Below are 58671 nucleotides of genomic sequence, written 5' to 3'. Positions count from 1 at the left end.
ATGATCCAACTGTATGTTGTTTTGAAAATGGTGTGTTCTATTTCATTGTTTGGAATAGATTGTGATAATAAATTGTGTCTATCTTCTAAATTGTGTTTATCTTCTTGTTGTTGTAATTTAATATCATTCTGTTACATTGGAAAATAAATGATCTTGTAAAAGTTAAGTGTTTACAGGCTTTCTTTGGTCACAAGTGGTCTACCATTCCATAGACATCCTTTAGACAACTCAATCAACACATTTGTTATGGCAAGAACATGATGACCCCAGATTTGTCCAAATAAACAAGACCATGCAAGGTATCTGTCTAGATATAAACTAACTGATTACACAATATGCTAAACACTGGACATAAAGGGAGACCCCCATGTCATTGCATGTTCTTTATTATGGCAGGAAATTGTACTATCGGTCAGGTACATTGGCTTTTTTATCATCAACTAAATTAGCATCACACAGGTTTTTGTAAATAATAAATAGTGCATTCAAATGCCAACAATTAGAATATCAAATGATCTAATTTGGATCAGTAAATAGCTATCAGTACATACAGCAAAAATAACAAACATATATTCAATATTCTTTTTTTATCGCATTCGCTAGATAATAGTTATGAAAATCAACTGCTAGATATACTATATTTGTCGTATCCACATGAAAATTATTGAATGATAAAGTACATGTTTTATTCTCATCTCGTGTTAGTATATCAGGTCAGAAGTACCGTACATAATTGGAGATAAGCCTTAGCCTGTTTCTTTATTTTTAATGATCAATTCTCTTTTAGTTTATTGCCAATAACAATCACCAGTACAGGACAATGTACTACTTGATACTCTAATCAAAACAACACAAACAATCGAAAGGCAACTTCAAAACAATGCACAATATTTTTACAATACAAAACATACAGTATCAACCAGAAGATTTGGAAATGACTGTTTTCTTTATTCCTTACAAAGTGCTCAATGTTAAACTGGAACTGGGCAGCACCTGTCCTGTTCAGCTTCCACATTGATGTGTTCAGTCAGTGACTCACGGAACAATAAGTCATTTATTCCTGTTTCATCAAGACACCTTCCTAACCATCCATCTCTTATGAAAATTAAACCTAATACCAAACCGGAGTAAAAACAAACATGATGGAGTCACAAGGCCTGGGCATGTTATCAGTGGGAAGGAATCTGGTGAGATCCAGTTTGGACCAGTAAGATGTTCCTGGTTCAGTCCTGTTCCTCTCACTGTTCAGTGATCACTAATCTGCGCTCTCTCTACCCCCCCATCCCTCTCTTTCTCTCCTCCTCTCCAACAAGGTTTTCTTCCACTACAACCCAGACGATGTGATTAATAACAGTTTCGGGGACAGGACTGTGGTATCAGTGGGGGTAAATGTTCCTTGGTGTCTGTGTCCCTCCATTCTCCCTCAGCAGCAGCAGGCGATCAACCAACTGTCCACCTGCTCTGCTGTTCCAGACAGCATCCAGGTGAGCCTCAGACGGAAAGATGGGAAAAGCACTCAATGATCTGGTAAGACAACAACACATCACTCATATAATTGATGATGAGGCTCATACTGAAATTATTCAATAAATAGTTTTAAAAAAGAGACTCTGCACTCTGCCATTTCTACTCCTATGTTGTTTATACTGAGAGACATCCTACAATTACAAAAAAAAATGTAAACACAATTGTTGAGTTAAAAACGTTGCACACTTTATTTGACTGTTGACTGTAATCTATCAAACTTGTATCATGTCTGTAATATTGCTCTTTGTTTCATTGAGACGTAACTCAGTTTAGAATTCTTAATTACTGTAAGCCATCCTTGTTTATACTCTAGATGCAGTACTGGAGGCTTTACCTGTTGACATTGGTATTGGGAATTGGGGGATCATTTCAATATGGGATGCAAGTTTCCATCATGTCTTCCCCAGCAGAGGTAAGAAAGCTGTCTGATGGTCAGCTCTAAGGAGTTGAATATAAACTTGATAATGAGGAATAGCATTGAGGGATAAAAGTGAAGACGTAATCTGATTTAAGATTGATACCTCCTTGCCTGTTGGCATGTGACTGAGCCTGTAAAGATATCGCAAAGAAAAACCTATATGACCTGAGCCACATAGGAGCACAAATTAGCTTTAAAGTAAGAAAATGCTTATTATTGTTATTGCGTTGATATGTCACAATTACACTACAGTATTACAGTATTGCAATTTTTCAATTGAGTGTCTATCAAAAGGTGCAAACAGTAGGGTGCATACAAAGTGTGAGAGAGTAAACAGTGTCCAGTTTCCCAGGAGAACAGGGAGATATCGTATCACTTCCCAGCCAGAGGAGGGAGTTACCTAATCCTAATGGATAGCACTGTGATCAACAGTGCATCAGCAGCAGCTTTTTCTCCAATCCAAATTATACAGACCCGACTGTGTATTGTCATATCATGTGAGCAGACAGAAGGAAATATGGTGGGGTTGAGGTTACAGGACTGTTGTTGGAGTATTTTAAGTATACAATGTTGCTTTAGACATCAAAAGCAGGGTCAAATCAAACCAAAGTTTATTGGTTGCGTACACAGATTTGCAGATGTTATCGCAGGTGCAGCTAAATGCTTGTGTTCCTAGCTCCGGCAGTGTAGTAATAATACCTAGAAAAACAAAACAATACGCAATTAATTTTAAAAAGTCCAAAATTAAAGAAGTCAAATTAAGAAATATCAAAACGAGCAATGTTAGAGTCCATAGTATGGTGTGTCTATATAGAACCTAAAAGGGTTCTTCCGCTTCTTTCTAAGAGTTTACAGTATATACATATAGTGGATTAAACAGTATGTAAACATTAAAGTGACCAGTGTTCAATGACTATGTACAGTTGTGGCCAAAAGTTCTGAGATTGACACAAATATTAATTTTCACAAAGTCTGCTGCCTCAGTTTGTATGATGGCAATTTGCATATACTCCAGAATGTTATGAAGAGTGATCAGATGAATTTCAATTAATTGCAAAGTCCCTCTTTGCCATGCAGATGATCTGAATCGCCAAAAAACATTTCCACTGCATTTCAGCCCTGCCACAAAAGGACCAGCTGACATCATGTCAGTGATTCTCTCGTTAACACAGGTGTGAGTGTTGACAAGGACAAGGCTGGAGATCACTCTGTCATGCTGATTGAGTTCGAATAACAGACTGGAAGCTTCAAAAGGAGGGTGGTGCTTGGAATCATTGTTCTTCCTCTGTCAACCATTGTTACCTGCAAGGAAACACGTGCCGTCATCGTTGCTTTGCACAAAACGGGTTTCACAGGCAAGGATATTGCTGCCAGTAAGATTGCACCTAAATCAACCATTTATCGGATCATCAAGGGCATTAACGAGAGCGGTTCAATTGTTGTGAAGAAGGCTTTAGGGCGCCCAAGAAAGTCCAGCAAGCGCCAGGACCACCTCCTAAAGTTGATTCAGCTGCGGGATCGGGGCACCAACATTACAGAGCTTGCTCAGGAATGGCAGCAGGCAGGTGTGAGTGCATCTGCACGCACAGTGAGGCGAATACTTTTGGAGGATCTTCTGGTGTCAAGAAGGGAAGCAAAGAAGCCACTTCTCTCCAGGAATAACATCAGGGACAAACTGATATTCTGCAAAAGGTACAGGGATTGGACTGCTGAGGACTGGGGTAAAGTCATTTTCTCTGATGAATCCCCTTTCCGATTGATTGGGGCATCTGGAAAAAAGCTTGTCCGGAGAAGACAAGGTGAGCACTACCATCAGTCCTGTGTCATGCCAACAGTAAAGTATCCTGAGACCATTAATGTGTGGGGTTGCTTCTCAGCCAAGGGAGTGGGCTCACTCACAATTTTGCCTAAGAACACAGCCATGAATAAAGAATGGTACCAACACATCCTCAGAGAGCAACTTCTCCCAACCATCCAGGAACAGTTTGGTGACGAACAATGCCTTTTCCAGCATGATGGAGCACCTTGCCATAAGGCAAAAGTGATAACTAAGTGGCTCGGGGAACAAAACATTGATATTCTGGCCAGGAAACTCCCCAGGCCTTAATCCCATTGAGAACTTGTGGTCAATCCTCAAGAGGCGGATGGACAAACAAAAGCTCACAAATTCTGACAAACTCCAAGCATTGATTATGCAAGAATGGGCTGCCATCAGTCAGGATGTGGCTCAGAAGTTAATTGACAGCATGCCAGGGCGGATTGCAGAGGTCTTGAAAAAGAAGGGTCAACACTGCAAATATTGACTCTTTGCATCAACTTCATGTAATTGTCAATAAAAGTCTTTGACACTTATGAAATGCTTGTAATTATACTTCAGTATTCCATAGTAACATCTGACAAAAATATCTAAAGAGACTGAAGCAGCAAACTTTGTGAAAATGTATATTTAAGTCATTCACAGTGAAATGCTAAGTTATGGGCCATTCCCAACAATGAGAGGAAGAAAATTAAATAGAGAAGTAATAACATGTAATGATAAAATTAATAATAAATACACAATGAGTAGCGATATCTTGGCTAAGAGAGAGTACACAGGGTACCAGTACCGAGTCGATGTGCAGAGGTACGAGGTAAATTATACTTTTTCCACATTTCGATGTGTCACAAAGTGGGATTAAAATGGATTTAATTGTATTTTTTTTGTTAATGATCTACACAAAATACTCTGTAATGTCAAAGTAAAAGAGTATGAAAAAGAAAGCTCTAATCTTGATTAGATAAGTATTCAACCCCCGGAGTCAATGCATGTTAGAATCACCTTTGGCAGTAATTACAGCTGTGAGTCTTTCTGGGTAAGTCTGTAAGAGCTTTGCACATCTAGATTGTGCAATATTTGCTAATTTTATTTGTTTTAATTCTTCAAGCTCAGTAAAGTTGGTTGTTGATCATTGCTAGACAGACATTTTACTCATTGATGTGTTGTCGGATTTGCCCCAAACATCAATCAAATCAATCAATGAAATGTATTTCTAAAGCCCTTTTACATCAGCAGATGTCACCCAGTGCTTACAGAGAATCCCAGCCTAAAACCTCAAACAGCAAGCAATGCAGATGTAGAAGCACAGTGGCTAGGAAAAACTCCCTAGAAAGGCAGGAACATAGGAAGAAACCTGGAGAGGAAATAGGCTCTGATGGGTGGCCAGTCCTCTTCTGGCTGTTCCGGGTGAAGATTATAAGAGTACATTGCCATTAAGGCCAGATTGTTCTTCAAAATGTTCAAACGGTCATAGATGACCAGCAGGGTCAAATAATAATCAGGAGTAAATGTCATTTGGCTTTTCATAGCTGAGCATTCAGATGTCACATCAGCAGGTGCTGTAGAGAGAGAAAGAGAGTGAAAGGGATCAAGACAGAGAAAGAGAGGGAGTCTAAAACAGCAGGTCTGGGACAAGGTTGCACATCCACTGAACAGGTCAGGTTTTCATAGCCTCAGGCAGAACAGTTGAAACTGGAGCAGAAGCACGACCAGGTGGACTGGGGACAGCCAGGAGTCATCAGGCCAGGTAGTCCTGAGGCATGGTCCTAGGGCTCACGTCCTCCGGGAGGGGAGGGGAGGGAGAAAGATAATTAGAGGGAGCATACTTAGATTCACACAGGACACCAGATAAGACAGGAGAATTACACCAGATATAACAGACTGACCCTAGCCCCCCGGCACATAGACTATTGCAGCATAGATACTGGAGGCGGGGGGATCGGAGGACACTGTGGCCCCGTCCGACGACACCCCCGGACAGGACCAACCAGGCATGATATAACCCCACCCACTTTGCCAAAGTACAGCCCCCACACCACTAGAGGGATAGCAACAGACCACTAACTTACTACCCTGAGACGAGGCTGACTATAGCCCACGACAATCTCCTCCACTGCACGAGCTCGAGGGGGCGCAAGACCATACAGGCAGATCACATCAGTGACTCAACTCACTCAAGTCGAGTATAGTGCAAAAAAGCCTGGCATGACATGACGCACCCCTCCCAGGGACGGCATGTAAAGGGCACTAGTAAGCCAGTGACTCAGCCTCCTTAATAGAGTCAGAGGCAGAGAATCCCAGTGGAGAGAGGGGAGCTGGCCAGGCAGAAACAGTAATGGCAGTTCATCATTCCAGTGCCTTGCTGTTCACCTTAGCACCCTTGGACCAGGCTACACTCAATCATAGGACCTAATGAAGAGATGAGTCTTCAGTAAAGACTTAAATGTCGACACCGAGTCTGTGTCTTTCACATGGATAGGCAGACCATTCCATAAAAATGTATCTCTGTATGAGAAAGCTTAAGCCTCCTGCTGTTTGCTAATACATTCTAGGGATAATAAGGAGGCCTGCGTCTTGTGAATGTAGCGTACGTGTAAGTATGTACGGCAGGACCAAATCGGAGAGATAGTTAGGAGCAAGTCCATGTAATGCTTTGTAGGTTAGCAGTAAAACCTTGAAATCACCCCAAGCCATAACAGTAAGCCAGTGTAGAGAGGATAACACTGGAGTAATACGATCAAATGTTGGGGTTCTAGTCAAGATTCTAGCAGACATATTTAGCATTAACTGAAGTTTATTTCATGTTTTATCCGAGCATTGCAATAGTCTAGTCTAGAAGGGACAAAAGCATGGATTAGCTTTTCTGCATCATTTTGGACTAAAAGTGTCCAGTTTTTGCAATGTTACGAAGATGGAAAAAAGCTGTCCTTGAAATATTCTTGATATGTTCGTCAAAAGAGAGATCAGGATCCAGAGTAATGCTGAGGTTCTTCCCAGTTTTATTTGAGACGACTGTACAACCGTCAAGACTAATTGTCAGATCAGATCTCTTGATCTCTTTGTTTCTTGGGACCTAGAACAGGCATCTCTGTTTTAAAGTAAAACAGTTGCCACCATCCACTTACTTATGTCTGAAACACAGGCTTCCAGGGTAGGCAATTTTGGGGCTTCACCATGTTTCATCGAAATGTACAGCTGTGTGAGTTGACATTGTGTTTTCAAATGACATCACCAAGATATATTTACTGAAAACAATAGTGGTCCTAAAACAGAACCTTGAGGAACACCAAAATGTACAATTTATTTGTTAGAGGACAAACTATCCACAGAGACAAAATGATATATTTCCGACAGATGAGATCTAAACTGGCAAGAACTTGTCTGTGTAGACCAACTAAGGTTTCCAATCTCTCCACAATAATGTGGTAATTGATGGTGTCAAAAGCGGCACTAAGGTCTATGAGCACATGCTTTTGTTTTTTGTAAAACAGCTATTAATTGGTCAATTCTGAGGCCTGTGACCAGAGTTCAATTTAAATTAAATAAAAGCACAAGTCAGGAGTATTCAGAATGCTTTGAATGTTGGTTTGAAGTACTAAAAGGACAAACATATCAAAATACTTGAGGCAAAGGGCGTTTCAATATAGCCTTTTCAAAAGTTTTATGACTTAAAATAAACACTGTCCAGGAAAATGCCTCAATGCATTATTTTGCAAAGACAACTAGGCATATCAGATTTAAATAAGTAGTTGCACCAGCAAAACTTGGAAGAAGTGGACGTCAAGAATGCTGACAGGTCCCTGCATTTGGGCATACTTTAATTACTGCTCATTGAGATACGTTAAATATAGCATCATCATTTTATTTCATTTGGGGGCCCAAAGTGTCACGACTCCGACCGAAGGTGGCTCCCCTTCCCGTTCGGGTGGCGCTCGGCGGTCGTCGTCGCCGGCCTACTAGCTGCCACTGATTATTTCCTCCCCCTCCCTTATGTGTTCATTGAGTGCACCTGTTTTGAATTCTGTATAATTAGTGAGGCTTTATTTAGTCAGCCGGCCCGCCTGGTTCCTTGTGCGGGATTAATTATTGTGACCTTCTGTGTTGTGTAAACTTGTGTGCACGTCTGTGAGTTACGTGCTTTCCCATTTCGTGGGTCTTTTCTGGACCGTTTAAGTCCCCCTGTTTGGGGCGTTTGTTTTGTTTACGCCCTGTGTTTTCGTGGGGTTGGCTTATGTTCACCATTGTGGTGCATTAAAATAGCACTCCCCTGAACTCTCTGCTTCCTGCGCCTGACTTCTCACCCACTACACTCAGAACGTTACAGAATCCCGCACCCTGAGGAATGGAGTCAGCAGGAGCAACAGCCAATCCCCTCCCATCGATGGAGGAAAGGGTTCTACATCATACCACCGTTCTCCATCGGATCGGAACGGCTATGGATCAAGTGATGGAGAGAATGGACCGATGGGAGAGAAGTGGTCTCCTCTCTCCACCTTCGGCTCCCCCCCCTCAGGACTCCCCATCTCCCGACTCCAGCACCCTCCGTCTTACGCTCCCGAGGGTCTATGATGGAGCGGCGGCGGGGTGCCAGGGGTTCTTACTCCAGCTGGAACTGTACCTAGCCACCGTCAGACCCACTCCCTCGGGAGCGGAGAGGGTGAGTGTCCTCATCTCCTGTCTCACGGGTCGTGCTCTGGAGTGGGCGAACGCAGTCTGGAATGGCCCAGACTCAGCGAAGGAGCACTACCCAGAGTTTTCCCGCCGCTTCCGCGCAGTGTTTGACCACCCTCCAGATGGCCGAGCAGCGGGAGAGCGACTATTCCATCTCCGGCAGGAGAAGAGGAGCGCCCAGGATTACGCGTTGGAGTTCCGGACCTTGGCAGCAGGATCTGGGTGGAACGACAGGGCTCTTATCGACCATTACCGGTGTAGTCTCCGGGAGGACGTCCGCAGGGAGCTAGCGTGTCGGGACACCGCTCTTTCCCTGGATGAGCTAATTGACATGTCCATCCGACTGGACAATCTGCTGGCTGCCCGCGGGCGTTCGGAGAGGGTCCTGTGTGTTCCACCACCCAGCACCGTCACTCCCGTTCCGATGGAGTTGGGAGGGACTGTGCCGAGGGGTACCGGAGGAGGAGGCTCCCTCTGCACCAGCTGTGGTCGGAGAGGACACACGGCCGATCGGTGCTGGGGGGGTCCGTCTGGGAGTCGAGATGGCAGGCGGAACATTTCTCGATCACCCCAGGTGAGTCAGCACCAAACTCACCCAGAACCCCCTGTTGGTCACATGTTTGTCTTGATTTTTTTCCTTAAATTTTTCCCCTCTTCCCAGCATAGGGCGCTAGTCGATTCAGGCGCAGCTGGGAACTTTATGGATCGCGGACTCGCTACTAAATTAGGTGTTCCGCTTGTGCCGATAGATTCTCCCTTTCCCGTGCACTCCCTAGATAGCCGGCCATTAGGGTCAGGGGTGGTCAGGGAGACCACGGTTCCACTGGACATGGTAACGCAGGGGAATCATAGGGAGCGTATCAGTCTCTACATTATTGATGCGCCTGCGTTTCCAGTGGTGCTAGGGATTCCCTGGCTGGCCCGGCACAATCCTAAAATTTCGTGGAGACAGGGGGTTCTCCAGGGGTGGTCAGAGGAGTGTTCTGGAAGGTGTCTGGGAGTTTCCATCGGTGCCACGTCGGTGGAGAGTCCAGACCAGGGTCCCACGGTGTGCATTCCCCCCGAGTATGCTGATTTGGCAATCGCTTTCAGTAAAAAGAAGGCGACTAAATTACCACCACATCGACCGGGAAGGGATTGTGCGATAGATCTCCAGGTAGACGCTGCGCTTCCCAAGAGTCACGTGTACCCATTATCCCAGGAGGAGACGTTGGCTATGGAGACATATATCACGGAGTCTCTGGGACAGGGGTACATTCGGTCCTCCATCTCACCCGTCTCCTCGAGTTTCTTTTTTGTGAGGAAAAAGGAGGGAGGTTTGCGTCCGTGTATTGATTATAGAGGTCTAAATGCCATCACGGTGGGATTCAGCTACCCACTACCTCTCATTGCTACGGCAGTGGAATCATTTCAGGGAGCGCAGTTCTTCACAAAATTGGATCTCAGGAGCGCGTATAGCCTGGTGCGTATTCGGAAGGGAGACGAGTGGAAAACCGCATTTAGTACCACATCGGGCCACTATGAGTACTGCGTCATGCCGTATGGGTTAAAGAATGCTCCAGCCGTTTTTCAATCCTTTGTAGACGATATTCTCAGGGACCTGCACAGGCAGGGAGTAGTTGTTTATATCGATGATATTCTGATCTACTCAGCCACTCACGCCGCGCATGTGTCTCTGGTACGCAGGGTGCTTGGTAGACTGCTGGAGCATGACCTATACGTCAAGGCTGAGAAGTGTGTGTTCTCCAAACGAGCCGTCTCCTTTCTGGGTTATCGCATTTCCACCTCGGGGTTGGAGATGGAGGGTGACCGCAGTAAGGCCGTGCGTAATTGGCCGACTCCGACCACGGTAAAAGAGGTGCAGCGGTTTTTGGGTTTTGCCAACTACTACCAGAGGTTTATCCGGGGTTTTGGTCAGGTAGCGGCTCCAATTACCTCACTGCTGAAGGGGGGTCCGGTGCGGTTGCGGTGGTCAGCAGAGGCGGACGGAGCTTTCAACAAGTTGAAGGCGCTGTTCACGGATGCACCCGTGTTGGCCCATCCGGACCCCTCTCTAGCATTCATAGTGGAGGTGGATGCGTCCGAGGCTGGGGTGGGTGCCGTGCTATCACAGCGCTCGGGTACGCCACCAAAACTCCGCCCCTGCGCTTTCTTCTCGAGGAAGCTCAGCCCAGCGGAGCGTAACTATGATGTGGGTGACCGGGAGTTGTTAGCGGTGGTCAGGGCTCTGAAGGTGTGGAGACACTGGCTTGAGGGGGCTAAGCACCCCTTTCTCATCTGGACCGACCACCAAAATCTGGAGTATATTCGGGCAGCTAGGAGACTGAACCCGCGTCAGGCAAGGTGGGCCATATTTTTTACCCGATTCCGGTTCACTTTATCGTATAGACCGGGCTCCCAGAACGTGAAAGCGGATGCACTGTCCCGCCTTTACGACACAGAGGATAGGTCCACCGAACCTACTCCCATCCTTCCCGCCTCAAAGCTGATAGCACCGGTGGTATGGGAGGTGGACTCGGACATCGAGCGGGCGTTACGGGCTGAACCCGCGCCTCCTCAGTGTCCGGCGGGGCAGAAGTACGTGCCGCTTGGTGTTCGGGACCAACTGATTCGGTGGGCTCACGTTCTACCCTCCTCGGGTCACCCTGGGGTGAGGAGGACAATAGGAAGCCTTTGGGGGAGGTATTGGTGGCCTACCTTGGCTAGGGACGTTAAGGTTTATGTCTCCTCCTGTTCAGTATGCGCCCAGAGTAAGGCTCCTAGGCACCTTCCTAGAGGGAAGTTACAACCCCTCCCCGTTCCACAACGGCCATGGTCACATCTATCCGTAGACTTCCTGACCGATCTTCCCCCGTCTCAGGGGAACACCACGGTTCTGGTGATTGTGGATCGGTTCTCTAAGTCCTGCCGTCTCCTCCCGTTGCCCGGTATCCCTACAGCCCTACAGACTGCGGAGGCATTATTCACCCACGTCTTCCGGCACTACGGGGTGCCGGAGGACATCGTTTCTGATCGGGGCCCCCAGTTCACGTCCCGAGTATGGAGGGCGTTCATGGAGCGTCTGGGGGTCTCGGTCAGCCTGACCTCCGGTTATCACCCCGAAAGTAATGGGCAGGTGGAGAGAGTAAACCAGGAGGTGGGTAGGTTTCTGCGGTCGTACTGCCAGGACCGGCCAGGGGAGTGGGCGAGGTACATCCCCTGGGCCGAAATGGCCCAGAACTCACTACGCCACTCCTCTACTAATGTGTCCCCTTTTCAGTGTGTGTTGGGGTACCAGCCGGTCCTGGCACCGTGGCATCCGAGCCAGACCGAGGCTCCTGCGGTGGAGGAATGGGTGCAGCGCTCCAAAGAGACCTGGAGGGCCGTCCGGGAATCCCTTCAACAAGCTAGTGGACGGCAGAAAAGGAGTGCTGACCGCCACCGCAGTGAGGCCCCCGTGTTTGTACCGGGGGACAGGGTCTGGCTCTCGACCCGAAACCTGCCCCTCCGCTTGCCCTGCCGGAAGCTTGGGCCGCAGTGTGTAGGGCCTTTCAAAGTCCTGAGGAGAATAAACGAGGTGTGTTATCGATTACAACTCCCTTCCTATTATCGTATTAACCCCTCGTTTCATGTGTCTCTCCTCAGGCCGGTGGTAGCTGGTCCCCTACAGGACGGTGAGGTGCCGGAGGTCCCTCCTCCCCCTCTGGACATCGAGGGGTCCCCGGCGTATACGATACGGGCCATTCTGGACTCGAGACGCCGGGTGAGGGGCCTGCAGTACCTCGTGGACTGGGAGGGGTACGGTCCGGAGGAGAGGTGCTGGGTACCGGTGGGGGACATTTTGGATCCGTCAATGTTGAGGGATTTCCATCGCCTCCATCCGGAGCGCCCTGCGCCTCGTCCTCCGGGTCGACCTCGAGGCCGGTGTCGGCGCGCTGCGGGAGCCGCGCGTCAAGGGGGGGGTACTGTCACGACTCCGACCGAAGGTGGCTCCCCTTCCCGTTCGGGTGGCGCTCGGCGGTCGTCGTCGCCGGCCTACTAGCTGCCACTGATTATTTCCTCCCCCTCCCTTATGTGTTCATTGAGTGCACCTGTTTTGAATTCTGTATAATTAGTGAGGCTTTATTTAGTCAGCCGGCCCGCCTGGTTCCTTGTGCGGGATTAATTATTGTGACCTTCTGTGTTGTGTAAACTTGTGTGCACGTCTGTGAGTTACGTGCTTTCCCATTTCGTGGGTCTTTTCTGGACCGTTTAAGTCCCCCTGTTTGGGGCGTTTGTTTTGTTTACGCCCTGTGTTTTCGTGGGGTTGGCTTATGTTCACCGTTGTGGTGCATTAAAATAGCACTCCCCTGAACTCTCTGCTTCCTGCGCCTGACTTCTCACCCACTACACTCAGAACGTTACACAAAGAAATGTTTGGGCAATTCTATATAGTGTAAGATGACTCATGACATCTTTGGGGTAGGCTATTTCATGATAATAAAGATAGAGAAAATAAAGTCTAGACTATTTTATGTTATGACATTGTATACTCATAGGGGGGTAAATTCAAAACGTTTGAGGTAAACACTGACTGAGTGAGATGAAATGCGGGGTCCTGAGCCGACACAACAGCCCGGCACGCCATCATGTCCAGAGTAACCTGCTGTGTACCGTACTGCCGGTTGGACTCCAAACGACACATCGTTCAATTTCACCGACTACGACTGACCCAAAACAACAAGAAATTTGGAGCACTTTAATTCAGAACGACAGACTTAAAAGTCATCCAACTCATGAAATAATCTGTTTTCTCTTGGATCTGTTACATCTGTCTATTGGAGTCTTTATCATACCATCCTTTTATGTTAAGGGTGTCTAAGATATTCAAACGTCCATTTACTCTTTTACTGACCAGAATTTATTTGACAGTGAAGCTGACCTTTTAGCAGTAATGCCATGTTATCAAGAAGAGGCAGCAGGCAGCTGAGCCAGCACTTACCCAAAGATGCTGGGGAGTTGGGTGGGCAGAGTTAGAGGAAATTGATCGGTCTGCAGCATAAACTGACGAGGCAGATGCTGGTTAATGAAGGAAGTAATCCCAAAAGTAATCCCAAAATTAGATAATGTTATTTATTTTGAGTAATCCAATGAATTACACTACGAATTACTATTATTGTCATGTAATCTATAAACAGTAACTGATTACATTTCACAAGTAATGCACCCAACCCTGATTTATAAGTGAGCTTACTTGCCAAAACTCAGGGTCCATCTCAATATTCTATAGTGGCTTCGTCCATCTGCACTGACATTAACTAAACTGGACAGGTGAAATCCATTCTCTCTCTCCCTGTCTGTATGTAGCACATACAGAGCTTTGTGAACCAGACCTGGCTGGGGAGGTATGAGGTTCCAGTAGACGATTCCACCAACATGCTCATCTGGTCTTTCATCGTATCTGTGTTTAGTCTAGGAGGATGGGTCGGGGCTATCCACAGTGGCAGTCTCCCTGTCACCTACGGCCGGTAAGACACTTAGGGCCACGCACGCACGCACGCATGCACGCACGCACGCACGCACGCACGCACACACACACACACACACACACACACACACACACACACACTCTCTCCCTCTCTCTCTTCTGTTTTGCAGGAAGAAAGCCCTGCTGTTCAACAACATAGTGGCACTTGTAGCCGCTCTACTGATGGTATTCAGTCCCATGGCCAAGTCCTTTGAGATGATCCTGCTGGGCAGATTTCTCTATGGATATAATGTTGGTATGTGTTTTGTGCTTAGTTTTTTTCCTCTGTGTGTGTATAGTCTACTCTCTGTTGGAACATGGGAGCATCCTGCAGTATTATTTTAATTTTTACTTCTCTTGTAACTCTCTTCCCTCCATCTCTCCCCCCTCTCTCTTTCTTTCTTTCTCTCTCTCTTTATTTCACTCTTTCTCTATATCTCCTGCCTTATACCTCTCCCTCCTCTCTCTCATCCTCCTCTCTCTCAGGCATGGGGCTGAGTGTGCACCTGATGTACCTGGGCGAGAGTTCACCTAAGAAGCTGAGAGGATTCCTGACCCTCACTAGCTCCATCTTTATTGGCTTGGGGAAGGTCATGGGTCAGATTGTTGGCATCAAGTCAGTACCCTTGTTACTTAAACCCCTAACCCTTGTTCTCAGGTTACTTTACCCTCTTAATTATCAGTTGTTCTAGCCTGGTCAAGCATTCTGACCTCTGTGTTGTGCTCACAGTGTAGCGGTCAGCATGGTTGACCAGGCTGCATTGGTTCATGTTCATAACACCTTAACACACATCCTCAGAACCCACAGTCACAGCACAGTTACATAGATTACATCCACCCTTCCACACTGTTCAGTGAAATCCCCTTCATGCTCATCCCCCTCCTGTACTCCCTATTCACCCATGACTGTGTGGCCACGCACGCCTCCAACTCAATCATCAAGTTTGCAGACGACACAACAGTAGTAGGCTTGATTACCAACAATGATGAGACAGCCTACAGGGAGGAGATGAGGGCTCTGGGACTGTGGTGCCAGGAAAATAACCTCTCACTCAACGTCAACAAAACAAAGGAGATCATCGTAGACTTCAGGAAACAGCAGGGGGAGCACCCACCTATCCACATTGACGGGACAGCAGTGGAGAAGGTGGACAGTTTCAAGTTCCTTGGCATACACATCACTGACAAACTGAACTGGACCACCCACACAGACAGTGTGGTGAAGAAGGCACATCCTGTTGGGCTATATCACCTCCTGGTGCGGCAACTGCACCGCCCGCAACCGCAGGGCTCTCCAGAGGGTGGTGCGGTCTGCCCAATGCATCGCCAGGGACAAACTACTTGCCCTCCAGGACACCTACAGCACCCGATGTCACAGTAAGGCCAAAAATATAATCAAGGACAACAACCACCCAAGCCACTTCCTGTTCACCCCACTATCATCCAGAAGGCTAGTACAGGTGCATCAAAGCTGGGACCGAGAGACTGAAAAACAGCTTCTATCTCAAGTTCTTCAGACTGTTAAATAGCCATCACTAGCACATTGTAGAGGCTGCTGCCTATATACATAGACTTGAAATCACTGGCCTCTTTAATAATGGATTACTAGTCACTAATAATGTTTACATATTTTACATTACTCATCTCATATGTATATACTGTATTCTATTCAATTCTGTTCTACTGTTTCTTATTCTATGCCGCTCTGACATTGCCCGTCCATATATTTATATATTCTTAATTCCATTAATTTACTTAGTAGATTTGTGTGTATTGTGAAATTGTTAGATGTTACTTGTTAGATATTACAGCGCTGTTGGAGCTAGAAACACAAGCATTTCGCTACACCTGCAATAACATCTGCTAAACACGTGTATGTGACCAATAAAATGTGATTTGATTTGAATGTTCCAGTTGACCCACGCTGAACCTCGGACCAGCCTCATTGTCATATGCACTGGATTCCCCTGTCCCGGTCCGGCTGGGCAGAAGTACATATTCTGAACAGCTCATCTGACAAATTACCAGAAATTGAATAATTTTGGAGCACAACATACAAGTGTATGGCAAAGCTCTCTATGACAAAAAAAACTAACATTTTGACAGAAGCTGGATAACAAAAATGATGTGAAATTCTAATAGGGAACAATATTTGAGCAATATTGATGTTCAAGTATCAAAGATGGAATGAGGATGGAAGAAAGACACAGTATGGTTGAAATTAATCATTTCTTACCAAGTCTCTCCCTCTGTCTTTCTGCCCCCCCCCCCTTCCCCCCATCTCCGTCTCTGTCTCTCTCGCTCTCTCCCTTTCCCTCCCTGTCTCTCTGTAGGGAGGTGATGGGTACAGATGACATGTGGCCCTGGCTGATGGCCCTTGGTGGCCTCCCTGCCATCATCCAGTTTGTGACCCTGCTCTTTTTCCCAGAAGCACCTCGCTACCTGTACATCGACAAAGGCGACACAGAGGGCTCAAAAAAAGGTATGCATAATGTGAGAAATTTTTATTTTATCTGTTATGCTGGCTTTGGGGGAGAATGTCCCTGCATCAAATCTAAACCATACAATAATCAAACACAGAATACACTTCATAGTGTACAACATAACAGTACACATAATATAACACATCCGTACACATCATATCATCAGAGATGGCGAGAAGAGGTGTGTATATGATGTTGCTGTTGAATAACGTGATTTGTGTGTATGTTGTTGTCATAGCCCTGCAGTGGCTGTGGCAGGAAGATGACCTGAAGATGGAGATGGATGACATGGAGAAGGAGAGGGAGAGCATGCAGGGCCAGAAGTCTAAGACAGTGTGGGACGTGCTGACTTCTCGCTGTGTCAGGTGGCAAGTGCTGGCTCTGGTCATCCCCTGTGCCTGTGTTCAGTTTTGTGGTATTAACGCAGTGAGTCTGTTTTTACTCTATCTACCTTTACTGCAACATTACTGAATCTACCTTTAGTCATGAGTTCAATGTCAGTAGGTTGTATTTCCCTGATGAGGTTATTCTGCATTCTATGTAGAAGTGAAGAGGTGATCCATACCCTTCCTTTTTTCAGAAGAAATGCTTGTAACTGTTGCAAGAGGGAGCCCTCTCATTCTCTATATTATCTTGTCATTCTCCTTTCATCTCATCTGCTCCACATTGACCCAGAATTTATTCTATAGATTTATTTCTACGCTTTTGACATCTTCCGTGAATCTGGAGTAGCAGAGGACAATATGCACTACCTGTCCATTGGTATCGGAGCAACAGAACTCATCTCCATCAGTCTCTGTGTGAGTACCATAACATACTGGAGGTCATAGTGGAGAATAACATCACTGTCTGTAACTGAACAATACAATAACATTTGTTTTAGTGGCCATATTGACCTCCTATCCTTGTTGTGTCCCAGTCTCTGTTGATAGACCGTGCGGGCAGGAAGATGCTGATGGGCTATGGCTACCTGTTGATGGGAGTCATCATGTCCATCCTTGTTGTTATGCTGTCCATCAAGGTAATCCAACATTTAGGGTTGCTGTGTCAGCTGACATGAGAACTAACACAGTCCTTTCTCTCTCAACAGGACCTGTTTTCATGGTTCCCTTATGTTAACATCGCCCTCATCTTCTCTGTCATCTGTGTTTATGGACTAGGACCTTGTGAGTACTCTATGCTTATAAATGTCTTATGTATTATGTCACATTTTGGTGTGTACGATTCCAGTTCAGAGTATTTGGAATTGAGTGAAATAATGCCAGCCTGAGCTGGTTGTCATAGTACTCGTCTCTTTCTAGCCGGGGTGTCCATGGCCCTCCCTGCAGATCTCTTCCTGCAGGCTTGGAGACCGTCCGCTTACGTCATCAGCGGCTCCGTCAACTGGCTAGGCCTGTTCCTCATCGGGATGTTCTTCCCCTACATAGTGGTAAGGTACTGCTCCAAGTTAACATACACACACTTAATATCAGTGATCTGAACGACTACCATTTCCTGACGGTTTTATATCTCTGAGATCCTACTGTCTGTCTGGTCAGTGAGTTATCTGTTGATCTTTAACATTATTCATGTGCCCATGTAGGATGCTCTAGGCCAGTTCTGCTTCCTGGTCTTTGTGGCATACTGCATGTTTAGCTCAGCGTTCATGCTCTACTTCATCCCAGAGACCAAAGGCAAGTGCATGGTGGAGATCATGGAGGACTTTCACAAACTCAACTACAAGAATAGGGAGACAGACACCGAAAAGGCTGACTTTGTTTTGGAAACAACATTTTGAGAACATTTGTATATACAGTATACACTACCATTCAAAAGTTTGGGGTCACTTAGAAATGTCCTTGTTTCTGAAAGAAACTTTTTTTTTTTGTCCATTAAAATAACATCAAATTGATCAGAAATACAATGTTAATGTTGTAAATGACTATTGTAGCTGGAAATGGCAGATTCTTAATGGAATATCTACATAGGCGTACAGAGGCCCATTATCAGCAACCATCACTCCTGTGTTCCATTGGCACGTTGTGTTAGCAAATCCAAGTTTATCATTTTAAAAGGCTAATTGATAATTCGAAAACCCTTTTGCAATTATGGTAGCACAGCTGAAAACTGTTGTGCTGATTAAAGTAGCAATTACAACTGGCCTTCTTTAGAGTAGTTGAGTATCTGGAGCATAGGCATTTGTGGGTTCAATTACAGGCTCAAAATGGTCAGAAACAAATAACTTTCTTCTGAAACTCATCAGTCTATTCATGTTCTGAGAAATGAAGGTTATTCCATGCGAGAAATTGCCAAGAAACTGACATTCTGGTACAACGCTGTGTACTATGAAGGCTATTCCATGCGAAAAATTGCCAAGAAACTGAAAATCTGGTACAACGCTGTGTACTCCCTTCTCAGAACAGCGCAAACTGGCCCTAACCATATTAGAAAGAGGAGTGGGAGGCTGGCCTTCTAGGCAGAGTTGCAAATAAAAAGCCATATCTCAGACTGGCCAATTAAAAGAAAAGTTGAAGATGGGCAAAATAACAGACACTGGACAGAGGAACTCTGCCTAGAAGGCCAGCATCCCGGAGTTGCCTCTTCACTGTTGACATTGAGACCTGTGTTTTGCGGATGCTATTTAATGAAGCTACCAGTTGAGAACTTGTGAGGCGTCTGTTTCTCAAACTAGACATGTAATGTACTTGTCCTCTTGCTCAGTTGTGTACCGGGGCCTCCCACTCTTTCTATTGTCGTTAGGGCCAGTTTGCGCTGTTCTGTGAAATTTCTAAGTGACCCCAAACTTTTGAACAGTAGTGTAGATTTTTTTGATGTACTATACAGTTATTTCTAAAAGCCCAAAGCTGTTAAACAATGGACCAGTTTCCTGGAAACAGATGAAGCCTAGTCCTGGACTTTAAAAAATACATGCTCTGCTTAATCTGTGTCTAGAAATGCAAGTGAAAAATATGTTTAGGTAAGGACTACTTGATATAACATGTCGATTCAATATGGTACAGTGCCTTGCGAAAGTATTCGGCCCCCTTGAACTTTGCGACCTTTTGACACATTTCAGGCTTCAAACATAAAGATATAAAACTGTATTTTTTTGTGAAGAATCAACAACAAGTGGGACACAATCATGAAGTGGAACGACATTTATTGGATATTTCAAACTTTTTTAACAAATCAAAAACTGAAAAATTGGGCGTGCAAAATTATTCAGCCCCCTTAAGTTAATACTTTGTAGCGCCACCTTTTGCTGTGATTACAGCTGTAAGTCGCTTGGGGTATGTCTCTCTCAGTTTTGCACATCGAGAGACTGACATTTTTTCCCATTCCTCCTTGCAAAACAGCTCGAGCTCAGTGAGGTTGGATGGAGAGCATTTGTGAACAGCAGTTTTCAGTTCTTTCCACAGATTCTCGATTGGATTCAGGTCTGGACTTTGACTTGGCCATTCTAACACCTGGATATGTTTATTTTTGAACCATTCCATTGTAGATTTTGCTTTATGTTTTGGATCATTGTCTTGTTGGAAGACAAATCTCCGTCCCAGTCTCAGGTCTTTTGCAGACTCCATCAGGTTTTCTTCCAGAATGGTCCTGTATTTGGCTCCATCCATCTTCCCATCAATGTTAACCATCTTCCCTGTCCCTGCTGAAGAAAAGCAGGCCCAAACCATGATGCTGCCACCACCATGTTTGACAGTGGGGATGGTGTGTTCAGCTGTGTTGCTTTTACGCCAAACATAACGTTTTGCATTGTTGCCAAAAAGTTCAATTTTGGTTTCATCTGACCAGAGCACCTTCTTCCACATGTTTGGTGTGTCTCCCAGGTGGCTTGTGGCAAACTTTAAACGACACTTTTTATGGATATCTTTAAGAAATGGCTTTCTTCTTGCCACTCTTCCATAAAGGCCAGATTTGTGCAATATACGACTGATTGTTGTCGTGGACAGAGTCTCCCACCTCAGCTGTAGATCTCCGCAGTTCATCCAGAGTGATCATGGGCCTCTTTGCTGCATCTCTGATCAGTCTTCTCCTTGTATGAGCTGAAAGTTTAGAGGGACGGCCAGGTCTTGGTAGATTTGCAGTGGTCTGATACTCCTCCCATTTCAATATTATCGCTTGCACAGTGCTCCTTGGGATGTTTAAAGCTTGGGAAATCTTTTTGTATCCAAATCCGGCTTTAAACTTCTTCACAACAGTATCTCGGACCTGCCTGGTGTGTTCCTTGTTCTTCATGATGCTCTCTGCGCTTTTAACGGACCTCTGAGACTATCACAGTGCAGGTGCATTTATACGGAGACTTGATTACACACAGGTGGATTGTATTTATCATCATTAGTCATTTAGGTCAACATTGGATCATTCAGAGATCCTCACTGAACTTCTGGAGAGAGTTTGCTGCACTGAAAGTAAAGGGGCTGAATAATTTTGCACGCCCAATTTTTCAGTTTTTGATTTGTTAAAAAAGTTTGAAATATCCAATAAATGTCGTTCCACTTCATGATTGTGTCCCACTTGTTGTTGATTCTTCACAAAAAAATACAGTTTTATATCTTTATGTTTGAAGCCTGAAATGTAGCAAAAGGTCGCAAAGTTCAAGGGGGCCGAATACTTTCGCAAGGCACTGTATATTATCATTGATTATACAACAAGACACTAGATTAGGGCCCTCTATTTCATTTGACTGTAAACCTATTAGATCAATACCATTTCTGATGTCAGTGTGGTATTTATTAACTTATTGAAACCTGCAATGACATCAACCCCAATGACATGCCACTGAAAACAAAACAATGTTCCTGGGAAAGAATGACATATCTGTCTGTCCTTTCCAACACCTGAATGTCACCACCAGTATGTAGCAGATGTCTGTGCAGTTTGACTGTCTGGAAGGGAGTAAAAATAAAGATGTATATTACACTAAATTGTGTTTCATCAATAATGTAGACTTTACGCTACAATGTTTTATTCTGCACTAATCTATTCTGCACAGTAACATCGTGTTAATTTTCTACTTGTGGCCACATGAAGAGCTTGAATCCAGTCAGTGACATGGCTAAATAAGTGAACCATGATGTGTCATGAAAAGTAAACCAAAGTCAACTCATCCAAAACTATGGCACAATAACACACTCAGGAACAGTTTCAAATACATATTTATTTCATCCCCAACTCTGTATCAGAGATGACAGACTCAAAAACAGTGTACAAAAACAGACGTCTATAGAAAAGTATGCTTATATTGAAATATGTCCAAAGGTTTAATAAAACATGTAACTTAAAAATGTTTAAAGTTGAAGAATCTTGACAAGTACAATGATAAAATACCAACATACATATACAAATGTACATCTTCTTTGTGTGCATGTTATGTGTACAAAAGTGTCATTGCAATTCACTCTGCGCATGATTGACCATTTAGAGAAATAGGTCCTTTTTCATCTCGCATTTCAAATCTACTGCTGTGCACAATCAGTATTGGGAAGGCACTTTGCAACAGACCAACATAACAATACAAGAAAACAACACAGGTAAGTATTTAAGCAATCAATCAATAAAAACATCCTATAAATTGAACTACCAAAACAGGTGAGATAAACAAACAACCAATACCACCAGATGAATTGAATAGCATGTATGGGCAATCACCAGTGTTGCATATCATATGAGCATATTTCTAAAAACAGCATTGTCTCTTACTTATCCAATAAATAACACAAAGAAACAGGCCTTTTTAAATTGATTTGTACTCCATCCCCTGTGTGAAAAGCATCACTATTCAGTGGGGATATTAAAACAAATTAAATGGAATAATATGGCCTAAACAGACTGATTGATCAAAGCCATGGGTGGCACCATGGGTGGCAGAACTAAACTGGTAGAGTATACACTACCAGAACAAGGTAACAGCACAGAGAGCCAGACCTGGACTCAAATAGTATTTGATTTAGCTTACCTGGCACAATAGAAGAGTCCCACAAGTGCAAAACCCACCCAAATGCTTTCAAGTACTTTTTGAACCCAGGTCTACAGTGAACAGGGATACTTCTGTCACCATCCAGTGAACAACCTCATCCCAACAAACATTTATGTCCAGAACAGTACACAGCAGATCATGGGCACTCACAGTGCGGAAAACCGAACAACCACCACCAAAACTTGGCAAGGAAGGGAAAAAAAGTATATATATATATATATATATATACGAGAGATATATATATATATATATATTTTTTATATTCCATGCATTCGTAAAGTATTCAGACCCTTGACTTTTGCCCAATTTTGTTACGTTACAGCCTTATTCTAAAATTAATTAAATACAAAACGTTCCACAATACCCCATAATGACAAAGCGAAAACAGGTTTAGAAATTTTTGCAAATGTATTAGACCTTTTGCTTATAAGACTCGTAACTGAACTCAGGTGCATCCTGTTTCCCTTTGATCATCCTTGAGATGTTTCTACAACTTGGAGTCCACCTATGGTAAATTCAATTGATTGGACATGATTTGGAAAGGCACACAACTGTCAATATAAGGTCCCACAGTTGACAGTGCATGTCAGAGCAAAAGCCAAGCCATGAGGTCAAAGGAATTGTCCATAGAGCTCCGAGACAGGATCGTGTTGAGGCACAAATCTGGGGAAGGGTACCAAAAAATGTCTGCAGCATTCAAGGTCCCCAAGAACACAGTGGCTTCCATCATTCTTAAATGGAAGAAGTTTGGAACCACCAAGACTCTTCCTAAAGCTGGCCGCCTGGCCAAACTGAGCAATCGAGGAAGAAGGGCCTTGGTCAGGGAGGTGACCAAGAACCCGATGGTCACTCTGACAGAGCTCCAGAGTTCCTCTCTGGAGATGGGAGAACCTTCCAGAAGGACAACCATTTCTGCAGCATTCCACCAATCAGGCCTTTATGGTAGAGTGGCCACACAGAAGCCACTCCTCAGTAAAAGGCACAACAGCCCACTTGGAGTTTGCCAAAAGGCACGTAAAGACTCTCAGACCATCAGAAACAAGATTCTCTGGTCTGATGAAACCAATATTGAACTCTTTGGCTTGAATGCCAAGCGTCATATCTGGAGGGAAACTGGCACCATCCCTACGGTGAAGCATGGTGGTGGCAGCATGATGCTGTGGGAATTGTTTTCAGCGGCAGTTACTGGGAGACTAGTCAGGATGGGGAGAAACATGAACAGAGCAAAGTAGAGAGATCTTTGATGAGAACCTGCTCCAGAGCACTCAGAACCTCAGACTGGGGCGAAGGTTCATCTTCCAACAGGACAACCACCCTAACACACAGCCAAGACAACGCATGAGTGGCTTTGGGACAAGTCTCTGAATGTCCTTGAGTGGCCCATCCAGAGCCCAGATTTGAACCCGATCGAACATCTCTGGAGAGATCTGAAAATACCTGTGCAGCAACGCTCCCCATCCAACCTGACAGAGCTTGAGAGGATCTACAGAGAGAATCTCCCCAAACACAGGTGTGGTAAGTTTGTAACGCCATACCCAAGAAGACTCATGGCTGTAATCGCTGCCAAAGGTGCGTCAACAAAGTAAAGGGTCTGAATACTTATGTAAATGTTACATTTTAATCATGGGGTATTGTGTGTAGATTGTTTTTTTTCCTTAATCAATTAAATCAATTTCAGAATAAGTCTGTAACGTAACAGAATGTGGAAAAATGCAGGCGGTCTGAATACTTTCTGAATTCACTGTATATGAATGAATGTTATATACACTCGTTACAATCGTAATATAATGATAAATAAAAGCAGGAATGTACTGAAAGTAATAAAGCAAAATGATCTGACAAACAATTAGACTAAAAGCCTTCTTGTTGATTAGATTGGGAGGACAAAAGCACATATCAGAGAGCACCAAACACATCCAGATATTTCAGCATACATACTCACTGTTGCTCCCTAGTTGGCCTCCTGTATCTAGCATAACTTATAGACTAAAAATCAGTACAACACATCGACATCTCAAACATCAACTCATAAAAAAAAAAAAACTTTGTCCACAAAGCATACAGGGCAATCAATAAATTAATAAAATATATTCTACATTTCTCATGATTTCTAATAGTCAAACCTGAACTTGGTCCCTGTTGAATATCTAGAATTGATTTCACGTGACTAACAAATACATCTGTTCTCTAAAAATCTGTAATAAGAGAATAGAACATTCTCAAATGGAACAGCCATAGGGTTTTATCCTTGCCCTGCAGAAACTGATAGAATTGACTATGATTCTATTCAGAATTGGACCAGAGTTCCATTTGCAGCCTCTCCCCTTCAGGAGCTCTGTCTGAAGTAAGGGGATGCTTGGGTTTGACCGTTTCACCGCAGCTGTGAACAGCATATTGATAATAACAAAGCAATTCAAAATGACCCAGTGAACGCATGTACTAACCCATTGGTTACAAACCACACTCTGTATTTCCATTACCTGACATGATAATAACAGCATTTACTAATATATTTTTCTTATGTGCATGTGTATGGTAACGGATCTTAAGGGCATGGTTATGTCATAAACAACAATACAAATACAATCAAAAAGGAAGATAACAGCTTCCTAAAATCTGCTGTCTAAGTTTCTTAATGTTAAAATAATTCATGTTAATGTACATTTTATATTCTGCTCTGAAATGGTCTTCATAAAGAAATGCTGTATATAGATAGTAATAGCGAGCTCCATGACACAGAATGTAATAAAACAACAGTGAGCGATGATGCCATGAACAGCAGAGCAGTATATAGACAATGCCAAGAGCAGTCTATAGACAACGCCAAGAGCAGTATATAGACAATGCCAAGAGCAGTCTATAGACAATGCCAAGAGCAGTCTATAGACAACGCCAAGAGCAGTCTATAGACAACGTCAAGAGCAGTCTATAGACAACGCCAAGAGCAGTCTATAGACAACGCCAAGAGCAGTCTATAGACAACGCCAAGAGCAGTCTATAGACAACGCCAAGAGCAGTCTATAGACAACGCCAAGAGCAGTCTATAGACAACGTCAAGAGCAGTCTATAGACAACGCCAAGAGCAGTCTATAGACAACGTCAAGAGCAGTGTATAGACAACGTCAAGAGCAGTGTATAGACAACGTCAAGAGCAGTCTATAGACAACGCCATTCCCTTACATCTGATAGGCTGAACAGACCTAACTAGGGCAAATTTCCCGCACAAATCTAGGTTCACTTTCCCCCACATTAACCTATTGGTCACTTCCCCCCACTGACCTACAGGTCACTTCCCCCCCAGCTCCATCCCACTATGTCCTGCCTCAGAGTCCACCAGCGACGAGGCAAAGGCAGACTGGACGATCTGGAAGCCAAATGACTCCAGCAGAGACATGTTCTGTTGAGGGGAGAAGGGTGAGCCCAGGGAAGGACCCAGCTCCCCCAGACCTGACCCCGACCCTACACTCACCACTAGACTCTTCTGGACCCCATGATGGTGCACTCTGTTGACGTGCTTATTGAGGTAAGACTTGGTGCGGAAGGTCTGGGTGCACTCGCTGCAAGGGAACTTCTTCACTGGAGAGTCCTGGCTGGTCTTGGCTTTAACGGCACCTGGTGGCGACCCTCCCACAGCATCGGTAGAGGCTCCGTTGCAGTCAAACGGCGTCCCAAGCTCCTCTTCCTCAGACTTGTGCGGAGACTTAATTTCGTCGCCGTTGGACAGATCCCCGAACAACGGCTCGTCTCCCTCAGATTCTCCTTGATGGGGGCATTTTCCAGCATTCTCCTGTCCGTCTGAGGTAAATACAGAGGGGGTGGGGGAGAATATGGAGGGGTGGAGGACAGGGGGAGGAGAGGGAGAGTTGATAGGGTGGGGGAGGATATGGAGGGGTGGAGGACAGGGGGGAGGAGAGGGAGAGTTGATATGGTGGGGGAGGATATGGAGGGGTGGAGGACAGGGGGGGAGGAGAGGGAGAGTTGATAGGGTGGGGGAGAATATGGAGGGGTGGAGGACAGGGGGAGGAGAGGGAGAGTTGATAGGGTGGGGGAAGATATGGAGGGGTGGAGGACAGGGGGGAGGAGAGGGAGAGTTGATATGGTGGGGGAGGATATGGAGGGGTGGAGGACAGGGGGGAGGAAAGGGAGAGTTGATAGGGTGGGGGAGGAGAGGGAGAGTTGATAGGGTGGGGGAGGAGAGGGAGGGGTGGAGGACAGGGGGGGGGAGAGGGAGAGTTGATATGGTGGGGGAGGATATGGAGGGGTGGAGGACAGGGGGAGGAGAGGGAGAGTTGATAGGGTGGGGGAGGATATGGAGGGGTGGAGGACAGGGGGGAGGAGAGGGTGGGGGTTGGGTAAAGGGAAAGGACACAGGGAGAGTCAGAAAGCAGAGGAAGTTTAAGGGGAGAGAACCTCAAATTAGGCCATGCACACGCAACACAAAATGTGTATTTAGACCAGCAGGTAGCACTGCTCTCCGGTTAGCTGCCGCCACCACCTGCAACATGAACAGGGGACAGTTTACTGCTGTGTGTACTAAGCACCTGCTCCCATGAAACCCATTGGTTAAGAACAAAAAAAAGAGTATAGTACTGTTAAGTAGAATTTTTCTGCAATTCTTAAAATACATGGTGTTCATTTTTATTATAGGAACAGAGGGCACATTTGTTCAAATTATATAATATGCATTCATTTACCTAATAGTTATACACTTTTCATTCAAAGCAAGGTCTTTCTTCCTCGTGAGTTTGGGGAAAAAAAAGACAATTCCACAGGACCACCCACTTTGTCATAATTTCTTTACACTTAAAAATTTTCAACCTGGACATAGGTGTTTATTGGTAGCACTATGCGGCAGATTATTTTAGCTCAGATTGAACAATGTACAATATCGGCCCATAATATCTGATATGAAAAAGGCTATTGTATCATCCAAATTTTTACAAAAAAATCATTAAAACATTTTAACAACCGGTGTCATGTTTTAATCATGATACCAAAACCACATCAGAACTACTTACGTGTCGACATAAACTAAGCAGATTATTTCCAGGAAACCTTTTGCTCATGCATCCCGTCAACCAAATTTCCTTGACTCTTTATGCACATGCATCCCCAAGAGGTTGTTATCTTCTCGTCTAACCAACTCTTTACAGTGGAACTCTTGTTACTCGTCTAATCAGCAGGCCTTGTTTAGCGCCCTAAGCCCCCCACCCTACTGCTGGCCCATACTGACCTGGCAGAGGCCCGTGGAGGGGGTGAAACCCAGGCGGCCCGGCAGAGTGGCACTCCCAGAAATATGGAGCCCCCCCAGGCCCTGGTTTCCCCAGGAGCAGCTCGGGCTGCAGACCCAGGGAGGGAGGGCCGGCCTGGGGGAGAAAGCAGTGACCATCTGCCTCTGGGAAGGTGACCAGCAGCCGGTGACTGGTGCACAGGTCTACACCAAAGACAGACAGAGAGTAGAGAGGGGGCAGCAGAGACAACAGACAAGGCCAGGGGAAACCATACATACATCAATGTAGTCAGGATATTACCCAGACCTTACTAAGTCTAATTTAGTAGCTTTACTTTGTCCAGTGATTATAATAGACAAAACTGTAAACAGTGAATGAAACTTTTTCCTGTATTACTTGCCAAGCCAGCCAACTTGATTTATTATAAATAAAAGCAGTTTGCCAATAGATTTAGAATTCTGGCATGCCACCAATAGATTTAGAATTCTGGCATGCCACCACATTGCAACGATTTTAGATCTGAGATAGGTAATCACTAGGAAGTCAATTTCTACAGTTAAAAAACTGAATTGAGTTCAAGGTTTTAGCCTAGAATCTAAACCTCTCTCCACTAGGTTTGGGCGATATTCAGATTTTCATACATTTATACCGTTTCTGTACCATACCAGGGTATAACATAAGGGTCGCACAAACCAATTTGGGGAACATGGATCTTGATCCAAGAGGGGATTGATTGTCTCTGCTGTAAACAAGAAGCTTGATATTGCCATCTAGCCACTTAGCTAGCAAGTTAACAAACCAAATGCATAACTGGAGCTCGAGGCGGAGGTGGCCGAGGTGGGGGCCCCTCCTCCAGCTAAAAAAATTAATCCAAGTACTGTTGGTATGTCTAAATACCCCAGTATATGGTATAACGCCCAAGCCTACTCTCCACGCTGCTTTGACTCCTTCTTGCTCTCTGCCAGCGTGAAGTACTGTGCAGCCAAATCCATAGGCTGCTGCTAGTTGCCATGGCAATAATAGTTGAAAAAAGCTCCATTGAATCCAGAGGAACACTGCACAGTACTGTATGATTCAATAGACATGCAACATTATAGTGCATCATTTGGCCAACGGCCCCAAGTTGATGGAAATGACAGCAAGCAACAAACAGCGTTTCAGAAAGAGTTCACATTGCCATGCTGAACACAGACAGAATAGCATGGCACTAAGGCTATTAAGGCTAAACACAGTCTCTGTGTATGTCTGAGCCCTGACTGAAGAGCAACAAGGCCATGGGAACATGGGGAGGCATACATGCACTTCTTTGTTGTAGCTTTTTATGAGCTGACTGAGTCCCTGACAACCTGCAGTATCACAAAACTGACCACTGGGGGGCAGTGCCCCATTAGAGAAGATGCCAAATGCTGCAATTGCAAATGTGTCTTTTACCTTGATGAAGTCATGTTTTTATTTCAAGAAATAGGCCTATACATATTCTAACCCATTGAGTAAAAGTTATCCTTATTGATAGCTTAATTCACATGATCTCTGCCTAGTAAAATGCAAAAAGTGAAGTTCCCTAATCAACTTCCTCTCAGTTTCCTTCTCTCTTCACGATATAAACCAAGCAGAAGAGCAGACAACTACACATGCATTTAGAAATAAGTCTGCTGCCATGGGCCTAACAATCTCTTTATATACACACACAATTTCAGCCAGGACAACCATATCAGCCTGCAATATGATGCTTCTGAAGACAGTGTCCCTACTGTTAGCTGATGGAGGCACAGAGGGGATGGATGCTTTGGCATCACTGAGCAGGCAGGAATGCCTATATGCTTTGTGTGCATATGTGTATGTTTGTGTATGCTTGTGTTTTTGCCAGGCTTTAAAAACAGATGCAGCAGGTTTTCCCCACAAGCAGCAGAGCAGATGATGATCAACACAAAGCAAGAAGAGACATAGCCTATGCTTGGAGGCAGGGTGGAGCGGAACAGGGTGGGCAGCTGCTTGCCTTCCACTGTGCACTGGCGTCCCGTGTGGTAGGGGGCGCCGCTGTGCATCTTTGGCTCCCCGTGCAGCGCAGGGAAGGCACCGTGTGCTTGGGCAGTACGGGGGAGCAATGGCGAGCCATGGTGCGATTTTACGTGCACCTTAAGGTAGGACGCAGTGGAGAAACCTGGAGACCCAGAGAAGAACACAACAAAGGACAGTGGCACTACACACCCAGCAGGGAGAGAATGGATGCGCTCTGTTGTTATGTCCCCAAAGATGACAGTGGCACTACACACCCAGCAGGGAGAGAATGGATGCGCTCTGTTGTTATGTCCCCAAAGATGACAGTGGCACTACACACCCAGCAGGGAGAGAATGGATGCACTCTGTTGTTATGTCCCCAAAGATGACAGTGGCACTACACACCCAGCAGGGAGAGAATGGATGCACTCTGTTGTTATGTCCCCAAAGATGACAGTGGCACTACACACCCAGCAGGGAGAGAATGGATGCACTCTGTTGTTATGTCCCCAAAGATGACAGTGGCACTACACACCCAGCAGGGAGAGAATGGATGCACTCTGTTGTTATGTCCCCAAAGATGACAGTGGGACAAAAAACACCTCTTTCCCAAATCTGCCTTTCGCTGTGTAATTCTGTTTTATATCTTCATGCAGACAATGATATATATGAGATGGTAACAAAGGATAATAATATGATTTTGTTGAACTAAGCTGAGCTGTTGGATGTTGTAACAACCCTCAAAAGCAAAACTGAAGCACATCTAACTTCAAAGGCAAAGAAGAATTTGAACCAACAAGAGGTAGGCTAACCACAAGCAAGAGTGAACAATACGCAACCACTGTTCTCCATTATCTAGGCCTACCACAAGAATGACACCATGTCCAGACAGGTAAATCAGGGCAAAATAAGCAAGTCAACCCAATACATTATCTTGACTTGGGGCAAAATTTCTGACCAAGAGACAAACTGCATATGGGGCTTGAAATAATCTACAGTAGTACACACATTAAGGTAAGACACAAGTATTAAACCTTAACATACAAAATCAAGCCTTTCTAAAAAAATAAAACATCAGCACTAACCATGTTTCCATCCAAAGTTTTTATGCAAGTCATACCGTATAAAAATAAAAAGTAATGACAGCTGTGATGGAAACAGGAAGTTTGGTTACATTTTATAAATGCCGACAGTTAATATGTTCGTTCGACATGGTGGGATCTTTTTGTGTCTGTAAAATTAATTATGCGTGAAATGGTGGTGGAAACGCCTTTATGCGCAAATATTGATATAATAACTATCATATCGAAGTAAACTCGGAGTCCCACGATAACATGGTGTAGTCCTCCCACTACGACTTAGGAAACCATGCAGTTTATTAGGCTACAGATTAAAGGAGTTTTGATGAACCTCACAGGGTGGTGAAAGTGAGCGGTGACCTTGATGCTCCGTTACAATAAATATTGAGGGTTTTATTCCGGTGACATGATGATTGATGGATGACTGCCGTTTAACTAATAAAATATTCTCGCTCTTATCCATCAGTGGCCTTGTGGTTAGTGTCCGCCCTGAGATTGGAAGGCTGTGAGTTCAATCTCCGGCCAAATCAAAGCAAAGGCCGTAAAAATGGGATCTGATGCATCACTGCTTGGCACTCAGCATTAAGGAGCTAGATTGGGGGTGAGGTCCTGCGATAGACAAGCATCCTGTTCAGGGGGTGTACTTGTACATCAAGCTGCCTCACTCTACAGAAGCAGGAGATAGGCTCCTGTCCTATGAGCCGTTCTGGCTTGCACAAGCTGCTACTTACTTATCCATAATAATCTCATCATGCAGCCTACCTGCGCTGTTGGCTAGAGTTAATGTGCCAAGACCAGAGCAACGTCAGGCACATTTGCTATTTAATCATATGGAAACACATTGAACTTTAGATTTTTATTCGGTACATGAAAACTTTAGCGTTAAAAGTACATTTTCTGTGCACTATGTCATCACCCACTGATTTTTAAACACAACAAGTGGAAACACACCACTGGTGGGAAAATGTGCATTTTATATTTATGCAGATTCTGGACTATTCGAATGAAATCTGTCACCAATTGGATGGAAGCCTAGTTACTGTCTGCTGGCAAGTATCTGATAGGTGCAGCTGACAGCTCTATTTTGGATAATTCATTAACCAGATAAAAACATTTTACATTAATGAGACTACACGCATTAGCGTACAAGAGAGTCAATTAGAATGGCAGCAGGAGAATGTTCAGAGGCCAACAAAAAAGAAGAAATGGGAAAAACACTAGACAACACATGCAGACAATACAACTATGATCTGCAAATAGCCCATGATTGGAGTTCACAAGCTCTTCTGTAGAAAGCAACCCAAATGCTTTGCACCAGCTGAGGTAGTTGATGGTTACTACAGTGTTAGAATTGAATAGTAAACATTTTGGTAGATCATCCTTGTTGCAAGATGGCAATACCATGCTGGAAGAGAGGCAGGTTAACAAGAAAAACACAAAAATCTAAGACATAAGAAGATAGCACAGTCATAGATTGGAAGCTCCCGTCCTGGTTCTCCTGACAGATATGTGGTGATGATGCTACACCCTAGGCCTAAGGTTACCTTTGTTGCATATACCACAGTAGTTGTGAGGTCCTTCACTGTGTTTCTTGAGATGGTCGGTCATGTACGCAGCTCGGAGGTACTTCCCACACATCTGGCAGGGGATCTTGTCCTCGTGACAAGCTAGGTGGGACCGCAGGCGATCTCTTGTAGCAAAGGAAGCATTACAAATCTGAAGAACGGGTGGAAAATACAGGTCAAATAATATGCCTTCATTCATGTTACGTACAGAAACACAATTAATTTACCATCAACCTTTCTACCATATTCTAATCAACAAGAATGACAACTAAATCTTTAAAACAAGCAAATACCAAAATGACAGATTTGAAGTGTGATGTTCATTCATTGTGACAAATATAGAATTCACATCCACTCTTCTAAGAGGATCCAGTTGTTGCTATTGTCTCACCTGGCACTTATGGGGTCTCTCTGTTGTGTGAACCTGCTTGATGTGTCCATTCAGATGGTCTGGCCTGAATAAATCAAACATAGGCATGTTGAGACAGATGCAAGCAGTAGACGACTGATTATGAATTCATTTTCCCTCCAGATCACAGAATGCTTCAGAATAGAATAGGCAATGCACCTGGAACTAGTGGTTTTAGTATACAATAATTGCCCATAGCTCACCTGGAAAACCCCTTTCCACAGCTTTGACAGAGGTAGGGTTTACCCACAGATCCATCATGTGACCGGACATGGTATGACATCCTGTCCTTGCGCTTGAACCGCAGGCCACAGACATGGCAAGCATATGGCTTTTCCCCGGAATGAGACAACTTGTGTCGGTTCAGGTGGTAGACATCCCGGAACACCTTCCCACAAATGTCACAGCCAACGTGACGTCTCGTCCTCTCGCGCTTACGGCTGTTTTCTATGCCTACTCCTCCATGCAATGGCATGCCATTCTCCAACAGACCGGGCTGACCAGAGTGCGATATCGAGGTAGGGCCTCCCTCGCCAGACAAGCCGTCGCCGCTACTCGCGCCATGGCTGGACGCTCCATGCTGCGCTTCGTGGTTTCTCAATCGCACAGCCTCTGTAAATGCCTTGCCACATATTCCACAAGGAAATATCTGCTCAATGTCTTCTTTAACGTCAGAGGTGCTGATGTTGTAATGAATAGGTTCCATGACTGTCCCCTTCTTTGGTCGCCCCCTGCCTCTCTTGGAACCCGAAGAGCCCTCTTCTTGGAACGGGTTGCCCGTCATCTCTGATGGAGACACGGGCTGCAGGACTGGCATAGAGGACTGGGGGCTGCCATCCGACATGACTGTATCATTGGCCCGATTTCCATCCACATTATGCGTCTGCCCATTGTTGGTAAACAAGCCATTCCCATTTGACAAGTTGTCTACAGCCAATGTGAAACTAAATTCAGAGCCCCCCGTGGCACGGAATAAACTGACGTCGCCTCTTCTTGAGGGTGGAACAAGAATTTTTACATTGGACTGTTTGATTACTTCTTGGCATATCTCGATGACAGAACGCATTAGCAGAAATTTAGCAGCCGTCATCAACTCGGGGAAACATTCCAATCGTACCACAATCCTAGAGGTGTAGGCAAAGTCCAAAATATCTTTAAAAACTTTGGGACTTATCGTATGCATCTCGAGCTCTTTTGCCTCCCCGTCGCCCTCCGTTTGACAACCAAAAACGGACTCGAAATAATCGCTGCACGCCGCCAGTACCGCCTTGTGGGCAGGAAAGCTCTCTTCGCCGACGCGCAAGATCACATCGCAAAACTTGCCTCCATCTTTCCTCTGAATGTTGAGGTTGTGTAGCATCTCCGCGCTATGCTTGCTCACCTGATAGGTGTATGAAGAATTCCACGACTGCTCCGCTATTCTCTCCATGCCGAATTCATTCAACATCAATTGTTAGTGAGTAGGGGTGGCGAAACAAACAAAAAAAACGTGTACAGCTCAATAGTCTGGAGAAATTAAATAAAACCACGACGACCACCCCCTCCCTCTCTAGCATCTAAAATGTAAGCAGCAGTGAAAAATGGTAGCCCCCCAGCTTCCTGTGAACTTTAACCTTTTTCGTTTCGAAGCTGGGGTTATCGTTCTAAATTTTTATTTCACTTTGACATAAAGCAAGTGAGTCTCCGTTGTGTCGAGTAAAATGTGTTCGTCAAATAGACACTAGCTATTCAGGCTACATGAGGTTAAAGTTGTCAAATACATTCATACCATTTCTCTTCCTGGTTTCTCCCACACAAGCCCCCTCCCCCAGCCACAGGCAAGGTTGAGATTGGGTTCGTTCCTCTGCCCAGGCGTTGCTACGCATGACAGATCTTAACGCCTGGGTAGTGGCAGTCAGCCGCGCGTCCGATTATCATTTTTACGCTGCAAATTGACCACACAAATATTGTATTTGAAGATGCATAATTTCACACCTTGATTACATTGCGACGCGATCATGACTTGTGTGGGAATACTAAAGATTTTACCGAACTCCTGAAAAGGTTTGACCAAACCGCGAAAAAATTAAAACACCCTTGAGCCAGCATCTGTTGCCGAGCAGTGTTTTAGTAAGCGGTCAGTCAATGAATTTACGCGCAACCATTGGGTGAGGCATGCAATGTCTGGCACCAAAGGCTACCTACTGTCCTGCGTGCAGAACGGTACATGTGTTAGAATAAATGGCAAAACATGCTTTGAAGAGGTTGAACCCAACCATAGTTGATGGTGCAAATAGTTTTTATGGAAGCTTACTGTTCAAAGTTCAGATGCCTTTGGACAATTGCACAAGCATATGCAAATAATAGCTGTATCATGTTCTGAGTAAGGGAAAGAAAGTGAGAACCGAAAGCCAATTTGGTAAGATCTAAAAATCCATGTTCATTGTCAGCCCAAATGCAAAAAAATGTAAACAAGCCATGAAGGACATTCATTAAGACTGAGGAAAATACCAGTCTTTAGTTGTGCCTGATTTGTTAAAGCAACCCGCCAAGAGACCCAATCTTTGCAACTCATTATTCCAAATATGCAGCACAATATCTTGCATTTTCAAAAGGCACATGTTTGAAGTAGTCACTCTTAGTTCAATTCTTACAAATAAACAAAGCAAGTTATGAATTCTTTATTGAACATTATTTATTCATTCTATTTGTGCTTTTAACTTAATAGCACATTACCATAAACTGAATCCTTACCAACCCCACAAAGAAAAAAAAAAATATATATATATATATATATATATCATGATTCAGAGCAGTGCTTCTTTCCCAGTGACTGAAGGGGGGGGGGGGGTCAAGAGGGTTGCAGTAAAAAAAATATAAAAAAAAAAAAAAAAAAAAAAAAAAATTAGGCTGGGGGCTCTTTTAGACATCTTTCCTTAGAGCCTTTACCTTTTCAAAGCACATTGGAGAAGAATGTCAGAGGGGAGGGATCTTAGACGAGCAACTGGATAGGATGCAAGGAATCACAGAAAGAAGAACTGAGAATCAGAGAGCGAAAGGCACAACCAGCACTTGCTGCTCCCCCTGGGGGCTTCCTGTAAGCGCCAGCCACCTCTCCAGACAGAGGGTAGGCAGGGACACCGACTGACCAAGCCATAGGGAGGACATCTTTTGAAGGGAACACTCAAGATCAACTCCACAATCAAACATGGGTATTGAACTTGCATTAGCCCCTTTCTCAGTGCAGTTCAAATCCATGGGGAAGGTGGGAGAAATAAAACTACCAGGACATGACAATCCTTGCTTCGCTTGGTAGCTACTCCATCTGACTGGCAGTTTTCACTTAAAAACAGCAGGATACAACCTTCCCCTTTAACAAGAAAAAAAATATGTACAGGAAGAAGAACATCTATTCCCACAGTCTGTACAGTTTTGGGCTCATGTTACTTCATCTTTATTGCAAAAAAATACCCAAAAACAAATAAGCTGCAGAAAAGAAATCTTCCACAACTCATCCTTCCCTTTCTTTGAGTTTAGGCCTCAATACGCTACCAGTGACTTCAAGGTTTAAGACAAAACATGGACACGTATTGTTCGTTCTCCAGGATCTGTTAGTCTTAGAAATGAAAGACCACATTTTCACTAACAGGGAGGTGAAGTGAGGGGGAAACTTAAGTCTTGTTTTATCCAGAATTCTGGTTGTATGAAACGCCTGAGGGCCCAAACTCAAGTTCGTCTACACTTATGACTTTAGCAGGCATGGAAGGAAGGGGCTGCTGCAGCACGTCTGAGCCAAACCACTTGGCCAGGCCAGCTCCCCCCACACCAGGAGGGCTACCCACACGTTGCTGGGAGTGGTTTGTCCGATGAGGGCCGTGGTTCTGTGTCTGGTGGCCTGGGACTGTTGGATGCACTGAGAGAAAATGAAAATTTGTCAGTGAATGCCATGAGGAACATTGGCAAACCCATGTCATAAAGCTAGAGCCATTAAGTACCCTCATCTCCCTGCATCTTTTAGACTGTGCATGAACATTAGTACAACATATGTAAAATAGGTTAAAGATGGAGTTGTTGAACTTGTTGAATAGTAACAATGACAGACTGAACTGAAAAGGCCACTCACTTGGTCTCTGTTGTTGCTGCTGGAGTTGCTGCTGCATGAGCGCTAGTTGCATGGGATTGCTGGCTCTGGGAAGTAAGAGGGGATGTCCCGTTGCTCCTAGGGGGTAGAGGGGTTGTCCGAGTAGGGTAGAGGGCAACCCCTGAAGCTGTGAGAGGTCAACATGTTGTGGAAATATGCCTAGGATGAAGAAATATTTCAATGAGCACCTCAGCAATTAGTCATTTCCATCCACTTCAGAGTAGAAGTAGTAATAGGATGAAAAATGTATAATTGCTTGAGTACTGTGAATACCAATATGTGACCTTCCCAGACCCATGTTGCCTAGGGTTAAGAACATAAAATATTGATTAATAATCATAAATTGTATTACCCACTCAATTTATTTCTCAGATCCCTTAGCCAATTTGTTTAATAATTTATTCATAACATTTTAATAAAATACACTTTAAATTGTATTTTGGAGATCTGTCCACAGAACCCCGGTAGGACCACACCGAGAACCCCTGGCTTAGCAAAGGCAATTAGCGTGTTTGCGCAAACGAGGCACAGAATTACTCATCTTGATTTGTAGATCAGTTTGAAACAAACACAATGTAATCAAGAGTGGACTTGTACTAACCTGCCTGTATCAGAGCCGGGCCAATCTGCTGTGGCTGGATGCCCTGGGCCAGCATCCTCTGCAGCACGCTGGGGTGGAGCTGGGGTAGAGCAGGGCGCACCATGGGCACATGTCCATGGGATAGCAGCGGTACTGGGTAGATTGGACGGGGGAAGGGAGAGACAGACCTGGGGGACACCAGGGTGGGGGTGTGGTGCCCAGCGGAGCCTGGCCTAGGATGCTCCTGGGGGTGCTGGCGAGCCTGGGAGTGGGAGGACAGGGGGGTGGAGCAGGTCTTTACCCCTCCAGACTGAGAACCACTACCATTCATCCCATCCAGGAAGGAGCTGGGAGAGCTACTGTCTGTAACACAGGAACACAAACACTACTTTTGACAAGACAGGAACAGACAAGTTAAGTGCGGCGACAAGGGCATTCATCCACCTGACTAGAGTACTAGTTCACTACCACGTGTTTTTTTATTTGATTTATTGTGCAAAAATTACAAGCCCAAAATACACCAGACTAGTTTTAACCGAGAACGCCTTCTCCAAACAATGTCATTACGGACATGCAAACCTAAATTGACAAAACATTTTAAATACATACATGAAACAGCAGTATGTGAACATACCCTCTTGAGAGTGGCCTTGGGAGTGACCCTCCTTGCTGTCTGGACGACTACCTGGCTCATCTCGACTCTTCTCTTTTGTCTCGTACATCTTACGGATCACAGACGTGGGCACGAAAGATGGCGAAAGCTGTACAACAGACAAGAACCAGTAGTTACATTACTTCGAGTTATGAGGGCATTAAAAAAAAGGTAACATGCAACAAACCAGACAGTTGGTCAAATTCCAAGTTGTAGTTACAATACTTCAAATTATATATTTAATATACTGTGCATAGGAAGGGAAGAGTTGGACAGTTCATTAAAAAAAGCACTTATTTCCTGAAACCACTATCTGGTTTGATTCAGCGGAGTGATTGAACAGGGTCACATTCATTAGCACAGAGGTAGTCCCCTACCCGTCTGTTTTGTGCCTAATGAATACGACCCAGACAACCTTTCAACATACCATGCTGGTGACAGTGTTGCCAGGGGAGTTTCTGCCTGCAGGATGAGGGCCTGGACCAGGGGATCGGTTCATCCTGGTTTGTCTGGAGAACACACACAGTACACAATTGATACCTGAAACCAAGTTTGGAATTACAGGAGGGATCGAAACCCCTAAACATTTTTGTATTTTTTTTTAAATAAAAAATCAAGGGCCCCCCATAATTACAAAAGATGAATGTTGGGCACCAAGTCATTGTATAATTCAATCCCTGCTTAAAAGCTACAAGTGAAAGTCACCTGTTGTGTTGGTAGGCCTTGCTCGGAGGCGGTTTGTTGTAACCTGTCTGGAAGGCGTGGTGGGCATGGAGAGCCAGGTCTTGCTGGATGATCAGCGCCTGACGGTCAGCCTGGTCAACAGCCATGGAGAGCGCCCTCATCTGGAGCCAGAGAAGAAAGCATTCAGCTATCACCAGTTTTTACACTCATCTAAAAATGTTGCAGTTGGCATACCTTCATTTACAGTAGCTAGGTTTCCATACAATATGCGACAGATATGACAATTCTGAAATCTGTAAAATAACACTAACATTTTCCCCCACCAGTGGTTCCACCATACTGACTTGTGGATAAAAAGCTATGCGTGATGACAGTGCCCTTAAAAAAATATAAAAAAATATTTTAAAAAGTGCTTAACACTTCATGTAAGTTCAATATGTTTCCGTCGCATTTCCAACTCCCAATAGTGGGCACAAAAATGTTGGGTTAAATAGCAAATGTGCCCACTCTGGTCTTGGCATGTACACGCCACCCAACAGCTTGCAGATCTAGTGCAGGTAGACTAGCCTACATGAGTTTATGGATAGGTGCAATCATTTGTCTAAAACGGCAGCCAAGGATCAATCATGTCACCAGGATCAATACGTATCGGGAAGGATCATCACTCACTGTGCACTTTCACCAACTTGAGGTTCATCATAACATTTAAATCTGTAGCCTAATAAACTCCATGTTTTCCCAAGTCGTAGTGGGAGAACCACACATGTAAATCCAAATACGTACATAAGTGGACACCCCTTCAAATTAGTTGACTCAGCTATTTCAGCCACACTTGCTGTTGGGTGTAAAAAAAATTGTGTTTATATATATATATATATATATATATATAGAAAAAAAAGAAAAAAAATCGAGCACACAGCCGTGCGATCGCCATAGACAAAAGAGCTTAGTGACTGTCAAAGTGGCAGTCATAGGATACCACCTTTCCAACTAGTCAGTTCGTCAAATTTCTGGCCTGCTCGAGCTGCCCCGGTCAACTGTAAGTGCGGTTATTGTGAAGTAGAAATATCTAGGAGCAATAACGACTCACAGAACGGGACCACCGAGTGCTGAAGCGCGTAAAAGTTGTCCGTCCTTGGCTGCAATGCTCACTAAAGAGCTCCAAACTGCCACGAAGGAACTTCTCCCAGTGCCTGCCACTGAAAAACATCCCCACAGCATGATGCTGCCACCACACTTCACCATAGGGATGGTGCCAGGTTTCCTCTAGACAGGACACTTGGCATTCAGGCAAAAGAGTTCAATCTTGGTTTCATCAGACCTGAGAATCTTGATTATGGTCTGAGAGTCTTTATGGAGGCTGTCATGTGCCTTCTGAGGACTGGACTGTCTGGCAACTCCAATATAAAGGCCTGATTGGTGGAGTGCTGCGGAGATAGTTGTCCTTCTGGAAGGTTCTCCCATCGTCACAGAAGAACTCTGGAGCTCTGTCCGTTTGACCATCAGGTTCTTGGCCACCTCCCTGACCAAGGCCCTTCGCCCCCAATTGCTCAGTTTGGCCAGGCAGCCAGCTCTAGGAGGATCTAAACTTCCATTTAAGAATTATGGAGGCCACTGTGTTCTTGGGGACCTTCAATGCAGCAGAATTTTTTTTGGTACCATTCCCCAGATCTGGGCCTCGACATAGTCCTGTCAGAGCAACAGACAATTCCTGCAACTTCATGACTTGGTTTTTGCTCTGACATGCACTGTCAACTGTGGGACCATATATAGACATGTGCCTTTCCAAATCATGTCCAATCAATTGAATTTATCACAGGTGGATGCCAATAAAGTTGTAGAAACATCAAGGATGTTCAATGGAAACAGGATACACCGGAGTTCAATTTCGAGTTTAATATGCAAACAAATAAATGTTTTTGCTCTGTTATTATGGGGTATTGTGTGTAGACTGTTGACAAAAATAATTTTATCCATTTTAGAATAAGGATGTAACAAAATCAAGGGGTCTGAACACTAAATGCACAATTTTCAGCGACAAACAGTTAACACCCCAAGGTAGTACAGTTTAAAGTGTCCTGTATGTTTCCAACTGAACAGCATGCTAGCCTGTCCACTTTAAAATATTGAAATCAAGTAACCTACCTGGAAAAGATGCTTGTTTCTCAAAATGAGTTGGCAATTCCTTATACAAATGGTTATTTTTATGCTCATTGCTAGGGCGGTCATGAAATTGTCAGCCGGCTATTGACATACAAAAGACTGCCGGTCTCACCGAAATTGACCATTAATTAACACACTTAGCATCTCCAGGCCACCATGCATAGAAGCCCTGATGCACGCCGTGGGAATATTACTTTTTAAAAAAAATCTATTTAATATACACCGTCAGAATAAATCCATTATTTATTTTAGGCATGTCTAAAGAAACAAGAACATTAATTTCAGAAGAACAGAATGTTATATGCCATAGGCTTGTTCATTTAGCAGACAAGATACAAATCTCATGCCATTATTTAATACAAAGGAAAATATAATTCAACCTACCTGAATAAAATATGAAGGATACTTTTCCCCCTTCCGGCACGTGTGCATATGAAGTGGCTAGGTTGAGTGTAAAAGTGATCATTTGAAACAGGGCCTATAAGCTATATTTAGAGTTAGTTGGCTACTTTAGTTTTGACATAGAAATTAAAACAATACTTAGAATGTATAAGACAATCTTTAGGCTGCATGATAGGCTATAGATGATTTGAGAAAGTAGCACAAAAAAAAAAGCTTGCACTCCATTCTTTGCCTCAGACTGCACAGCTGTTTCGTTTCATCAAGTAAACATTTTCACCATTCTAAATGTTAATCTTGTATTTACTAAAATGTAAAATAACTTTAGATTTAGAATGGCCCATTATAAAGTGGGAAGGAATAGGGGAAAAACTTTCTCTTTAAATAAACACGCACTCCAATAAATGGAAGCCGCTTTTCTGCAGGTTAGTTTTAGGCTACTCCACAGCATCAACCGTTTGAGGCGCATGCAGCCTCTCGCTGCGCTTCAGGTGATATTCTGCATGCCATTGGCTCTCCAACCTGGTTCCTGCATTTACCCAGTGCTTAATTAACCATGTGAAATCTGTTTGCGAACATTGATAGTAACATGGTTCTCACAACAAAACATTATCAAACTGTTGACAGGCCCACACTCTGCGTGCTGGAGGAAAGAAAGGAAGAGATGGAGATGCACCGATATGAAATTTTGGACCGTAAGCAATATTCCTTGCCAAAATGTTTTTTTAAACATTTTAGCATTCTAGTACAGTTAAAGTTGAAACACACACCAAAGAGCTATTTTGTAAGCATTTACACATGTCCCCATTACCAGTAAAACATTTGACATTTCATCATACATATCAAGCAGTGAAGTTTCAGCAGTTTTGTTAATTTCGCGAGTCAATTGTTTGAATGGAGAGCGGTCATGTTTCAAACATCCTCAGCAGCAAGAGAACCAGCACATTCTTGAGAAAGCAATACCGCTTTCTTCAATACATTGCGACCTGTACGCTCTCGTTGGCTGGCCCTCGCTTCATACTCGTCGCCAAACCCACTGGCTCCATGTCATCTACAAGACCCTGCTAGGTAAAGTCCCCCCTTATCTCAGCTCGCTGGTCACCATTGCATCTCCCACCTGTAGCACACGCTCCAGCAGGTATATCTCTAGTCACCCCCAAAAGCAATTATTTCTTTGGCCGCCTCTCCTTCCAGTTCTCTGCTGCCAATGACTGGAACGAACTACAAAAATCTCTGAAACTGGAAACACTTATCTCCCTCACTAGCTTTAAGCACCAACTGTCAGAGCAGCTCACAGATTACTGCACCTGTACATAGCCCACCTATAATTTAGCCCAAACTACCTCTTTCCCTACTGTATTTTATTTATTTATTTTGCTCCTTTGCACCCCATTATTTTTATTTCTACCTTGCACAGTCTCCCATTGCAAATCTACCATTCCAGTGTTTTACTTGCTATATTGTATTTACTTTGCCACCATGTCTTTTTTGCCTATACCTCCCTTATCTCACCTCATTTGCTCACATCGTATATAGACTTGTTTATACTGTATTATTGACTGTATGTTTGTTTTACTCCATGTGTAACTCTGTGTCGTTGTGTGTCGAACTGCTTTGCTTTATCTTGGCCAGGTCGCAATTGTAAATGAGAACTTGTTCTCAACTTGCCTACCTGGTTAAATAAAGGTGAAATAAAAAAAAATAAAAAAATACCAAATCCTTGTCGACCCACTGTGCTGTCGGACTCGGCATGCTCATGGGGCAGACATCACTTTTCCTAATGTCAATCGTGAAGCTAATAGCAGTGACGTCCATAGCAAGTAGCTCATGGATGTGCGTTTCAACAATACTATGCATCTCCGGTATGGAAACATTTGAAAAATAGCATCTACTTGGTAGTGTGTACCGGTGCGCGACCAGTCAACGAAAGCTAACTTTAACCACGACAGGCGGTTTGCTTGTCAAGGGCAAGGAACTCCATTATCTCTGCATTAATGGATTTCGCCATCTCACTGAAATGCTCTTACTCCATCAAATGACCACTCGATCCACACAGCAGACATTGTGGGCTAGGTTAGGAATGCTGTGTTGCACATGTATCGCTATATTTTTGTGCCGTCATTGTCATCTACCTACGTTATATACAGTTGAAGTCGGCAGTTCACATTCAACCAAAGTGTGTCATTGAAACTCGTTTTTCAACCACTCCAAATGTCTTGTTAACTATAGTTTTGGCAAGTCGGTTAGGACATGTACTTGGTGCATGACAAGTCATTTTTCCAACAATTGTTTACAGATTATTTCACTGTATCAATTCCAGTGGATCAGAAGTTTGCATACACTAAGTTGACTGTGCCTTTAAACAGCTTGGAAAATTCCAGAAAATTATGTCATGGCTTTAGAAGCTTCTGATAGGCTAATTGACATCATTTGAGTCAATTGGAGGTGTACCTGTAGATGTATTTCAAGGCCTAACTTCAAACTCTTTGCTTGACATCAAGGGAAAAATCAAAAGAAATCAGCCAAGACCTCAAAAAAAAATTGGAGACCTCCACAAGTCTGGTTCATCCTTGGGAACAATTTCCAAACGCCTGAAGGTACCACGTTCATCTGTACAAACAATAGTACGCAAGTATAAACACAACAGAGCAGTCATACCGCGCAGGAAGGAGACGTGTTCTGTTTCCTAGAGATTAAGGTACTTTGGTGCAAAGTGCAAATCAACAAAAGACCTTGTGAAGATGGAGGAAAATGGTTACTAAAGTATCTATCCACAGTAAAACGAGTCCTATTTCAACATAACCTGAAAGTCTGCACAGCAAGGAAGAAGCCACTGCTCCAAAACAGTCATAGAAAAGCCAGACTACGGTTTGCAACTGCACATGGGGACAAATATTGTACTTTTTGGAGAAATGTCCTCTGGTCTGATGAAACAGAAAGCTAACTGTTTGGCCATAATGACCATTGTTATGTTTGGCGGAAAAAGGGAGGTTTGCAAGTCGAACAACACCATCCCAAACGTGAAGCATGGGGGTGGCAGCATCATGTTGTAGGGGTGCTCTGCTGCAGGAGGGACTGGTGCACTTCACAAAATAGATGGCATCATGATGGAAAATGTGGATATATTGAAGCAACATCAAGACATCAGTCAGGAAGTGTGTCTTCCAAATGGACAATGACCCCAAGCATACTTCCAAAGTTGTGCCATCAAAGCCCTGACCTCAAGCCCATAGAAAATGGGTGGGCAGAAATGAAAAGGCGTGTGCGATCAAGGAGGCCTACAAACCTGACTCAGTTACACCAGCTCTGTCAGGAGGAATGGGCCAAAATTCACCCAACTTATTGTGGGAAGCTTGTGAAAGGCTACCCAAAACATTTGACCCAAATTAAACCATTTAAAAAAGGCAATGCTACCAATTGAGTGTATGTAAACTTCTTACTCACTGGGAATGTGATGAAAGAAAGAAATAATTCTCTCCTATTATTCTGACATTTCACATTCTTAAAATATAGTGTTGATCCTAACTGACCAAAGACAGGGAATTTTTACTAGGATTAAATGTCAGGAATTGTGAAAAACTGAGTTGAAATGTATTTGGCTAAGGTGTATGTAAACATCCGACTTCCACTGTAGGTACGCACGGCAGCTTTGACAGTTCTGCACGGCGGCGTTAAACTAGACATCGGGCTGAAGCCAGCATTTCAACCTGCTGTTAAATTTCTTTGTTCAAATTGATCACAATGAGGGGCGTTCTAAACATACATATTGCTTTGATAAGGGTTTCATGCGATTTTCAATTGTATTTATGTCAGATGGTCTATACAGCCCCGAGTAGCAGGCCATTAGCGACCTAATGGTCATTAGCGAGTTGGGAACTACAAATGTATGTCCAGAGTGCATAAGAGATTACTGTGACTCAATGGTCACGTAGAATTTTACTGCGGCGGTCCTGACTCATGACTGCCGATAATACCGTCACCAGCCCTACTCAATGCACATTTATAAAAACAGACTACAGCTAGCACGTAACAGTACGTGGAAAATGCTGCTCGAGTCAAACTGATAGGGATGTGAATCTTTCCATTTTAAGACTATTTGATATGCATCTAGAGCAGGAAAGGCTGGTGGGAGGAGATATAGGAGGACAGGCTCATTCTAATGGAACTGTGTCAAACATACGGAAGCCACATTTGATTCCATTCATTACAAAGAGCTCATCCTCCCACAACTCCACCCACAAGCCTCCGCTGATCTAGATACAAGGGCTCCGATACAGGAACGGTACATTTTAGTCTGAAAGGATTCAGTGCGATTCGAGAACAAATCGAAGTGATTGGTTTCGATATACTAAGATGTTGCATAAACACGTTCATTTTCTATTCTAAATAAAAATCTGCTGCTGGAGCTCATGAGCTGGAGGAGCGGTCTGTACTGTAGGCCCCTAATCTAGCCACAACACTATCACTTTCAGATAGAAGTAATTTGAGCAACATTTTTTTTAATTTTTTGTGAATTGGCGATTCCCAATGTTTGAGCGGATTTTCTGATTGATGCTTGCTACATTTAGATCAGTTTGGAGTATGCGCACCGATGCAGTCCAATCTTAAACATTGGAATCAGGAACCGATGTGTAGCGGTGAATAGTTACAGCCCTAGAAACAGAGCATTCATTTCCTAGAAACCCTTTTCATTAATACTCCAGTTTTAGTAGGGTATGCTCTCAGTTGAGACATAAAACATAGATTACAGTAAAATAAATGGCTCAATGTTGTTTCTGTGTCTATATGAACAAGTCTGTTTGACCAAACCTCAAATTGCAAGTTGAAACTACTTGTTGTCAGTGAGGAAGTAGTAATCTTTAATATTTGTTGTTGTGAGTGGCAGAGAGGAGCTCAGTGTATGTGTGGAAAGGGACACAGTACACAAGGAGACAAGCCATGAGAACAAGTGGACATAAACGTTCATAAAAACCTTGATTCTTGCGATACAGGCATTTGGAATTTTTCACTAAAACAAATTTGATATGTCGCCCAGCCCTACTTCAGAAAAGTGTTACTGTCCCAAAATTAGGGCCGGGATGATAACAGTATCACATAACACAAAGCAGACTTTAGGCCCTTTAAAACCTGTTGTATGTAAAATAGTGTCCTATAGCTTTGAAAATAAAATGGATGATAATGTGTTACAAATACTAGGGTTGTTTTCCTAAAGAAGTTAACTCAGTATCAAACTGCGTTTTGAGATACTGGTATCGTCCTGCCCAAACCATCATTGGGCAATTTGATAGACAAGAGTATCTCTGACCTGTTGTTGCTGTTGTAGGGTGGGTCCATGTCCAGGACCAGGGCTGAAGGATCTATGGATCTCTGGGAACTGCTCCCCAATCATGGGCTGTGGACCAACAGGGTAACCTGAAAAGGTCACAAGACAAAAGCAGTCACTCAATTACACTGTAGTTATTAGGCATCAAATGGAAGAAAATTGCCCTGAAACAAGGGCAGGGTAGAGACTGAACACTTGCTTTCTACAGTGTGCCCTAATGAACACAACCTAGTCTTAGCTTCCACAGAGTAATCTCTACCGGCGGGAGGATGCATGCGTCCATGGAAATAGTCAGGAGAGGGAGCCCTCTGTGTGAAGAGTGGAGGCGAGGGCCCCCTGTGCTGTAGCAGGCTGTGTTGAGGACCAGGGCCAGGGTGTGGAGGGGGGTTGGGGCTGCCCAGCAGGCTGTGGAGGAGTGAAGGGGAGCCTCTACAGGGAGGTCCCTGTGCACCCAGAAGCTCCTGTAACAGTTTTATACACACTGCTCAGACAGGACCAACACAGACATCATAAAATAAGCACTAATCAGGGAGTCCTCCATTCCTAAACAAACAAAATAACGCCATCCTTTCATGCTACAGCTTACTATCAAAATTCCACATGCAAGTTAGTCCCAAACCACACACCTGGAATATGTTCTTGTGCTGTTGGGCAGGCACTGTGGCTTCAGGCAGGGGCACTACAGCAGGGTTCGAGGGCTGATTGAGCTGTAAATGAGGTGGAAGGTGGTGCAATCAGACAGCCGTCTTGGTAGTGGACACACTTAATCCATCCCACTGGGCATTTTCTGATGCATACATTTTGATTTTATTTATTTGACCTTTATTTAACCAGTTGGGCCAGTTCAGAACAAGTTGTCATTTACAACTGACCTGGCCAAGATAAAGCAAAGCGACAAAAAGAGTTAAACGTACAGTCAATAACACAAAATAAAATAAAAATAGATTCTTCTATGTACATTGTGTGCAAATGTAGAAGAGTAGAGAGGTAGGCAAGAAGTAGGCCCTAGAGGCAAAAATAACTACAATATAGCATTAATACTGGAGTGATAGATGTGCAAGTAGATACTGGGGTGCAAAAGAGCAAGAGCGTAAGTAATAATATGGGGATGAGGTAGTCAGGTGTGCAATTTACAGATTGGCTGTGTACAGGTACAGTGATCTAAGCTGCTCTGACAGCGGATGCTTAAAGTTAGAGGGAGATATCCGTCTCGAGCTTCAGTGATTTCTGCAATCGTTCGTCATTGGCAGCAGAGAACTGGAAGGAAAGGCAGCCAAAGAAAGTGTTGGCTTTGGGGATGACCAGTGCAATATACCTGCTGGAAGGCATGCTACAGATGGGTGCTGCTATGGTGACCAGCCAACGACAGCACACAGGTCGCAGTGGTGGGTAGTATATGGGTCTTTGGTGGCAAAACTGATGGCACTGTGATAGCAAATTGGATGCAGTCTGAATAGTGTTGGAGGCTATTTTGTAAATGACGTCGCTGAAGTCAAGGATCGGTAGGATAGTCAGTTTTATGAGGGTTTGTTAGGCAGCATGAGTGAAGGAGGCTTTGTTGTCGAAACAGAAAGTCGAAACAGAAAGCCGATTCAAGATTTAATTTTGGATTGGAGATGCTTAATGCGAGTCTGGAAGGAGCGTTTACAGTCTAGCCAAACACCTAGGTATTTATAGATTTCCACATATTCTAAGTCAGAACCATCCAGAATAGTGATGCTGGGAGGGAGGGTGTGGGCAGCGATCAGGTGAAGAGCTTGCATTTAGTTTCACTTGTTTTTAAGAGCAGTTGGAGGCGACGGAAGGAGTGTTATGGCATTGAAGCTCATCTGGAGGTTGGTTAACAGTGTCCAAAGAGGGGCCAGATGTATACAGAATGGTGGCGTCTGCATAGATGTGGATCAGAGAAACACCAGCAGCAAGAGAGACACTGTTGATATATACAAAGAAAGTCGGTCCGAGAATTGAACCCTGTGGCACCCCCATAGAGACTGCCAGAGGTCCGGACAACAGGCCCTCCGATTTGACACACTGAACTCTGAGAAGTAGTTGGTGAACCAGGCGAGGCAGTCATTTGAGAAGCCAACATATGCTTTGGTTAGTTTGTGTTACACATCCCATTTTAACATCAAAATACTAGAAATGACTGAGGTCATCCAATGGAAAACATAGATTGTTACGTATAAGACATTATGGGTGGGTTGCACCAATATGGTTAAAATTAATCTAGGATTAGAGCTAATCTAGGTTTATGATTAGAGATGTGTTGCACCACCTCATTTTAAATCTGGATCAGTAAATCTATGACAAACAGTTTTAAACTAATGATTAGTGACATGTTACACCAATATGAGGTATTTCGTGAATTGAAACGAAGTAGCTAGCTAACTTGCCAAACGAGGCCACAAAGTTACTGTTCCTTGATAAAAACAATGTAATGTTAGAACTACCGCAACTATCGTAAAAGGTTCTCATGGGTTGGCTGATTTGAAATAAAATCTGTTATTGGCCAGTACTAGACAGAAAACGAATTTGTTAGCTACTGTAGCTAGCTAGTTTATAAGCCAAGCTAGCTAGCGTACAATATTTGTCATTAACGCTATTTATTTGTCCGCTAGCCACCTGATCATGGCAAGTCACAGTTCAAATAACTCCACTTATGAAAGAATTGAAAATATCGCCGGAGCTGATGGAGGAATTTAGTAATGTACTGGAGGATAAAAAAAGACAGCCAACACGACTGCCAAAAAGTAGTAAGACACCTGGGCCATTTAATACGACAAATGTAAATGGATTGACATGGACTAAAGGGAAGAGGGACCCAAATCAAATTAAAGCGTGCTGGAAAAAAGCAAAAGCAAATCCAGAAAGGACACGGCAAAGGAAAGGCGGAGCCGGAGGGGGGCCTCCGTCCAAGGGAATTGATCCTATCACCTAGAAGATATGCGAGATGATTCCCCAGCAGTTCCCCCCTCTCCATTTTTAAAAAACAAACCTTTATTTAACTAGGCAAGTCAGTTAAGAACAAATTATTATTTTCAATGACGGCCTAGGAACAGTGGGTTAACTGCCTGTTCAGGGGCAGAACAGCCAACAAGATTTGTACCTTGTCAGCTCGGGGGTTGAACTTGCAACCTTCCGGTTACTAGTCCAATGCTCTAACCACTAGGCTAACCTGCCGCCATAACCCCTATGATGGACAATTTGACCCAATATTTAGTAAGCATAAATAACGCACGTTAAAACTAACATTAATGCTACTTCACTAATATGTTAGCGTTATCAGGCCCGTTACAACATGTTGCATAACATCATTCGTACCAAGGCTGGGAATATCATAAAACCCAATTCAATTGTACAAAATGGGCACGTAAATAGCCCACTGAATAACGAGTTAATTATCTTAAAACGCAACGGGATTTAACTGGTCTATTCTCTGAGGAACTCATTTTAGTCTCTCCACAGTAGATATGCTGCCATTTTATCAGTTAAAACCACCAAGTGGCAGTTGAGAAATAATCCCCAATCTAAGTTTATATATATATTTTAATTCATTGACCAACAGGCTTAAAATGTATCTAGGTTTAAAGTGAAAATTAAACTTAGATTAGAGGAAGGGGAAGGATTTAATTTAAAATGTGGTGAAACAAGATTAATAGCTAAAACTTGTTTTAACCCAGTTTAATAGATATTCCATGTTGGTGCAACCCACCCTATAACATTTGACATAACAATTCTAACATAGGTTCATCTGTTGACCAATTTGTTACAAAAAGCAACAATTGATCGTCCGATCTGAACATTTTCCCATTGGAATGGAGAAGAGCAAAGTGTCTCAGCCAGAGGCAATGAAAGTCCTGAATGTAGATATACCGCCATGTCCATAGATCAAAGTAACAGACATTCACCAGGGTACAAAACCACAAAAGTAACAGAAAAATGATAATCTAGTAGAATTTGATATGAAGCATAATGTTAAGGGTTAACGTAAAGAAAATCTGTATGCAATCCTTTGATTGTCATGTTACTGCATCGAGGTTCAGGAGAATCCAGAACACCCCTCGAAAGAGGAAGTCTTCGAACTTTCCTTTACAAATGTATACCCATCACTTTTCCAGACGTACTGACTTTGGTGTTTTGATTTAATGGTTAGGATGTTAGCTTTCATGCATCATTTGCCACACTCACAGCAAAACATATGTGGGTCAGTTTACCAGACGCAGCTCAAAGCAGTTAGGGCTTAAACATCCAGCTGGACCCGAGAGGAAGCATACCAACAGGACAGTCAGTGCTTTTTAAAGATTAGCCGAGAGCGGCACACTTACGTTGCTGTTCACTTGGTTTTCTTTGGGGTGGCTGGGCAGTGTTCCACTTGCCTTCATGCTGCTGACCAACTTGTTAAAAGCGGACATGTCAGGGTCTCTGGCCCGTGAACAAGGGGGCCCTGCACTGGGGCCTACACCGCCTGTTAGAGCCCGCTCCAGGTGCTCAGCCATGAAGGGTGTGCCACTGCTGGTGCTGCCTCCGCCACCGATGCTTCCCTGCTGCTGATGCTGGTGGGCCTTTCGTGGCATCTGGTGGTGCAGTTCCGAGCCCACTTTCAGCTCCTTCAGGCCCCCCTCAACCTCCTCCAAAGAGAGAACTACACCCGAGTGAGCTGGGGGACAAGGCAGAAGGGCAATGTAAACATGCACATCATACCAATGCACCAAAACCTACAAACAATTACTCTCATCTTAAATGCTGAACTAGCCACAGGACCTAACCATTTGTATACAAGACAAATGTTGTAGTAGTCTTGCAGCTGATGTAGTTGACATGGTGGAATTTAGGTACTGGTTATGTAAAGGATGACTCACTGCTCTGCTGTAGCCGTTGCTTGTTAACATTGAGGCTGGAGAGGAGGGGTTTCAAGTCTATCTTGGCCTTGTGTAACAGCTCCAGGATGTCCACCTTATCCCTACACTCCACTGACTGGATGGGGGTGAAGTAGGGGACAGGGCCCCCCTGGCTAGGGGACGTACAGCGGGGGTCCAGCCCTGAGGGAGGGAGGGAGGGGTAAACCAATAATTTCCCAAATTTAGACAATAGGGTGCAGTTGCCTAGACAAATTAAGTTTGTGTTTATTTCAGGATTAGGCTTAATCTGTGGCCATAACAAATGTGTGTTAGTCCTCAATGTAAAAAAAGCATTGCATTTCATTTTGTAATTCAATTATGCTTCTATAATAAAATTAAACAGAAGGCATAACTAACATAATGAATTCTAGCCTGGTCCCAGATCAGTTTGTGCAGTCTTGCCAACTCCCATGTCATTGTCATGCTAATGACCACAGGAGTTGGCAAGACAGCAAACAGATCTGGGACCAGGCTAGAAGTGTGCCCCTTCCTTACCGGCCAGTCTCTCCAGCTCCTCGTGGGGGGTGGAGCGCAGGCTGGAGGAGCGGCTGCCTGAAGGACTCAGGTTACTGGAGAACCACCGGCTGAAACGGCTGGCCGACACAGGGCCCTCACCCAGAACATCTTCTATCATCTGCAACATAGGGACAGAGGCCAGTCAGAGGCAAGCTGGTAGTCCAAAGTGGCAGACTGCTAAAGGGTGGGTGTGACACTTACATTTAGGGCTCTGTCCATGTGCACAGTAGTGTACCCTTCATTCATTGAATCTGTGCATTATTTCCCTATCCCATGTCTATAAAATAGGGAAATGAGCTTCCTTTGCTAATAATTTGCAAGGTATTCTAATAAGTGACGTAATAAACTGGAACACAATGGGCATACATTTGCATTAGACTGAACACTAAAAAAAACACCACACTGGAGGAGAAACCGGTTGAGTCACTTACAACCTTTCACTGCAATTTTTTTTAATCATAATACAGCAAGAAAATATTTTAGAAAGTACAATGTCCTTGACAGGGTGGCAATACCACCATCATTCATCCAAATAGACAAAGAAAAGTCCCAAGTGATAACATCATGAAACTAACCTCCAGTGTATGAGAAGACCATGTGTAGCCAACTACAGACCAATGCATGGTATATTTAAAGTTGATGTATAACAGTGCACACCTTATAGCCCCCAAACACACGGTAAACATGCAGTGCTGCCCAGGACTTACAGAGGCCAGTCCTGGCATGGTCTTCTCCAGGTTGAAGAACTCATTGAAGTCAAAGTCTCCTGATGTCTGCTCTGGTAGGACCTCTGGGTGAGGGACCTCCTGGTCTGCTGTAGAGTGAGAATCTCTCACTACATGCTCCTCTGCTAGCCCACCGTTACATTCCACTGCTGAACACAATGCAAACACAACAATGAATAAACACATAACAGACCATCAGGGTAGCTTGCTGGTTTAAGATAAACTGATCGCTGAATGGCTACTGAAGTTAGACAATTACATTGATGGAAGCTACAATATTGACTCTGACGTTGCATCAGATACCACCACCCCCCGGTACTCATTTTAAGGTATATGGAGTTATTTTTTACTCAAACCACCCACACACCAGATTGGACCCAGCCACCAGACAACCTTTTTGGGGGACACCAACTCCCATGATCTCCAATAGTGATATGATGCAGCATGACTTGCCTTCTCTCACAGAGTCTGTCCTCTTCCTGGAGCGTTTGGGTCTGCGCTTGTCCTCCTCCAGGATCTTGTCATCAAAGCCAATGAGCTCAATGGTCTCTGATTGGCTGGTCGGGCCCCCTGAGAACCACTCCGGCTCTTCCTCCAGGTCATTCCTCCTCCTCTCACTGAACACACGCTTGTCCCCAAAGTCACGCTGCAGGAAAGGGAAGAAGAACTGGTATACGCCAAATCTAACAGGCTGCTAAATTCCATGGGAAATAGCAAAGAGTGGAATGTGTACACAGCTCCTGACGATTGTCATTTAGATGTATTACTGCAGGAAGTAGGCCTCCCATTGAGGCACAAGAAATAACAATTTTGTGCGTAGGTACATACAGATAACCATTTGTCCCTTTAGGGTCATTCTGTTTGAATTGAATGCAGCTCAGGAAGCAGCAAACAGACACTAACCCTGAACCTCTTATCCTTGAAGTCTCGCTCCTTCTCCACGCGGGGTTCCCTCTCCCTTTCGAATCCTCGGGCCGCCATGATGCGCCCACTGCCGATGCGCCGCGCCACACCCAGCCGGAGACTCTCATTCTCCTTATTCTCCAGGGGGCTGACAGGGCGCCGGGAGGGTGCAGGCAAAGCATTGCCAACGCACCCCCCTCCGAAGCTACGACGCTGTGGGCTGAGCACCACATCCAGGTCATCCTCCTTTAGTCGCTCACGGGGATCTGAGAACAGTGTCACAAAAAACAGTTAGCATTCAACATTCACACTAATGCACCATAGCTTATTCTACAAAGAATAGTAAGAGTAAGCAAGGTGGCGTGTCTAAGGACAGCTGTACAAATTTGAGCTCAAAAGCCCCCAACCTTATGGAGTATGTTTTAAATGTGTATGCTAGTCATTTGAATATCAGCTATGAAAATGATACTACATTACTCATTTACCTGCAATTCTACGTTTCAGAGGGATCCTATCATCCACAAAGTCCTTCTTATATCCATCCACAGGAGAGCTGCACTCCGAGGTGGAGTACAGCGAAGCATGCCACTTCTCAGGGTCCCACACACCATCACTGGACACCCCCCACCCCCAAAAAAACACAACAGTTAAACCAGAGGGAACAACTCAAGAGTTGGCATAGAACTACAAGTGTTTCACACTTTGGACTAATTTGACCCAATCTAAAAAACACTCACCTGTCAAATTTTTCCAAAAGACAGTCTGGCCTTTCATTACAGATTGGGAAATATTTGATCTCCAAAAGCTCCTCCTGTAAGAAGACAAATTATGTTAACCCACAAAGTTGTGCTGCTAGGTGGGCAGCCATCTATTTATATTAGCCATGCATCGCCAAAATACCTTGGTATATCTGTAAGGGGATGGTCCTGTTGATTCCTTGACCACCTCGATGTCACCATTCTCCTGCACCTCTACACAAGCATCCCTTTCCATGACTCCGTCAGGCAGCCAAACCAATATATAACTTCTGTTTTAAGATCTTAGTAGTATACCTGTTAAAGAATGACATACTGTTATGAAATATCCCATACAGGCTTACTATATCTACCAAAAGTAAAAAATTCATAACCCTGAAAGTGAATTCTATATTGGTGAGGAAGACCCTGAAAAGTCTGAATAAAGACTGGATATTCAAACAGCATTCTGGCATTATTTTAAAAGTTGCGTAGTAATTACAAGAAAATAGTAAATATCAACACGCAAAGATCAAGCCTATATCACTACTAGCTACATTCGAGAAATACATCGCCTTAGCACATTAACGCGAGGTCTCCGACGTGGCCTGGAGTTAAAAGCAGACAAGACGAAATTGAAAAACTAAACTGGTCTGGCAACAAATTAGCCATCCATACCTGAGCGGCATAGCGAAGTGGCGATTAACGTTACCAAGTTAGCTAATGATGGCAATTAGGTAGCCAACTAATGTTCGCATGCTAGGAAATTGGCGATCATTAGTTAACAAGCTAAATAAGGTGTACGTACTGGCAGATGACATGAATACGCTGATACTAAGACAACCGGCGTCAAATACTCTATGAATGGCTAACAATTAGCTAGCTACCTATCTAGTTTGAAGTTACGACCATTGGCGTAGTGTTTGGTTTACTTGGTAGCTAACTAACGTTATGTAGTTGGCCAACTAGTTAGCATACTTAGAGGCCAAAACTTTGTTTAGTTGAGCAAGCTAGCCTGAACGCCGACTTGTGGGATAATTTGATAGCCAAGTTACCCAACTAACGCGTTAGCCACAAATTCAATTAATAAATGCCGAGCACAGTCAAGTAACGTTAACAAACCCACCAACATAAATCACTCTTAAAGTTGCATATGTAAAAAGGTACCCATTCACTTACAATTCTGTTCAGAAAACGTATGAAGCCAAAAGATGTTAGCTAGCTAACCTAGCTCTACGGCTAGTTAGCCAGCTAGCTAGCTGGAGATAAAGCCTTCCAATAAGTGCACGTTTTTCTTACAATTAACTAGGGTCGTTTTTTCAACAAAGAGCCAACGCCCGTGATATTTCTACGAACACAAATCCAAAAGTATACTGGCGTCTTATATTGTCGAAGTAGACTTGTCTTCGGTATATGTTTCGTCGCAGCAGCGAATTTGCCTTCATCACCGCTTAGTTCGGAACGAGCTCTTCGTAGGCTTGATTATATAGTGCCCATCACTAATGCCTTGCTAAACTATTTCAAAATATAATAAATAATTTCTTAAAACCATTACTGTATTTGACAATGTCTCGTTTGACTATGAAAATAATGTATATGTATTTAGATAAAATATAAACGGCTTCTTGTCTTTTAAGAGTGAGTCATTTCATATCAGGCATTCTGTATGGTCAGCTAATTGTTATCATTCCAAAGCAGAGCGATGAATGCTGATAATTTTCACACTTTCAATGCTTTAAAAAACAACAACTAGCCCTTTCCTTGATTGCTAATTTGACATGTAGGCCTGGTCAACCAAAGGGTACTCAACACATCCACATTTTTATTTCTTAGTAAATTATACCAGTGCCCTGTCATGTTAGGGCTAAGATTATCTGTGCTTTAACGCACCCTTAACTGATGGTACGTGTTTTGTGTATGTGGTCTGTTGGTTTGCACAGAGTAAGTTTGTAAAACAGCAGGCGGTCACTTAATAACAAGGGTGCCACCATAAAGATCAACATCCTTATGTATTTTAAAGGGTATGACAGAAGCACCAAACGTTTTGTTAAAAATAAATTAACTTGATACCACAAAGCTGGCCTACTTCAACATGATGTCTGTAAAATTCGCTCAACCCGCTGGTTTCAACTTCACCTCTAAGGAAGAAGAAACTTCATGATTGGACGGACAATGAGCCTCTCAACTGATCAAATGGTGTGCGTGGTGCAATTGCAAAATATACACCTCTGAGAAAACAGAAGAATAAGAATAAAGCAAGAACAAAGGCCGTGATCTCGGCGAGTTCCCTTCAAAACAAAAGTCTCGCAATAAATATGGTAAAAATAATAATAGAAATGGTCAAATGTTATTAGGAAATGTTAGCAGACTTGGAATTTTAACTAAATCAAAAAAGGGTAAATTAGCTTGAATGCAGTATGTTCTTTCAATTGGACAGACATAATTGCCTGAACGTCGTGTCGCAGTAAAGGGGGGCGGGGCGTCCATTCCACTCAGGAGCATTTCGAGTTTCCAAATCCACAGTTTACACCCCAATGAGTGTCGCTTCTCATTTTGCGGCACTTAAAGTGGCCAATCAGCTTAATTCAATAGTGTTTTTCATATTGGTTATACAGTGCATTCAGAGCTCTTCACTTTTTCCACATTTTGTTACGTTACAGCCTTACTCTAAATGGATTAAATTGTTTCCGCCCATCAATATACACACTAACCCATAATGACAAAGCAAAAACGGTTTGTTTTTTTACATTTTTGCAAATGCATAAAAAATGTAAAACTGAAATATCACATTTACATAAGTATGTCGACCCTTTATTCAGTACTTTGTTGAAGCACATTTGACAGTGATTACAGCCTCTAGTATTCTTGGGTATGACGCTACAAGCTTGGCACCCCTGTATTTGGGGAGTTTCTCCCATTCTTCTCTGCAGATCCTCTCAAACTCTGTCAGGTTGGATGGGGAGCGTCGCTGTACATTTTTTCAAGTCTCTCCAGAGATGTTCGATCGGGTTCAAGTCCGGGCTCTGGCTGGGCCACTGCGGGACATTCAGAGACTTGTTCCGAAGCAACTCCTGCGTTGTCTTGTGTAGGGTCATTGTCCTGTTGGAAGGTGAACCTTCACCCCAGTCTGAGGTCTTGAGTGCTCTGGAGCAGGTCTTCATCAAGGATCTCTCTGTACTTTGATCTGTTCATCTTTCCCTCAACCCTAACTAGTCTCTCAGTCCCTGAGAAAACATCCCCAAAGCATGATGTGCACGATTCACCATCGGGTTCTTGGTCCCCTTAATCCATTCTCCCTCAAGAAGGACCTTGGTTCCAAACTTCTTCAATATAAGAATGATGGAGACCACTGTGTTCTTGGGGACCTTCAATGCTGCAGACAATTTTTGGTACCCTTTCCCAGATATGTGTCTCGACACAATCCTGTCTCGGCGCTCTAAGGACAATTCCTTGGACCTCATGACATGGATTTTGCTCTGACAACTGTAGGACCTTATATAGACAGGTGTGTGTGGTTCAAAATCATGTCCAATTAATTTAATTTACCACAGGTGGACTTTAATCAAGTTGTAGAAACATCTCAAGGACGATCAATGGAAACAAGATGCACCTGAGCTCAATTTCGAGTCCCGTAGCAAAGGGTCTGAATACTTATGTAAATAAGGTACATCTGTTTTTTTATTTTTAATACATTTGCAAAAAATTATAAAAACACAAATACAAAAAGTTTGCATGGTGACCCTGGATCCTATTTCCCTGGAGACTATATGGTACAATATAGCACTGTGCAGGAAAAAATATTGATTGTGTCCATAAAACCAGAGTCCAGTCGGAACTTTTGTATTGTAACTTTAACTCTGCTGACTGACTAATTCAGGACTATATCTTAATTACAAAGGAATAAATTAACTATTTTAGCCTACTCTGTTAATTTCCAGTGTAAAATAAAACACCATTCCATGCCATACTTGCACTCTTGGCTTGCCTTATAATGGAATGCCACATTTCTACTATTAGCAGGTGATTAGGTGAGAAGCTAACTTCTAAGGGGTGCAACATGCGCAGTGACGCTCCTCTGTGTAAATATTTGGATTTGGAAGCTTCAAGTGCACCTGAGTAAATTTTGGGCAAATTTCATAGTCACAAATGTACATTTACAAACAAACACATTTTCTTACCTTACAAAAAGAAATTGAACTGTATTTTAAGACAATTTAATACTAACAAAAAAGCTGTTAGAATAATGAGTGCATGTATGTCCCTTAAGGTCATTGTGTAATGTGATATTTTACCCCCTATCCCAATTGTCCATTGTATATTATTTATA

The 58671-nt window shown here is 43.8% G+C and overlaps 3 protein-coding genes across 12 annotated transcripts; 1 reads left to right on the top strand and 2 right to left on the bottom strand.

Annotated features, from left to right (window-relative positions):
• Window positions 1-1209: 1209 nt before the first annotated feature.
• On the top strand, window positions 1210-22593 carry LOC110528318 (solute carrier family 2, facilitated glucose transporter member 11-like). The gene is made up of 12 exons (XM_021610289.3): window positions 1210-1527; window positions 1841-1939; window positions 13758-13918; window positions 14049-14173; window positions 14404-14533; window positions 16251-16399; window positions 16639-16826; window positions 17090-17200; window positions 17320-17421; window positions 17491-17566; window positions 17702-17829; window positions 17983-22593. Exons 1-12 carry the CDS (start codon window positions 1504-1506, stop codon window positions 18175-18177), a joined length of 1488 nt encoding a protein of 495 aa, XP_021465964.3. The 5' UTR covers window positions 1210-1503; the 3' UTR covers window positions 18178-22593.
• Window positions 21527-35165, bottom strand: patz1 (POZ/BTB and AT hook containing zinc finger 1). Of its 3 annotated transcripts, XM_090241649.1 has the most exons (6): window positions 32851-35165; window positions 32630-32693; window positions 32218-32389; window positions 29593-29757; window positions 27599-27799; window positions 21527-26160 (listed from the first exon to the last, which is right to left on the bottom strand). In XM_090241649.1, exons 1-6 carry the CDS (start codon window positions 34092-34094, stop codon window positions 25652-25654), a joined length of 2355 nt encoding a protein of 784 aa, XP_090097775.1. In that variant the 5' UTR covers window positions 34095-35165; the 3' UTR covers window positions 21527-25651. The 3 variants fall into 3 exon arrangements, with proteins under 3 accessions (XP_090097775.1, XP_021465962.2, XP_021465963.2); XM_021610287.3 differs by lacking the exon at window positions 29593-29757; XM_021610288.3 differs by lacking the exons at window positions 27599-27799; window positions 29593-29757.
• Window positions 35166-35292: 127 nt separating this feature from the next.
• eif4enif1 (eukaryotic translation initiation factor 4E nuclear import factor 1) lies at window positions 35293-56050 on the bottom strand. Of its 8 annotated transcripts, none has more exons than XM_021610282.3 (19): window positions 55524-56050; window positions 54511-54662; window positions 54348-54421; window positions 54096-54223; window positions 53611-53876; window positions 53161-53353; window positions 52690-52856; window positions 51962-52100; window positions 51428-51607; window positions 50894-51225; window positions 47195-47275; window positions 46828-47029; window positions 46551-46657; window positions 38705-38844; window positions 38427-38508; window positions 37982-38108; window positions 37369-37710; window positions 36750-36926; window positions 35293-36539 (listed from the first exon to the last, which is right to left on the bottom strand). In XM_021610282.3, the coding sequence occupies exons 2-19, from the start codon at window positions 54601-54603 to the stop codon at window positions 36310-36312; spliced, it is 3060 nt and encodes a 1019-aa protein (XP_021465957.2). In that variant the 5' UTR covers window positions 54604-54662; window positions 55524-56050; the 3' UTR covers window positions 35293-36309. The 8 variants fall into 8 exon arrangements, with proteins under 8 accessions (XP_021465957.2, XP_021465958.2, XP_090097769.1 ...); XM_021610283.3 differs by having other exon boundaries at window positions 52690-52853; window positions 55524-56007; XM_090241643.1 differs by lacking the exon at window positions 47195-47275.
• Window positions 56051-58671: the final 2621 nt, after the last annotated feature.

Source organism: Oncorhynchus mykiss, chromosome 7, assembly GCF_057628025.1.
Source record: "Oncorhynchus mykiss isolate SJ-2025 chromosome 7, ASM5762802v1, whole genome shotgun sequence".
Lineage (NCBI taxonomy): Eukaryota > Metazoa > Chordata > Actinopteri > Salmoniformes > Salmonidae > Oncorhynchus > Oncorhynchus mykiss.
This window is presented reverse-complemented; position numbering and strand designations above follow the sequence as displayed.

What these genes read in the sequence shown, in the direction of transcription:
- eif4enif1 (XM_021610282.3), bottom strand. Translation starts at nt 54,603, where the DNA reads ATGGAAAGGGATGCTTGTGTAGAGGTGCAGGAGAATGGTGACATCGAG. An exon ending in GACAGACTCTGTGAGAGAAG is followed by an intron (nt 52,857 to 53,160) that starts GCAAGTCATGCT and finishes CATTGTGTTCAG; the next exon opens with CAGTGGAATGTAACGGTGGG. An exon ending in GGAGCTGGAGAGACTGGCCG is followed by an intron (nt 51,608 to 51,961) that starts GTAAGGAAGGGG and finishes TCCCTCCCTCAG; the next exon opens with GGCTGGACCCCCGCTGTACG.
- LOC110528318 (XM_021610289.3), top strand. Translation starts at nt 1,504, where the DNA reads ATGGGAAAAGCACTCAATGATCTG. An exon ending in CACAGAGGGCTCAAAAAAAG is followed by an intron (nt 16,400 to 16,638) that starts GTATGCATAATG and finishes TTGTTGTCATAG; the next exon opens with CCCTGCAGTGGCTGTGGCAG. An exon ending in TTGTTATGCTGTCCATCAAG is followed by an intron (nt 17,422 to 17,490) that starts GTAATCCAACAT and finishes CTCTCTCAACAG; the next exon opens with GACCTGTTTTCATGGTTCCC.
- patz1 (XM_090241649.1), bottom strand. Translation starts at nt 34,094, where the DNA reads ATGTTGAATGAATTCGGCATGGAGAGAATAGCGGAGCAGTCGTGGAAT. An exon ending in AGAGACCCCATAAGTGCCAG is followed by an intron (nt 32,390 to 32,629) that starts GTGAGACAATAG and finishes CCCGTTCTTCAG; the next exon opens with ATTTGTAATGCTTCCTTTGC. An exon ending in CTGTGGTATATGCAACAAAG is followed by an intron (nt 29,758 to 32,217) that starts GTAACCTTAGGC and finishes CTGGGTCTCCAG; the next exon opens with GTTTCTCCACTGCGTCCTAC.